Below are 72,089 nucleotides of genomic sequence, written 5' to 3'. Positions count from 1 at the left end.
TGAAACTCTCAGCTGGATATGGCATCAACAGCAGTCTTTCGTGTAGATCCTCCAAGATTAGTGATAATAATGAATTTTGATGGCCTGGACCACAGAAGTTTTTCTCAAACTACACCATTTCTGTATGGAAAACGGGTCTGATTAAGGTACTTCATCCCACCCACCATGTGTTTTCCTCACAGCTTCGAACAGTCTCTGCAGACAGCAGATAAAAGGATTTTGTCCATTTTGTCAACATCATGCAGTATCAGCCTCCAGTCTGCCTAAATGTCCCATATACACTGGGGCTGGGCAAGCAGTCCTGCACTGATGGAAAACGTATGGAGACATTTGACAATGTCAAAAGAGAAGGTTGGAGGCAGGACTTGGGGTTTGTCACAGCTCTTTCCTTGGGAGGGTCCCAGACCTGGTGAGAAGAGGCTGGTGGGTGGCAGCTCTGGCACTGACTCTGCTCCTGGCAGGGCTGTGATCTTGGGAACAGGCACAGTGACGTGCTGCCCCTGGTCTCTGAGTTCTGCACTGAGCAACAAACAAAAGAAAAACCCAAGCCCCACAAACCAATTAGGTTAAAAATGTTGTCCCCTGCATGAGGGAGTATTTATTGGGTCCTGAGAACTGCCAAGGTTACAAAATCCAGATCTCCCACAGGGAATTACATAGTCTGAACAAATTTCTACTCCATCATACTTTTAACAAGAAAGTATCAGTTGGTATTTTTAAGGAATACTGACGATAGGAGAAAGTAATCTCTTTTTATTTTTTATTTATTTGGAGGTTATAGATTTATAAAAAAGCAATTGGATAAATTGGATGAATAAATGTATCATCTATATTTTTCCCTGTCTTCTTTAAAATGTCAATAAGAAGATGGGAGTTTTTTCCATGCCTTTTAGGAGATTATTTCACAGAGATTTTTTACTGTTTCTTAGCTCAGACTTTTCCTTCTGTCATTTTTATTTTGCTCTCCTTAGCATCACATTTTTGTACACACAAAATAATTCTTTTCTGTCTGAACATAGTAACCATAACACTAGTCATTACTCAGTGAAGGTGTATATATTTAGTTCATCATCTTTTCCCATAAATCAATCTTTTCAACTCCAAAATCATTTTAGCTGCTCTTTGAATTGTGTGCAATTTGGTTTCTTCCTGGTAATGAGGTGGCCCAGAACTGAATGCTGTATTCAAGGCAGGCTGCCACCAAAGTAATGGGAACCAGGATGATTTTCATTATCTGCTGTTTGACACAAACCTTCATGTGAATACGTTGCAAGAAAAGGTCTGTTCTTGCAAATGTAATAGTGCTGAAAACATATATAATCTTTATTCTCTGCATTTACTGTTGGGGCTTCCAGCAATGTGCATTTCCTGGATTGTCTTATTTTCCAGTCCTGAAGCTTTGCTCATTAACAACAACAAAAAAAGGGTAGGGGGGTGGTGGGGGGGGGAATTTGGCCTTTAGATCCTATTTCCAGATGCCAGTGTCCAGGTAGCTGAGGGCTGAAATATGGGAGCTCTCCTCAAAACTGTGTACTTCTGGTGCAGGTACAGCTGTAATTATTTTAGCAGCTTCATCCACTGTCCCCTCATTTGGAAGTATCAGCTCTGCACTCTAGATGAGCTGAGATGTTTTATTACTCATTTGAAGGAATGAGTAGAGAAAGTAAGAATAAAATCAGAGGCTGATTTCCTTTATGTTCCCTCCAGCTCTCCTGAGCTGATCACACCAGGCAGACGAGACGTGGATCTCATTCTGTCCGTGCATGACTTTTGCTACAGGGACTCGAGTAGCCAGGAGGGCTCCAGTGTCCCACCTTTGCTGTATCAGTCTCTTGGTCTTCCTCAAAGAAGGTCCTGTTTGCAGCAGAACAACTGATGGAGAGAAACACCCACCTACATTCAAGCTGTTTCCATTGGTGGGGGTCCCACCCCACTCCTTAGCCAAGCAGTACACAATTACCAACTAATTAGTGAGAAATGAGTGATAAGCTGCATCCCCCAGAAATGCATCAGGCCCTTCTTTCGGCAGTGCTTGGTCAGCAGAGAATGCACTGGCTGAAAATTACTCTTCTTAGTACAAAAGCCAGTGCAGATTTTTCTGTAATTCAGGTTTACATAAAAGACAAAGGCAAAAATCAGGCATGTAGCAGGGGTGAATCTATCCCATGCTCTTCCCTCTCTCTAACATGGTCTTGTCACTGCCTGCCAGGCAGGGAAATGCTGTTGGATTGCAGTGGGGGATGGCATTCACGGCTGCAACACTTGCCCAGAAAGCTCAAGGTCTGGCTTTTCATTTCTGGCCTGGCTTCTTTCTGGCCACACAGGGAAAAACACCACAGGGCTGGATCCTTCTCCAGGTACTACCCAAAGTTACAGTCTCACATTAGCATTTCTGTAACTGTGGTCCTGGTTAGGAGTGCCAAGGTCCAGGAGGTTATAACTTCTTTACTCCTTAAATCCTGCCCTGTGCAGATCACAGCCTCCTTGGCTGCACTGAGACATCCACACAAGGCAGTGAGCTGGTCCAGAGGAGAAGATGGCCTCTGACTAGCTCTGCTGCTGTGGGACTCTGGGTGCAGATCTGTATCTCAGGGATAACCTCCCGGGGCTAATTCCCTTCCTGAAAACTGTTATATGTAATGAAAACACATCCTGTTTTCTGTGATGTGTTCTCAGTAAGACTGAGATCAGCAGAGGACTGAAGTTGCAACATGCAAATAAAAAGTGAGCTCAACACCACTGCCATATTCTGGACTTATCTTAGGCCCCTTCATGGAGGGAAGGTTGAACTCAGCCTTGCTCCTGACACTTTACAGGTCTCAGGCTTCCTTCTGCATTATCCAGAATTCCTGTCCCTCCTTGTTCTCCTGGAAATGCAACATTCAGCTTCCTCAGCTCCAGCTCATCTCAGGTCACTCGGCTCAAGCCAAGCTCTCGGCTTGAAGCATTTACGGATCCATTTTTATGGTAGAGCCATCACATAAATACAGCACCAAGTTCTCCTTATGGCCATCTGGGGACTTGGTAGCCAGTCTAACAGCCCTGTTATTTTGATGTTAAATAGAGCAGTCAGAGCAGAGCAAAAACAAAAATCAAAACCCAAACAAAACAAGGAACTCCCACTGTACACAGGGTTTCTGAAACATTATTTCCTTCATTCACGTGCTGGCGAGACAACGGTCACTCCCCATCCATCCCCGTTCCTCGCATCAGTGATGGAAAAGAGCAAAAGTCAATAGCAGGAAAAGAGAATCAATGCAAACAGAAATGGCAAGTTTTGTTTTAAAAGATTTTGGCAGAGGGGTTTTAAAAAATGATGCCATCTGTGGTATTTCTCTACATCGACAGCATGTGCTGTGGATAATGCCAGTCCCACATCAATAACATCTGCTAATGCCGCTCTCCGAGCGGTGTAATCAATCCTGCCCAGCAGGCCCCGGGGTAGAAAAGTAAGCTCACAAACTGCGCCTGCCATCTGCACCCCACCCGCCCTCACCCGAACCTGGCAGCCCTCACCCAGAGCGCCCAGTGAGGCCATTGCTCAAGGCATGAGGTATGGGGCTCTGGGCAGGGCAAGTCAGAGGGGTGTTACCCTACAACGATGCCAAACCCCACCATTTTGAGCTTTCCAGTCTTGAAGAGAAGCAGCAGTTTCCCACAACCATCTTTGCACATCTGTCCCCAGCTGGGACAACGTGGCTCCTGTGCCATGGCAAATCCCACATGCCACTAGAGGGTGGTCACCCAGGAACCCTGGCACGTCACAGGGCAGAGCTGGGCTGTCCAGCTGTCAGTCTCACCCATCATAAAATACCCATTTTCTTACTAGAACATTTTGTTTGCTTTACCTTGGTCTGCACCAGGAGTGCTGGGAGCATGGTGCCTGTCACACTGTGCAGCAATTCTCACATTCCCAAAACCAGGCTCTCCAAATACATTTATATAATGTTGCCATTATGGGTGATTCCTTTGAATTTGATAGCAGAAGTCCTTGGACAGTAGCAGAAAGGAGGTGGGACAGGAGGAGATGCATTTTCTCCTGGGACTGGCTGGGCTTGTAGCCTTCAGCATACAGCCCTTAAAGCATCCATAAGGGCTTGTGATAGTAATGGGGATTAGGTTAAATTAAAGAAAAAGTGAGAAAAGCATGCATATTTGATAAAAAATCCTAGTATATGGAAGAACTCATTTAATATTGCTTTCTACAGAAACACTGGGCTGAGGTGCTGGGGGAGGGTGAAAACATAAAGTCCTCGATTCGAATGGAACATTTCACCCAAATTAAAAGGAACAGCTTTTCCCTGGAGCCTGAATGTGTTTGACAAATAGCATAATTTTATAAAAAAGGTTTTAGATTCTTTAGACCTGAAAATAGGGAGTTCACTTTGACATCTATTTTTAGCCAGATTGTGAGCATTTATTGCCTTTTTTCCACGTACAGATAAAGCAAATGCTCCCCTCAGACTTGTTTGCTTTCAATAGCGCAGAGCCAAGCAGTTGTTTTAATTAGAAGGTTTTCTATAGACAAGGACATTTCCCTAATACTTTTCCTGCATCAAGACTGAACAGAACAGGAAACTTGGTGCAAAAATTGCTGAGGGTTATCCAAGACAACAAATACAGCCCAAAATGAAGGGAAACACAGTTGGTACCCGACCCAGAGCCCAAGCATCCCTAATGTTCATCGGCACTATCATAAATGGAAACCTCTGTCCATCTGTCAAGAAATTCAGTGTTCACAATGTCACTGAGTCCCTCTGCCTATCTCTGGTAGCAGCATCACAGCAGTATTGGTAAGGCACAACCTTAACAGTTGTGCCACTGCACAAGCACCATTTTGGCACTTGCAGGAGTCTAGCTGGAAAAAATGAAGGAAAAAGAAGGAGAATGGCATGGTGAATGTGGTTAGATAAAGTCTCATTTGTCAAAGAACAGTTGAGGAAAAAGGCTGATGTATTCCAGGCTGTTGTATAGTGTATTACAGAAGCAATCTATTTTCGTTCTGCTATTATGCCATGGAGAATTCATCTCTCTGCAACAGTAGAAGTGATAAAGGAAAAAATTGGCCCTTTTCCTGTAAATTGACTCCAGTACTTTGGGGTGGGTTGTACTTGCTCTCCCTGCAGCTGAATGCAAGCCTGTGTATTTCCAAGGGAATAGTGGAAGCCAAGGTGCTCTTGAAGATGAAGTGCAAAACTCAATGACCTGGGACAAGAGAAAAAGTCTTGAAAATTATCAGCTCGAGCTGACATCTGAACCACAAAGTAAATCAAACACTCGGAGGTTTGAAAAGGTCAAAAGGCTTTAGGAAAGATAAAATCACTTGCCAACAAGCTTCTTATTTAGAGTCTTGATTTTCTTTTTTTTTTAAATATGAAGAAATATTTCCAGGAAGATGATACAAATTCAATGTCAATGTTTGGAAGAAGAGAAGGCCAAAATTCTCCATTTGAGATGACTGAATCTTTAGGTGCTGGAAGACACGATGCCTTTGATAACAGCCAAGAGAAGAGCATCTGATGCATTCCATATCAGAGACACTGCCTCGTGCATTGAGGGGCAGCTCTTTTGGATTGTGCCTTATAAGAAAGGTCTTGAAATTATACAAAGCAAAAGCAAGTATTCTGCCTTCAACCCATTTGTGCAGTCGTATCAGAATCTAGCCTAGACTCACAAATAAAAAAAGAGGTTTGGAAAATGTGGGCTTTTTCCCCCCTTTTCTATCCCTGACATGGTCCTCAGCCAAAGGCATGGATCCCACTGTACCATGCAGTGACTCAGGGTAGCCAAGAGGCTTTATCCTGAAAAATATGTACAGATGCACCTGCTGTTGCCCAGCAGCTGCAAGATGCACACCCTGGACATAAAGAACAGCTCTTTATCAATGCAGGACAGGTTCGCTTGTCTACTCCTGGGGCAGAGATGATGTTTTTTTGTTTTCTATCAGTAAGCAGGAGGGGAAGCCATCCTGGAGGTCTGAGCCTCTTATATAAGTCCACTGGGAGAGTCACTCCCAGCAGTGAGGGTCAGCAGCATCTGCGAACCCGATGCTCTGGGGCTGCAGAGGATGAGGTGACCCCTGGAAGGCTTTGGGAAACTTCAAAAGCAAAAACCCCAAAGTCATGGGGAGGAAAAAAGAGAGCAAGAAATCTGAAGAAAGAAGACAGAAAACAGAGAGGGCAAATAGTATTAGAATAGAGCACCAGCTGCATCTGTTCCTGCTCTCTGTAGTGGGGCAACAAGAGAGGGGATGAGCATTTGGGGGGTGAGTGTGGTAGGGAGGGAGCTGTGGTTGCTCTTCTGGCTGTGAGAACCTGCCACACGTGTCCCCTGGGAGATGCTGAGCCAGCAGTGCAGCCTCATTTCACTGAACAAAGGGGGAAAAGCAGGGAAAGCTGCCAAGGAGGGAGAAGCATGGAGGGAACAAGGCTCTGAAGCAATGGGCAGGGAGAAGACCCACCAGTCCCTGCCTGACCTCTGCTCTTCCCTGAGGCACTCAGAAAAGCCACCAGTCACACAAGGGTTGCAGTGATGTATCGTGTGGGGGACATCCTCTGTGGAAAAGGATGGTGCTGTTTACATGATTTACAGCGAGATAGGGTGATTTATAATAATGAGTAATGAATTCCTACACATGGTAACTGGTGCACAAACCTGACACCCTAACAGCAGAGCGCTTGCTTCAGGCCTGTCTCCCCACACATCCCTTTCCCAGCGCTGCCCTGCTAGTGCCTTTGGTAATGTTTAATATTTATGCAGCACAGGGTGCCAGGAGAGGGGTCACACCAAGGCTGTGCCCACTGGGTTGCCACAGCCCATGAGACACTGTGAGCCCTCCCTCCTACCTCGTGCACCTCAATCATCTTCTGCATTTGTTCCACAGGGCATGCAAGCACCCCAGCAGCCTCCTTTCTATCATTTTAATGATGTTTTTTATTTAGTGGATGTTGGCAACATGCTCAGTGCTGCAGCAGGGTCAAAATGAGCTTGATGCCGCTCCCATGACACTCAGCTGGATGGGCCAAGGTAAGTGGAAGGTACTTGAAAACACCAAGGAAACAAATGGCCCTTTGGTTCTTCCCATGGGGTATGAGGGTCCCAGAGATGGCACAGCCTTGAGTTCTGACTAGCTGTCTTGGAGCCCCATGATGATGGTGATGATGGTGATGATGGTGATGGGCACAGCTCAGATGCAAGTCCCACATCCTGAGTCTGAAGAACAGGGAGAAACCTCCCCAGAGAGCTGCAGCCTGTGGTCCCACATGGACTGGTTATTTATTGAGTGTTGATAATTCAATTCTTGTGTGAATGAAAGGGAAAAGCAACCAAAAAAATGAGAGGTTTTGGAAGAGAGAGAGTTTCCCACATTCTGGCTGTCCTGCTAACAGCCTGGGAGATGGTTTAAGTCAGCGCTGCTGGAGCCTGAGGCTGTTCTTAAATCTCAGAAGATATTTTCAAATATTTTTCCAAGTTGACTGGGTTGTTGCATCCCAATTTGCATTGCAGACATTTACACTTCTGCTCCATGTTTTCCAGTTTTTGCTTATGAACACCGTGTGGAATGAAACAGGCGTTTTCAGCCGCACTAATCGTAATCTAATTTCAGACAGGTTGGTAAGGTAAGGTCAGCATTCTGTCAATGACAAATTTAATGAAAATAAAGGTCCAGACACCGAAATGTTATGGAACTGGATAAGGCTTTTTGATTGCTGTCATTACAATTGATAGTTCTATTCAGTCACTTGAAATTTTATTGATCTTTTTTTTCCCAAGCACTCTACCTTAAACTTATTTTTCATTTCAAGAAATCAATACTATGGATCCTTTGACACAAGGCATGCAACATTCTGCCACAATATGTATTTCATGATGGAAGGAGCTGGGATTATTTTTCTCTGCTCACTTCTTTCATCATGAAAACAAACTGAAAATCTCAGTTACTTATAAAAATACAAATCTGGAGAAAACTTCCTGCCCTTGATTTTCTGCACTAGATCACTTGTTCTAATGCCTGCCGTGAAGATGTTTTTCCTGAAGCCCTGCTGCTGGTGGAAGGCAGAGCTATGAGTGTGTGATGAGGTTTGCCTAACAGCTTTGGTAAGTGGAAATTTTTTCTTCTTCTGTCTGCTTTTTTGTCTTTTTTTTTTTCCTTCTCAGTTCTGCTTTCCTAGGCACAGGTGGAAAATCTTGCTTTGCAATTTCATCAATAGAATGGAAAAAATGGGTTCTCCATGGGCAAAGGCTCTGGGCTGGAGCTCCAGGTAATTTCCCTGCTGTGAGGGCAGATGGACTCTGGGTCAGGGTACACGACAGGTAAAAAATGTGGGGTGGTGAAGTGTTAGCAGGGATTAGTCTCTGTGGAGCTGCCTGGTGAGACAGGTGGCATGGGGGTGGGTGAGGAGACTGGCCCACTGGAGATAGTTTGTTGACTGTAGGGATCAATCTGCACCCCCTCCCTCCCCAAAAGGACACTTTGAAGCCCACAGCCAGCAGCCCCGGGCTGGCCTTTCAACACCCACCCAGCCACACCTCACTGAGAGCACGGCCAGGCTGCATCACCTGAGCTCAGGTGGCTCAGAGCCAGGAAAGTCTGGGGTTTTGGGCAAAATGCGAGCAGCAGCAGCAGGTGCTTACCTTCATTGCCAGCCCTGAGTGGCTCTTTGCATTTGATGGATGAGGGACATCCAGTTCCCAACTTTCCCATCATGTCTCCATGCTGTATTTTTCCTAGTAAATGTGTAATTTTCAAAGTTTTATCCAGGCTTGAATAACGCCCACCACTTTCCTCTGTTAGGAAGCCCTAGGGAACAGAAAGAAGCAGATGACTCCTCTGGTCAGCTGAGGTCCTTTGAAACACCCTGTACTGTGGATCCAGCCACCCTTCTGACTGATAAATAATTTAGTTCTGGGTGTTATGAATCCCTGGCTTTTTATGAGTATAGAAATTTATTACAAGTACAGAAAGTCTCACCTTTATCAATAATTAAAGTTGGTTACACACGACAACTTTGGTGAATGATCTGAAATATAAGTGAAAAAATGGAGTATTTGTCCCTCTTTTTCAGAAAAATAAAAAAAGGGAAAAAAGCACTGACAGAGTGATAACAATGTAAGAGCACATAGGAGGGGTGAGTGGACTACATCTTTCTTCTAAGTATCTCTCTGACCTGATGGATTTGTGACTACAGCTCTGTAATTTTGAGGTAAATGAATTCAATTCAGAGAGAAGCAAGAGAGGAGGAGAGAAGCCTGCTGTCAGCATTTGTATAGGTGCAACAGGTATAAAAAACCAATATCCAGCATCCATATCTTATTACATCCACCACTAAACCAGAATGCTATTAGCAGTCATGGCACAACAGAGAACAGGAGGGGAGATAAAGAAAGAAAAGAAATCAGGATTGATGTTCTCTTCCTGTATTTGTTATCTTACAGAAACCACCAGCAGAATACAAATCAACCCGCCCCATGCACAGGAAGGTGGGATCCTTCAAGACTCTTGTTTTATGGATGAAATAAATTCAGTCATTGGGGGATGAAAGGCTCTAAAAAAAGTAAAGAAAACTTCACCTTTTGCATACCTTTTTCCTCTGGTCAAGAGCTTCCAGAGATCGGTGTGAAGGGAAATGCCAACAGTGGCCCAGCTAAGAATGGTCACAATTTTCCCCTTATGAGAAGAAATGCTCCCATAGATTTCTTCTACTCCTTTCATGGCAATTCCTTTCTGGAGATGAAAGTGAAATGGCACTCAAGGAATTTTTACACATTTGAAAAGAAAAAAGGAAAAAAAAAAAGGGGGGAAAAAAAGATTCAAAAAGGTAACGAGCTGGGTAGGGAAAAGTATGTGACCAAAAGTGGAAAAAAATATGTTCTTCAAGTTTCAGCAGAGACTGACAGTCTGCTTCTTTCCAGTTTGCAGTTTTATACCTGAAAACACAAGTTTATATATTTTACAGATCAAATCAGCTATTGTTACACTCTGAAGGAGTCTGTATTTTCCCGAGAATGTAAAAACACAGCAAGCACCAGGCTGGCGAAGCGATCCCATCTCATCACCATCTCCTGTTCTGCACTGGCAGCATTGCAGAGTTATTTCCCACATTATACCTCACCTTGGAAAGCAAGAGAGATTTCAAGGCTATCTATAGACTGGGCACAGTAACAGGAGCTGAAGTTGAACTGAAAAGCTACCTAATATATTCCTTTATTCATATCTCCAGTAGATTAACATAGACATCTCAACCTACAGCTTTTCAGGCTTCGGCCCTTTGCTGGAATATACTGATTTACAAGGTGGAGTCAAGAAATTGGTTGTTGCAATAATACTCCTCATAAGCCCACAGCTCTTAAATTTCCATCATAGCAATTATCCCAGAGGTAGTAGGATTCTTGGGGTTCCAAATACATCATGCCCAGAAGGTGATTTCTCTGTGAAATCAAACCACATTCAAAACCAAAGGGCACTTTTCAGATTGGTGATGAAATTCTTAATTATGCTGCACCAACCACAGCACTGCTAGGGAGAAGCAAATTCTCTTGCAAATTATGCACATACATCAAAACCACCCTCTGTTTCAGAGACAAATGCCCAATCAATCCGATCTATTTTGCCATCTACAGCAGACGCTGCATCAGGCTATTTTACAACTATAAATTTTAATATGTCTTTCCTCACTGTAGTCAGTCAACTTGTGATTATCCAGACTCAGGGAGGGAGCTGAACTAACGCAAATAAAGTGAAGCACAGTTGAACAACATTGATGTAAATCAGATTGTGGAAATAAATGTTTTATTTTCTATATTAATCTCAGCAAAAACTGGAGTGACGATGTAGAAAAAGGTCAATGACAGGAATAAAATTGTTTTATTTTTGGTGTAAAAGAGTTCATTTGCAACTGGATAACTTGCCCATGCATAATTAAAAGTTGACACTGCCTATATTGCAAGCTAGGAGAGAGATTCAAGGAAAAAGCAAAGTTGATTTTGTTTCAGTCTTTGCTAGGACTTCACTCCTTGGCCCAAGTGATAAATTAAGACAGAGCTGGGATACAATTTACAGCTCTGTCCCCTGGGCAGACTTTTCAGAGAAAGGACAGCAGTGATGGAACAGGCGTAATCCTGATCGCTTGGCAAAATGTAACCTGCTTCCAAAACAGAGGGGGCAAGGCCACAGACAGGGGTTTAAATAAAACCAGCTTGTGAGAGAAAGATCTACAGCTAAGTTGAAGCTGCAGCCGGTGCTCAGCCGGGTGGGTAGGACAGACCAAAGGCAACGGATTCTTCAGGAGAAATGGATCGAAGTAACCATCATACAGTTCTTCTGGTGCTACAGCATGCACATATAGGAGATGCAGATAATGGTTAGAAGAAATTCTGTACATTCAATAATCATCCTTTTCTGTACATTCAATAATCTCCCTTACAGGGATTTGATTTACTATTCCATCGTTCTGAATCATATTAAAGATAGCACATAGAATAAAGATTGGGGTCCCTCATTCTCTTATGCCTCTGAACACAGATGGAATGCTAGAAAAGAATAAAGCTCCTTTCCCTTTTTTTTTTTCCCTTCCCTATTTACTTAAAGGAAAAGGTGCTTCATAGTAGTTTTCAGATTAAGAAATAAAACAGGTATTTAAAAAAGAAACATATTCCTCTTGGGTCACTCTGAAAAGCTGCCTCATTATTGCCTAGAACCAATGGAAATAGAGCTGGCATGTCATCAAATCCTTAATACAGCATTAGATCTAATTGAATCTTTTGCATCTATTTTTAATGAGCAGCTTGTTTGTTTAATGTGACGGCTACATAATTATGAGTATGAGTTTGTTCTCTGCTCGGGACATATTGGTTCTAATGCAATGATATTTAATTATTACCTCTCAAGGAATTATAAGAAACAAGCTGCCAAGCTTGAAAATGCAGTGAAATATTCCTTGTTCATTGGACTGAAGAGCCTGTACCCCACTATCTATGAGGTGTCCCTGAGGGGACCGAGCCTTTCATCTCGGGTTCTCCATCAGCATTTAGCACTGGAGCTTTGTACAGGAACCAGCTCGATACCAACATATGCAGATATATTAATGGGTGAGTCTTGCCATAAAATGAATTAAAATCCTCATACTAAATGTGCAATAGCTCAGTGCAGCAATAGTGAGCGATAGCAATGAGGATGCAATCCAGCTGTTGAGACAGAAACAAGAGCACACATCAGGAATGCACATCTGTTTTCAAAGAAACAGCATCATCTGTTTTCCTTGCAGCCATGTGACACTGTTTCTGTCTACTCCAGAGCCCAGAAATGGCTTTAAAAAGCCACCAAGACTCCTGCTGGGAGCTGTCTGTCCCAATTTCCATCCCCCAGGCCCAGGACTCGACATGCTATCCCTGCCACATGTCACTGCTCAGCATCTCCTCCGCTCCGCTCCAGCAGTTGGTTGTTGCTGAGGGAGGTGACAGGAGTGGAGGTGAGGGAATTATTGCTGGTAATAACATCCACAGCAAATCTAGCCTTCTTGCCACACTTTGTTTTAACCAAACCTGTGCCGTATGAAGTGATCAATCACTTGTAAATTCCCCTAGTGCTCAAGCTGAAGAGTGGCTCCCAAAGCCCCGGTGCCTGGCTTACAGTGGTGGGTTTTGCCTCTTACTGCTTCAATAACAGTTGCCTGTTCCCCAATAAAATTAATAAAACTCCTTAAAGATGCAAGTAATTAATCTTTACCCTCCTTTCAACCCCACCTCAGAAGGAACAGCCTATGCACCTTGACTTGTTCTTTTTAACTGCTATCAGTATTTGCATTTTCACTAAAAATGGCTTTTCCCATATTTTTGCCATAGGGCTGCGTGCTGTGCCTTTACCCTTCCACCCAGCCCTTAGCCAGCAGCACTCCATGCAGCAGGGCTGAACACAGGTCATTTCTCAGCCAGCCAATTTGCCATTCTCTCTCTTTATCCCATTACTCTTCCCTTTAGTGTAAGCCTCCCTCACACGTGACCCCATCAATAATGTGAGCTGAGCGCAGAGCTTCCTTCCAAAAAAAGTAGCTGTGGATCCTCACTGCTAATGCTTAGCCAGCCTTGCCTAAACAGAATGACTATTTGGGGGCTGGTTGCAAAAATGCCTAGTTTTCCATAACAATGTGTCCTGCCTACTCCATTCCTGGGATGCAGCAGTGGCAGAAGTTAATTGGAGAGCGGTTGGGGAATATCATTGCTCTGCTGACATGAATAACTGCAGATTGCCATTATTTCCAGCAGAGTTACAGCGCAGTCCCCACAAATAACTGTACAATTGACTTAGATAAACCCTGTTATTGTTCTTCAAATATTTTCTAGATAACAGGAGCCATCGTTGCAAGGGATTTCAGAGGCATGCATTAACAAAATTAAAGATTTAGGGCTGAGCCAAGGTCAGAAATCTCATTGACATTAACAAATCAGACCTCGCTACTTTATTCATGCAAGATAAACTCCAGGTAACCCCTGAAACTTTTTTGCCCACAGGAGGTAAGAAGGATTTAGCCAGCGAGACACCACTGGACACACACAGCTTCAGCTTTCTTACACAAATGGTAACCCAAGGGACATCCAGGGCAGCGGATCTACATCTTCGGATAGGAGAACGAGTAGATCATTCCAAGATAGGAAAAATCTGTATGGACTAAGGATGCAAGTGTTTGGAGGAAAACAGGGCTGACAAAATCCACTTTTATAATTTCCATTACTTGTTCCAGCTTAGAACACCACTGCAAGGGATTTTTTAATTTTTTTCTTTTTTGAAGTTGCACATTTTGTCCTTCCAACTGGAAGAAAGGCAGAGAACAGGAGGAGGAGGAGAAGGGACAACATGGACTAAAACACCAGCTTGGGTTGGCAGTGAAATATCACACTCAAATGCCTGAATAACCCACAGTGAAGAGAAGATTAGACAAATGAACAATAAAACTGACTGTTCTATCTTGTCATCAGTGGATAGGAAAGTAATGAAAATCTCATGAAAGATAAATGGTAAAGTTAGTTTAAAAAGGATTTAATGAAAATAAAAGAGGATGAGTGCTATTCCAGGCTGCTGATTTATATTTTTTGTATTTTAGTCTTCATAACCAAGTTCTGTCTCGTTAGTCATTAGAAGTTTAACACAGGGTTACACGTTCAGTCAAAATCCAAGTAGCTTTTAACACTTTGAAGGAGCACAATGTTGCATTTTGAAAGATTAGCAAGGATGTCCTTGGCTGGGTCCTTGCATACTAAAAAGTGAAGTTCAAACCTGGGTTTTTCTTGCTGGATGGGGGATGGGGAATAATTCAAACCATCACTCCTTTTCTTTTTTCCCATTGAACTTGTTATAATGTAAAATTATACCAAACTTGCAACAAAATGAGTAAAGGTTTACAAAGAATTAGCTAGAAAATGAGTGGCTCTTGTGAAGATGAAACATGTTCCAAAATTAGCTGAGGGAGGTTTTTTTAATTCTATATTCTTTGTCTTTCAGCTGCTTGCAGATTTAGAAAGAATGAGCTAATTTTTCCCACTTCTTCTCCTCAATATTTTTCCACAGTATAAATAATACATAACAATAACAATATTGGTTTTATTTGGAAAAAGTGGAATCTGTCTTGCTGTCAGAGCTGGGTTGGAGGCAGCCACAATGTGGATGAGGGTTATGCACCATGATGAAACCCTCATGTTAAACAGTGAGGACCACAAACGAGCAAACTCACCCTTGGCTAGATATGCTGGAGGAACATCCATAAGGTGATGCATAGGGTGTGTGACCTTTTAGATGGGTAAAAATACGCAAAAGTCCTTGATAAAGCAGGAGGCACAATACAAAACACAGCCCCAGGCTGCCCATTGTCACTTTGCCAGTGACTCAGCACCGAAACTCAGCCTCTCCTAGACCTGACCAGATAGCACAGTTCCTCTGACTCATCCCCAGAACAACAGCAAGGCTGCCAAAATGCGAGTGGGGTGTTGTGACAAAGGTACCACACACCAGTGATTGGGGCGCGACCAACTCACCCACTCCCTGTGGGAAAGGGCAGCAACTTTACACGGCCACCACTGACCTGGGCTGAACACAGACCTGGGAGTGAGTGGGTCATCATCTCTGCAGGGGCACAGGTGAGATGGGGCTGCTGCAGTGGCCAGCCAGGGGCTAATTAGCTAATAGTAATAAGCCAATAATTCATAGAAGTTGGCTAATTAGCTAATAAGTAATTTAGAGCACTGAAGCCCCTGTCAGCTCCCTGGTTGCAGTGAGAGAGTATGGATCCAGATGCCTGTAGTTTGACAGCAGTGTCCTTGATCTATTTAGCTATATAAATAAGTAAACAAATACACAACACTCATGTGCTTTCCTTTAGAAGTGAATGGGAATTTTCCACAGTCAGACAAGGAGCAAACTTCTACTCAAGGTTTCTTCCCGTGCACGTCTCCAGGACTCCTGTGTAACACAGGATCCTTCTTCAGCCTCTGCTTGTATCTCTGAATCTCTGCTGCCATAAAGCAGCTGCTAGAGCTAAGTGACTTTCTGCACCAGTGGTCCTCTCGTGAGCAACACTGATTTTTCTTTCCTTAGCAACTGAAGATGCAGGGTCTGACTTCAGTCAATTGATTTTGATGGGGATTGCATCCACTTGCACAGGGAGGAATTGGATGCACCGTGAGTGTCTCAGTCCCTAAATGAACAATTGTACAAACAGCAAGGACGCAAAGGCAACACATTCCAGGCTGTTGCAGGTAGTGGTAACAGTCAATCACCTGCAGGAAACGACTGTGTTACAGTAAATCCTCCTGTTCAGTGGAGTGAAACTATCCTGCTCTTGGCTTCTTCCAAGGCAAAGAAGCAACTGAAGCACTGACTTGACGAAACTTAGGTGGGCTTCAGTTTCCCATGGGAACATGTTACATGGTAACTTCACAGTCCGTGACCAAAATGAGTGAACACTACCTTGGCAAAGTGAGTGCTTTTAGAAATAAAGTCCCCTGGTGCCTACTCACTGTTCTGAACTCTTATTCAGATATATCAGTATATATAATCAGAAGCTGCTTTTGCTGGGTGTATATTTCCACAGTGGCTTGACCTTGCAGCCAAGATCTCAGTCTCGTTCCCAAAAAACAGCCCAACCATCACATCCCATACAGTGAAGGAGGCCCTGAGGGTGTCCTGTGACAGTCATGCCGTGCTGTGAAGGGGTTGACCAAGCACAGCCACATCCCAGCTGATCAACAGATGTGGAGACTTGGCCGTGAGTCTCATACAGCCCTTTGATGGGTTTCTGGATACTTTTAATCCTAGAACCACAGTGGCTGCAACCAGGAGGCTCTCAAATATCACAAGTATGGCAGCCAGTTGTGTTCCCTCTTCTCCATCCCCTACAAGCACTGTGGGTTTTCTTCCCTGGTGCAGGAGGAGCGAATATATTACCCACCACAGCAAATGCCAGCCAGATAAACACAGGCTCTTCTCAGGCCCTGGTGAGTAGGGCACATCTCCCCCCAGAGAATAATCTCCCAGCGATCGACACATAACACTGAAAGACAAATGAGAATGAAAAAGCCTCTCAAATTTAATAGCCTCCATGAATTACACTGCCTTTCGTCTACATGGACTGTCACTCTTTCCATTAAAGAGTCACTGACATCAGTAATCCATTTTAAGATTTATAGACGTGGAGATTTATAGACTTACTGTTCTTATCTGCCTTTTTTCCCCCCATGCATCTCCATGGCCCCCAAAAGGTGGGATTCTATCCAAAACCTGTGCCCTGCATCTGAAAATATAAACCTGTGATAGGATGGCAACAAAAGTAATAATGCTGATAAGGATAGCAAGGATGATAATATGGAGGGGGAAGTGGGAACAACAACAAGGACAAGAAAGGATAAAAGATGAGCGCAAGAAATAAGAGAGGGATAATCCAGATTTTAATTTATTTTTCACAATTCTCACTCTATAAATCCCATAATTTCTTGAAAGAAAGAAAGAAAATAATTAGGTTAGTTTTCCTCTCTGGTCATTTTTCTACTGAGGAGGTGAAAGAAAAAGCTTGCATCCTTGAAGTAAATGTATTCAGATCCCACTTTTGCATCCAGGAAGGCCACTTTACAGTGCTCACAATAAAGAATATGCTCAGGTGGGAGTATGCTGACATTACAAAGTATCTTCAAACAGCTAGAGGAATTTTAGTATAAATGAGCCTCAAGCTACCTGCTTTGCATATTTTTATCTGATTCTAGTGCAATTGCACAGTGTGTTCTGACAGTAATTGAATGTGGATAAATACCTCCAGCACAAAAGAATTTGAGTATATTTGTGCTGCTTGAAACTAGTCTGTTTGCATGCGCAACTTGATACTGGGTAAAACTGCAAATACTTACGTGACTTTGAAATCAAAGTACTATTCAAAAGCTTCTAACTCATTCTGAGTCTGGTTTTGAGATGTGTGTGTGAGAAACAGATCTACTTATCCTCACTCCATTATTCTACATATTACTCTGACAGCAGGTAGTGTTTGAGGCAAGACTGAAAAAGAAACATTGGACTAAATTCCTTAGGTAACCTTAAAAATCTCTCTTCTGTCTAAGTACTGCTTTGTATATTTGTATGTGCTCATTTGTAAGGAGAACTAGGACAAATCTTTTTCTGAGTTTTGTTGCTGTGTTGAAGAAAGCTGCAGTATTTGGTGAGCTACCAAGGAAAACACTTTGGTACAAATGGCTATGGTGCAAATCAATGGATTTGCAGGCAACACCATCCACGTATATCAGAAATAAGGCTCTCTTCCCAAATTCAGCTTTACTTAAAGAATAGTGAACTGTGGGGACTGAATGTGTAATGCATTCTAATTAGCCTCCTCTTAAGCACAGCCATTACCACAGGCATGGACATATTGGAAGCTGTGTCTGTGCTGATCCTTTACACCATGCATATGTGACAGCTGCCAAAGTAATTATCAGCACAAATTTCATTTTCTATTTGTACTTTCTAGCTCCAGACAGGGAGAAACTAGTGGTGGATTAATTTTTGCTGTGCTCTTGGGGAAAGGCAGTCCTAGGTCTCATTTTACATTGTTCCTTCTCAAGCTCTTCAGCAGACAGGGCTACGACCCACGGATCCAAGAGCTGTTCTCTTATGTGTTACACAGGAAGGAAATCATGAAGCCAAAGTTGTTAAGAGTCTCCTCCTTGAACAAACAGTTTCCTAAATAAGTGCCCTGGGCTCATTGCCTTTAATAATCCCTTTACTGCATGTCATTAATACGTGTGTATTTGTCCTCCAACAACGCTATTCTCTTGCAAAACAGTTCCTATACTGGATCTTCTATGCACATTGCCTTTTGCATGGCACAACAGCTATCTGAAAAATAAAATTCAACATGGCAGAAGTGTATATAATGGGAGTTTAGTGTACTTAGTGCTCTTGACCCATCTTTAAGGTGACACCAAACAGAGGTCACTTCATGGAGACCTTGAAAAGGAGCAGGGTGCTCAGCTGCAGCCAAGTTCCTCCTCTCTGGGAGATGCATTACTGTATTTTAAGCACCAAGGGGATGTTTGTACTGTTCTATGGGCTAATAAAATGAGCAGGAGGAGGCCTGTCTGGTGGCCTCTTCCTCCTCCACCTGAAGACAGCTGTTTCAAAGTGCAAAATCTGGCACTTAGGGCATCTTCCCAAAACCATGGAATGTTAGTTTGGCAAATGGTCTCTCTCCTTCCCCATCTCCCTTGATCTAAATGGGAGGGCCATTTATGCCATAAACCTGAGGGTGAGGGAGGCATATTGGAGGGAACAGTCTCCATGCCCATGTGAGAGCTTGCAGAAAAGTACATGGGATCAGTTATTCAATACACTCAAAACCAAAGCAGAAGATTGAAAGTGCCATTTTGCAGTCTCCTGGCAGCAGTCACCACGTTGACAGGGAGCAATGTAGCATCAGATGGGGCAGAGCCCAAAACTTTTTTTTACACACACATCCCCCCTACTTTAGGTAGCAATTTAGAGATCAGGAAAAGCACTTGACAGTTTAATATTTAAGCAACTTGTTTCATGTTTAGACCATCATGTTAATGATCTGTGTGTCACAACAATAATCAAGTGGGGTAAAATCTTGCTCGCAATTAGCCCCTTCTCCTGTCACACTCTACAGCATATCAGGCCCATGGCTTCTAATTTTAGACAAATGCTTGTTTTAAAATCTAATTTGCATTCTGTTTTCCCCCCAAAAAAATCCACAAATACTTGTGTTCCCATAGGTCTGCATATAAAGTCTCCCAGCTGAGAGGAGATGAGTCTGTGACAGCCCCCAGAAGAGCTGGTCCCTTCCCTCCTCCTTGGCCATTCAACCTTTTGCTCCTCATTCCCCCAGTGATACCCAGGCAGCTGCAGACCTCTAACTGCTGTCTCGAGAGGAAAACATTTCATTTCTGGGTGCCAAAATAAACAAGACAGCTGCCATGCTCGTTATGACTTCTTGTCCATGCACCATAGAGTATCCAACAAATGCTGAAGGAGAACACTGTTACTTCAAAAATTTGGGTACCCATCAGGGAAAACAGAGGCAAAGCCAGAAAATTACATATCCAGGCTGCATTTGAACTATTCAAGTGGTGAGAAAATAGCCTGGCTGGTCTTGCTGCTGCTCCACAGCCCTTATGCAAAACCAGATTTAAGCCTCTTGCACTAAAATCCCCTCCTCTTTATTCTTGTTCTTGAATAATCTGCATTGTGCTGGGACTAATCCCAGCCAGAGGCCTGTTGTGCTGGAGATTGTGCTTACAAAGACAAGACCAGTGTCCTACAGAGCTTTAAACCTCACTTTAATTTTGGTGCAAATTATGTAAAACAAAGTGTTTGCAGCACTGTTCAACAAGCTGGGGAATTTCATCAGGAATTTGTGTTATGTTGAAAAATGGAGATAGACCTTTCTTTCTTTAAATAAAACAGGAACCTCATCACCAGCAACAGCTTTTACCAACAGTAACCTGTATCATTTTTAAAACAGCAAAGAGTTTTTGACTGATCGTCCTGCGAGTATCAAATCTCAGCTGTGCTGTGGTGGAGCCCCGAGTAACAACATCCACAGCAACACGCCGCCTGTGCCTCTTCAACATCTTTATTAATGATGTAGAGCCGAGCCCCTGCTGCTCGCTGGTGCTTACCACCAGATTTATGGCCAACTTCCAGGGCCTTTCCCAGTGCTCTTAATTTATTATAACAACAGTGTTCATACATGAGCGTCTCGTGTTAGGGAGACAGCAGCATGTCCGGTAGCATCGCAGGGGATGAGGTTTATTAAAGTCCTTCCAGTTCAGGCAGGAGAAGTCTTAGGGAAGCAAGTGCCTCCCAGATAACGAGCTGCGAAGTTGCTTTTTCAGCCTTTGCAAAGTGTTTATCACAGTTGTAAAAGAGCAGTTTGGATCTGGCCACTGACTCTTGCAAGGTGTGCCCAGGAGGGTGGCTGCAAAACTGCTGAAGTCTGAGCTAAGCTCTTTCATCTCCCACCAAGTCATTGCAATTCAGCTCCCAGAGGGTAATCTCCTTTTCCCTTTTTTCAGCATGAGTTGATTGTATCTAAACCTCCTCAAACTCCCCCCTCAACTCCAGTTTCCTGTTAAATCTGCCTGTTTTCTTTTGCTGTATTTTTCACTTTTGCCCCAAACTGCATCAAGGGGCTGTTGGGTTCCAAGAGTGATGTTCCCAGGGGACCATGGGCTTTCCCCACTTCAGAAATTGTGTAAATGGTTATGTGATATTTCAAGGCTGTCTTGGGCACAGCATTCAGAAAATTATAGTTCTCTGTTCTTGGAGAAGTCAGGAAGGGGGTCATCAGAACAGCCGCCTTGGACTTCCGGAGGGCAGACTTCAGCTTCTTTAGGAGTCTGTTTGACAGAGTCCCTTGGGAGGTGGTCCTGAAGGGTAGAGGAGTCCAGGAAGGCTGGACATTCTTCAGGAAAGAAATCCTAAAGGTGCAGGAACAGGCCATCCCCACATGCTGAAAGATGAGCCAGCAGGGAAGACCAGCCTGGTTGAACCACAAGGATGTTGTGAGGTTATGCAGGGAGAAAATTAGAAGGGCCAAAGTCCAGCTAGAACTTAATCTGGCTATTGCCATGGAAGATGCTAAAAAGTGTTTCTATAAATGCATTATAATAAAAGGTGGGATAAGGAGAACCTCCATCCTTTATTGGGCATGGAGGGAAACAGTGACAGAGGATGAGGAAAAGGTTGAGGTACTCAATAATATCTTTGCCTCAGTCTCTAATAGTGAGACCAGTTGTTTCAGCCCCTGAGCTGAAAGACAGGAATAAGGAGCAGACTGAAGCCCCCATAATTCAAGGGGAAATAGTCAGTGACTTGCTACACCACTTAGATACACATATTGCATGAGGGGACATGGTTTAGTGGTGGACTTGGCAGTGCTGGATTAATGGTCGGACTTGATAATCTTAAAGGTCTTTTCCAATCTAAACAATTCTATGATTCTTTGAAAACCTCTAAGATTGCAGAGCAAAGTCTGGCTTCTGCAGCTGTCAGAGCTTCTGCATGGCCTGACCCTACTACAGACCTTAAAGAGATAAAATGGGAGCAGTTTCCTCCTCTGCTGCCATCCCTGCCTGATGTGCCAGCTCGGACATGGAGCTGCACAAAACTCAGGAGTCTCCAAGAGAAGAGATTCCCACCTCTCTCTGTGAGGGCTGCAGGTAGCAAGCAGCCAGCCCTCCAGGGCCAGCCCTGGTGAAGCAAAGCCCTCACAGCTGGTAAAGTCTGGCAGCCTTGTTCTTCACCATCAGTGCGCCCGAAGCACTATCAGCTCCCGTGACCTGCAGGTAATGTGCTCTGTCAAACAGACTTCTGGGATGACTCCCTCGAGCAGTGTGTCAGAGGTGCTGCCTGCGTGGTCAGAGGTGCTGCCTGCCTCCCCTACCTCAATACACCCCCTGTTATCCTACTCCAGCCAAAATATATATGACCATCCCAATCCTGCCTTATCCCACTTGGATCAGTCTCAGGCAGTCCTCAGCTCTACTCTGACTTACCCTGGCTATGCAGGATGGTAGGGACACAAAACCAGCTAGGGAAGCTCAACCATGGGCAAGGCAACAACAGGTTTATCTGTAATTACATTTTCCAACTGCATACAGAATGAAAAGTCACACACATTTTAATACAGTCTAGTAACAATCACTCTATGAATCTAAACTATTTAATAGGAAATTATCCTTTCCAGTAATTTTTTCAGCCATTCTAATATAACTTCTTTATTAGTAATATTTTATTAAATTTGACAAGGTGATAACAAAAGGCCATAGAAAAGTATTCAGCTTTATTATAGTCTATAGTACTTTTCCATAAAGGTTAATATGGACTCACCATTCCTAATAATTAAATGGCAATACTTCTGCTGTGAATATTCAAACATTATAGTCCTGCCCTTTCAAGAAAAATCCTTCGTTTTACATTATGTCCTACTCCACTCTTCTGTGGTTTTCTCCATCAATAAGGTACCTTTGAGAAATTTAGGGATATCTTCTCTTTCCTCCCCAAGTACTACTGGATGCACTACAGTAAAATACAAAATCAAATCTACTGATCAAGACAATTCGAAAGATGTCAACATATTTTGTTCTCTAACTATATATCCAAATCATCTCCACAATATTGGAGTCTTCTCTTGGAGCTGATAAACCATTTAAAATGCATTATTCTGGTGACAGACAAGCTGGCATTTGCTACAAGCATTTTTATGATTCAGTAGTTTTCAGAGAGACTAGAAAACTAAGCAGCAAATTTACAGTATAACAAAATAAAAGCAGAGATCTCATCTGCCTGATGAACGACCAAAGCAGCTTTCATCTCCAGATTTTCACATAGTTTGCCTGAAGGTGGAGAACTTATTGTTTAGGATGTGATAATGGTGCCTTCAGGCTACAATAACATGGCATCTGCTGAAGACTGTACATATGCATGGGGTAAAGAGATTTTTAACTCTGGGGTGGTTTCCATCTAAGTGCATGTAAGTGCAATAAATCTGAAAGAAAAAGGAGACCCAAGGTAAAGAGATGTGCTATAGGTATGTATATGGGCCCCAGCAGCTGTGCCTGGCTCTTTGGTAAGGGTGCCACAGCAGATGTGGGGCTTTTCAGAAGTAAATAAATTCAAGGGCAACTGCAGCTGAAAGGCCATTACAAACACAGAATTTGGCATCAACGGACAGGCAGATAGAGTATTCCTGGCTGCCTTATTCCTCAGCAAACAGATATTAGATAATGCCTCCTTCTTGGCCAAGCAATGAGTCAGTGGTTGAGACAAACAAGGAGCTACAGCCTCTTGACTTCCAGTCTCCACATGTGACCAACAGGTCAAACCAGCTGTCTTCACCCATGCACTGGAAAAGGACATAACACCTAACAGCATGAGTGCCTGTCTCTTGGCACCAAAGGCCACACTCAGACCACCTTCCACTAAGGCTTAACCAGAATGCTTTGAGCTAAAATGCCCTAGATGGTGAGAGTGATGGAAAATTCATACCTTCCCAGCATCCTCTTATTCTGCCTCTCCATCACCTCTAATCTTTCATGTCCCGCTGCTGGGACCTAGAATCATAGACTTATAGAATGGTTAAGGTTGGAAAAGACCTTTAAGATCATCAAGTCCAACTGTTTCCTCCGTACTCTATCAAAAACCCCACAAATGTCAGGTCCTCCCTACAGAGCAAATGGCAACAAGGACAGGAGGCACTGTCAGATCTGGACTACATACTAAGCTTTTCAAGGTCAGCAGGAATACTGGACAAAACCAGAGACTGCATTTTCTATGCACAGACTTTTTGGTGCTTTCCATATGATTTTTAAACCATGAGTAATGTCAGTTTTCAAAGATTTGTCCTATATTTGAACCTTGCTCACAGTCACCCGCTTGCTTGGCTGTGAACATGATTTTAACAAAGCCATTTCAACCTCTTAGTTAATTTGTTTCTGAGGCCTTTCTCTTCCAGAGTGTGCAATTAAACTAAAAGAGCCTGGAAAAGCCCCTTATGGTAAATAATTTACAAGTTCCTCCCTGGGGACATTTTTTAATTATAACTCCACTGGTCAGATCTTACTGAATACTCTGAGATAGCATTCCCTGCTGAGATCCTGAAATATAATTAACTTATTCCTTCAGTAATGGTATTTTTCCTTAGTCTATCTATTTCTTATGCAGGGCAGGCAGATTTGTTTATAAACAAAGTGGGGATTGATAGACGCTTTGTCATGAGAATAGCAATAATGGCATTCGCTGCACCAGACGGGGGCACGTCCATTTGAGGAAAGATGATACTGTTTTGAAGCAATTTTTATAAATCCTACCCTGACAATCCAGCATGGAGAGAGACAAGAGAGCAACCAGACAGCCCCGATTTCTCTCTGTCTTGGCAGCCTGCCTTGCTCCCCGAGTGCCACTTCATGCATAGCAAACGTAAATAATCCTGCTGCACCCACCACCCCCCTAACCCTTGTGCTTCAGGAGTGCTGCTATATACCATCAAACTGACAGTGATTTCATGTTATGTGGCAAAAAGGAAAACCCTGAGCGACAGCAGCAAGGCTGGGGATGTCAAATGAAAACTGTCACATTTATTTAGCTCCATGATTCTCCAGACAATATACATAAATATTGTTTTACTATCCCCACCAGCCAAATGTTAAGAGCTATTTGCATCAGCCAGGGTCCTGCAGCTCACCCAGCCTGGCCAATGAGTCTGTCATGATCAACTCTTGACTTAGGAGAGGCTGGCAAGAAACAAAGCACCAGCTCTTGTTCCAATGATACCGTACATTAAATAGTCTCCTCATCCTTTCCCACTGCAGATGTAGCCAAAAGGGCAGTTTGGAGTGAAAGCAGGAAATAATGGCTCAATGAAGTGATCTGAGACATAAGAAGTTTGTGGACACTCATTGCCCCAAGTCCTGAAAGCCTTCAAAGCTCACTTGCTTTTTCTATACCAATTAGTTCCAGTAACTCCAGTGAGCCCACAAGGACAAAGCTTGGTGCCTATCTGCAGCTGTGCTGGATAAGGGCCTGTATTTTGCATCCAAACTCTTGCTTTTTACTTTCCCCCCTCCTATTTTGAACCCTCACACAACAAAACCAAGTCCTTGTCTCTCTCTAAGCCCTTTGTTTCTGTACAGCTGTTAGTGCTGGCTCTGAAGCCTCTTCCCCATGTCCTGGCCTTTCCGTACACAGTGGTTCACCTGGTATCATCCACAGTGAAACACTTTCAAGCCAAGTAGCCCTTATTGTAATGAATAAATCACAGCTCAGACAGCAAAATCAAAAGCTGATCCAAAGGGCTGCAAAGTGTTGGACTTAATATATGCACTTAAAACACCCATCAGATGTGGGATCCAGGTTTCTGCTGTGACAAGCACTGGCTTCAGCATGGCTTTGTTGATGTTGATGGCAGGCCATGCCATATGGCAGTGCTGAGCCTAATGTGGTAGGTGAACTCAAACAGCCTTAAGACAAACCCAAAAACAGGTCTGCCACATGCAAAACTCTCCTCAGCTTTTTTTTTTTCTGTTCTCCATATGACAACAGAAGTTTAGAAATGAAGAAGGGATTAAAATACTGCCAGGACAGGGATTGAGGGGAAAAAAAAAGGTCCAATTTTCTCATTATATTTATTCCCCAGAGGTCTGGAATAGTAAGACTCCGTCTTCTGTTAGGCAGCACAGCTGGGAGTACTCAGAGCTGAAAGGAGCTGGAGGACACTCCAATGCATCTACCAGCACCCAAACTGTCACCTCACCTTGTGTTTGCACAACCTTTTGTGCACCAGTGAACCCACCTTTCATTTGGTGGAGTGAAACAGTCTGACAAGGAACGGATGGAAGCCCAAGTCTGATCACCATAATTTTACTAAGCAGCCCATCTTGCAAGCTGCTACCAGCTGTCTTGCTCAGGCTGCAGCTTTCCTGTACACACTGGTGGGATGCCCAGCAGGCAAACACTGAAAGGATCTTCAGCCAGATGGACCTTGCTTAACACAGGATGGAGAAGCACCAGGGAGCGCAGGCCGGAGAGACCTCAGTTGTTAAGCTTATGTTCACCCCAGAGCAAGAGGGTTTAATTAGTTACTGTATTAGCAAAATGGAAATAAAACTGAACACAAGCGTTCTGATGAAAAGGTTTGTACGTGCCATACACATGGTTTTGTTCACAAAAACACCAAGTCTTAAGGTCATTCCGCTCTGCTGCTGGTCCTTGAGAATACATGGATTTTTTAATGATGACACAGAGTAGTCTGGTGAAAATAAACGCACTGATTTATTGATTGAGGGAAGAGTTAAACATGCATAGAAAAGGTGAAATTGCACCAAGGAAGGAACACAAAATTCTGACAGTTTGATTGATCCTGACTGGAAATACTGTGTCCTATTGCTGTGAGGACAGAGTGCAGAGAAACTCACTATCTTCTTCCTGATTTCCATGATGGTCTGGAGAACCAGAGGACAACCAACCTTCCACCCGAAAATTTATTCAGTCCATAAAACCTGCTCTCTGCAACTCTTAGCATGTCTGTATCACTTAACATAGCACCCAAAGTCCACACAGTGTTCTGGGACATTACGAATGGCTCATGTACAAAATTACAGAACTTAAAAGTAATTTTGAATATTATTTTACCAAAAAAAAAAAAAAAGAGCTGTTTCATTACAGAGGGAGAACTCATTGACCACATTTTAGACTACATTACAATCTTGTATTCAGTTATAGAAAGAATCATATACCAAAGTTATGGACATAAGCCTTTTTTTAATAACAGATACTCCCTTTATTTTAAGACAACTACAAGGAGCCAAGTAAACAGCCAAAATTATTGTATACACCAAAATTAATTACGGTTTTTTTCCAATCATCATTTTTTTCTCATCTTACTCTAGGACTTATCTGGCAATTTCTTGTTTTGCTCATGGATGTACACAATATTTCAGTACTGAGAATTTTACCATAACAAGTATCTAATTCCAGAATGGATCAAGAACTGACATTAGTAGACATTTAACTTTTAAACTAGAATAATAAAACTGTTAAGTATCATGAAGTTTGTACCTCAACAATATTATAAGAAGAAATGGTCCCTTATGTATTAACAGTCACACATTCTTGTTTCTATAGATTCTAGAATAAGAATTCACACCAGACATTTGCTAACTAGAAGCAAATCAATGTAATCCTCACTACTATTACCCCATTTACAGTGTTTTTTGGTTTTTTTTTTCAAACACAAATAGTGTATTTTATTGTTCCCAAAGTTATATATGACAATTAAAAACCCCATGATTGATAGATCTGATGTCTTTGGTTGGCTGCTCTGAAGGTGGGTTGGTATCAAGACACTTTCAGCAGTCTTCATAAAGGATTTCATCTATTGGAACATCATTTTCTGTCACAGGCACTGATTCACAAATCTGTTCTCTAAAAGCCAAGGCAATTGTGTAAGGCTTTCCACTGGGATGTTTCATACATCTTTCAAGATAGGTATCATAATATCCTTTCCCTCTTCCCAATCTGTTGCCTTTTTTGTCAAACCCAAGGCCTGGCATGAAGATAAGGTCAAGACCTCCTGTAGAAAAATGAAATAAACATTAGTGGATACCCTGTGGATTTCCTGATGGCTTGACTACAACCACATAACTTCAGACATTTGCAAAAACGGAAGCTTTGTGTTTTGCAAAATGCTTCCCTCTCTTTGATCAGATGAAAAATACTTTGAATACTAAACCTGTAAATTTACATTTTCATCTTATCAATTTCATACTAGATCAGCTGCAAAATAATTAGGTCTTGAAAAGCTAGAAGAAAAAAACTCCTACATATTAACAAATTTATTTTATCATTTTAACCCCACACTTCCAAATACTAACGATTATGACTCTAAATCCAGGCAGAGACTGCACTCAGGGAAATTAAATGCAGGAGGAATTAGAAAATCAAATCAACTTCAACATCAGACACAAAAGTAGAAAAGGAAAAAAGAATGAAAAGGAGACATATAGGAGAGAGAGAAGACATCTTGACACCACTGTAAGATGTCATGAACCTTCTCTCAACCTCCCAAATCCAAAGAGCCTTGAAGACAATATATTCTGAAAGTGGGTATTTGCCATCTTACATCAAGATGAAGGTTTGAAGGCTTGTCTCTTCGTGATGTCAGGTTCCTTTTCTCCCAAAGGACTTTATTCCTCAGTTTTCAGCAATTTTCACTGTTGTTCCAGCACAGCACACACACACATTCTGTTTGCCTGCCCTGAATATCCCTCCTTCTGGAGGGATGCATGGGGTCCCTGAGATTCTTGTGAGATTGCATTTGATTGGAACTCAAAATGAGTTAAAAAATTGGAACACGCTGCATGAGCTGCTGATCACCTTGCTTTGTTCATAGCCTATGAATGGATCAGCACCACGCCAGGGAGTTACAGTTTACACTGGGCTGCACACTGGTTTCAGGAGCTGATTCACAGCACTGCCAAGGCAAAGGAAACTGTCTGCCACGTTGAGTGACCACCAGGCATGGAGGCTGCCAGTGTGCAGATCCCCATCACTTATGCAAGGCTTGTACACTCAGTGTGAGAAGTCTTGCAAGGACACCCCCTAAACAAATGAGCTTGGCTGGCCTGGTGCTGACTGCTGAACCCGGGAACTTCCCACTTACTAGTTTCACAATGCAAAGGAAGTCTTTTATTTCTTGCTGCTGAAGCAGACAGACACTTAAGGAGAGAAGGGCAGGGAGTGGAAAGCCAGCACAGACTAAAAGACAGCTGACACGAGTCTGGAAAGAAAGCAAATACTGCGTCTCAGTCCACTGCTTCTGCCTTCTTAGAGGAACAGTACTTAGCCTTGAGCAGCTTTTCTGTGACCAGCTTCTGCTCTTTCACCTGAGGTACTTTTCTGCTTTTTATATGTCCAAACCTACTTTCCTGCTATTTTGGACTGAGCTGCTCTCACTAGATCTAGCCGAGGAATGATGCTCACCATTCAAGGAGATGCGTGGGAGTATGTACTGGAAAAGCCAGAGCTGAGCAGTTTTTCAGTTGCCAGGGAATCCCATCTGAGATCATGTATCAACTCCAAACTCAGCGTGGAAGAGCATGTTAACAGTTCCCATAAGACCAACTCCTTCGCACACACTTCCCAGGCTCCTGGAGATTTCCTTCCACTCTTCATTGTTCAGAGAAGAGTCAGTGACATAAACACTCATTCATCACGAACTGAAGACTTAATTAGAACATTGATATAAAATATGCAAGGCAACACAGTGTGAAATGCTTAGAGAACATCCATCTTGCAAATCCAGCATCATACAGTCAAGAAACAAGGAGGTCAGAGGAGTGAGAGGATGGAATTAGGCAAAGGCCAGACCACAGAATAATACTGGTACAAACAAAGACAAGTCTGAGCGTTTCACCACACTGCAGTCAACTTTTGACTCATGGAGCAATAAAATGAGTAAAATGCCAAATGGCAAAGAGAAAAAGAAGCCTGAAGGCAGAAGTATGGCCTCCCCTGAAAAGAGATGCCATTTTCATGGTATCACCTTGTACATCATGTTGGATGTACCATGTCACATCTCCTCAGTTTGCAAGTTGAAAATTTCTCTTTGCCAATTGTCAGACCTATGGACTAGGACATAGAAACCAGCTGATATCTCCCCATTAGCAAGACCAGTAATAGATTCTGCAGGTCAAATCCTCCCCAAGTTACTCCTATTCCTCCTACTCCTACTCTTACTTATCCTCTCCATAATCTGCCTCACATCAGCTTTGTGTAGGTATTCAGGTGGCCCAGAAACCAGTAAGTACCAAACACTAAGGATGCACAGAACGAAACACATTCTGCCTTATGATCTGTTTTAGCTGTTTTCACTCCAGCTGCCTCTCATGACAAAAAGCAGGAAACATTTGCAGTCACTACTGGTAGCAGGAAGAATGGACACTGGGGGCAAATCTGCACAGTAAAAAGGTGCCAATTCTCCTTACATTTGTGTTCCAGACAGCAAGAAGACAAGTCACAGGAAACACTAAGGGAAGAGGGAAAATGCAAAAACAGTGAAAGGAAGAAATATATTTTCTATGGAGTTTAACTGATAGCACCAGACACCCTCCAGTGAATTTAGATGCATTAAAGTGCTGTGCTTTCTTCTGGGTTCTCTGGAGAAACACAGGCTCTTCTAATGAGTTGGCTCCTCTATAATCATGGGGCTTTTATGGTGAATAACTCCACCAAGCTTGTGCAAAGCTCAATATGAAAAATTATGCTGCAAATACTGTAATGGTTACCCTTATATTTTTCTCCTATTGGAGTACTGAGATACTGCCTTGCTCTGACTCGCCACATGCTGTCTGACATCCATGCAACTCACACTGCACAAGATTAAGTAAAATGCCAAGCAAGACTGTTGGTACACAAATGACACAGCTAACTCTGCAAGGAGCCCAAGGGCAAGCCCAAGCCCAAGGCCCAAGCCCAAGCAGCATTGGCCCCAAGTCCTGCATCTGGATCTAGAATGAATGGCATAGAGCTGCATGTATTAAATGCTTCCAGGCCACATAACTTGTGGAGCAATAAAACCTCTTGCCGTGGCTGTGGCAGTGCGGGGGAAGAGCAGAGAGGTGACACACAGATGAGACCAAGATTGCAGACACATAAGATTGCTATCAGCAATGAGGGTACATCAACAGGATGGCAGATGAGGGTAAGAACATCTTGACCCTCTTGGCACAGGGTCCTCATGCTCCCAAGCTCTTCTAGCCCTGAAGGACTACTGGGTGACGCTCAGGATGCCCTGCAGGCTTGCTCTGTCTTCACATCCAACTCCCCTTGCTCCCACAGACTGCTGTGTGAAATGGCATCCTTGTCCCTGAGAACACAGAGCAGATACTTGGGCATCAAACATGGCATCAGGTTTTAGCGCCTCCTAAAACACGCTGAGGAAGTCTCACATTCACCACCTACTTCTGGCTCTCTCTTTGTAACATCCACTGTCTCCCATGTGTCTGTGGTGGTTCTTGGATCCCCGAGGGTCCTGTGACCACATGCCAGGAGCCCAGGAAAGCACATCCACAGTCAAGAGGGTTTTGCTATAGGTAATCTGTGATTCTCCTGGAAAACTTGCATATGGTTTGGAAATTGCTAAAGGCTGAAAAACACTGTCTCAAGTGACAGTGTTTTGCTCCAGCTTCTATGTAGAGAATATCCATGCTCCTTACACACTTTAAGCTACTGGGTATACCTGTAAGGTTAGTAATTATGATGACAGCCACCTAATACTCACAGTATCTATGACATGAGCTCTAGTGGCCACAGGTCCTTCAACTGTGGAGCACCATGCATGAAACAATATACCCTGACTTATCTATCAATGTGGGAACACAGACCTGCTGACACTGCCACACAGGCTTCACTTATACTACTAAATGCAGCACAGCCAGAAAACAAATTGATTTACAGCATCACAGGTGGTCAATACTTTAATTGTCAGCACACTGTCTGGCACTGCCGGCCCAGGTGACACCCATGACTGCTCCAGGGGACAGGACTGCTACAGGCAGCAAAGACAGAAGGGTACAGGTCTGCTTCCTTCAACAGTGTGCAGTTCTCCCACACCAACAAACCTGGTTTTACTCCTCCAGACGCAGACACAGATTTTCCTGCCACATGCCAGAATATGCAACACAAATCTTCAAACTGATGCTACAAAAATACTGCTGTGATGCTCTGCCATAAGGTCTGGTAGTATTAAAATACTACAAACTGCAGAAAAGATTAAAACAAAACATTATTGCCTTAGGGCCACAGAGGTATCATGTGAGATCAAAAAAGAAGAGAGGCCAAGTTCTGTGTAATGTGGACAGGACTCCTCTGTGCCACTTAGCCCTGTGTTATTTAGCAGTGTAGATGCTGTCATAGCTTCCTAACTTGTCATGTGGCTGTAAGGCATACTCTGTTTGCACTGACTTGCTTACATCAGTGTAGACATACCTTATGTTACATAGAAGTGAAATGATTTGCCCAAGGACTCAGGAAACATGTGGCAAAACTACACGCAAGAGGCAGGTGTGCAAACTGCACGTCCCCTGACTTAACCAGCAGACCAAAACATCAGCATCCCCTCTCGGTGTTTTAAATAGGAATACACACTTTCGTTTCCTCTAGGCATCCACAGTAAACTTCCCCAGTTTGGCAGTGCATTTCTCATTACCTTTCATGATGATATCAGATTTGATTTGTTCCCCAGGGAAGGATTTTCTCCTTGCACCTCATTACCTTCCTTCTCCCTAATCTGATGTTCCTATTTGAAATGCCAGCCAGCATTTTCAGAAGTGTTCTTGACAATGGTTAATTATAGAAGAGTCTGTCAAACTGCACAGATACAGGTCATGTAAAGACTGCTGGGGACTTGTTCTGCCCTCTGAAGGAGCAGCCTGCATGGCCTCTCTCTTCCCAGGTTCGAAGGGGAAGAGCCCACTGCCACCTGCTGTGTGGGGTCACTCATCTCCCCCTGCACAGCTTGACAGTCCTAATGGAAGATGACACTGAAATACTTTGTCATCCCACCTTCTCATCCCTTGCTGCCACTTGCTTTGTGGACACAGCACAGTGCCTGGGACCCATCAAAGTGGGAGCTAGGACTCTTTTGATTCTCTCCTCAAAAGCACTGACAGAGGATGAGGCAGAGGCCGAGCTGCAGCAACTCTTGTGTGCCTGTAATGGCAATGTGCTCATAAAAACCATGCTCACAACACAGACACTGCCTGAGCTCAAGCCTACAAGAGGTCAACAGTGATCAGCTCTATGTGCCACTGTTGCTGCTCCTCACAGCAGCAAGGATGGCTTGATCCTCCCAGCCTGGTACCTCAGGGAAGAAGGAGTTTTCAGTGGTTAGTTTTGTTGCACACACACCTCACTCTGCCGTGGTAGTCAGGGCCTTGCCCTGCTTTGCTTGGATGTAAATAATTACACAAGATACAGCCAGAAGAACCAGGACAAGAACAGCTTTCTCTTTAAGGGAAATGAGTGTTAATGTTGCTATGCACACCATAAACAATGTCAGATCAGTCTGTGCACGACCTCTGTGGACCTGAAAAATATCTGAGAGCTGTTCATTTACAAAGAATGAAAGCTTACTTTGGTCCTTTTCTGATCTAGCAAAGACTACAATGGATTAAAAAAACAAACCCTTTTGCAGGAAAAATTTACTTTTCAGAATGGAAAGGGTGCAATAACCATCTGCTGCCTCTGTATCTGCTACCCTGGCACAGAGGAAAAAACTAACTCAATCACTCGATCTTGATATCCAAGTATCAGTCTTGTTGACATGCAGGGTATGAGCCAATGAATTGGAATAACTCAGAAAGTTCTAATTATTGACAGAGTCATTACTGTAACTAATTACTGTCAGCAGCAGCATAGTTAGACCTTTTGGGTAGGTGTTTGCTTTCAACACATACTCTATAGGGCACAGATCATCATCTTGTTCTGTATTTACACCGTACCTAACACGGTGGTCTGGGTTAATCATCAGATCTGGGCAAAACAACCCTACGAAAGTAAATATTTCACTTATATTGCAGCAAAACAAATCCTTTCCCCTTTATGGCTTCTCCCTAGAACACCCCAGGTGCCCCCAGCACCGCTACTGAGGTTGCTAACACTTACTATTTCCTTCCAGATAAAAAGTCTTCTGCCCTTTGGAAAAAACCTGCCCTTGGTTTCGAGCACAGTGTATCTGCTCTTACATGTCTCTTCGTATAAGGTCAAAAAGGGAAATGCCAGCTCTGTTTGCTACAGGCCTACTCCAGACCATATTGAGGCATATGGTTCCTGAAGGGCTGAGATTACTTCTAGAGGGGAAACAAGTTCTCATGCCCACAAAGTCCTGGAGAAGACACGTACTGTTATAACCCCAATGAAATGAGCAAGGAGAAAAAAACATTACCCTTTGCTGCAACTGATAAACATTTGGAAAAAAGTCATTCCTTCAAAACCAATGATGTGCACATTCAGTAACACAGAGGACTGCAGACATAAACAGTTGCATTGGTTGCCTTTGCCCCAGCCGGTCTGCTAAAGTGCAAATGCAATTCCTTAAAAGAAAGGAAACTCGTAATCTATAACTCTTATTTGCTTACATGATATAATATCAGAAGCTCAGTGTGAATTCTCATCTCCTCGGAAACCCAAATTACAACATGAAGAATCAGATCTTCAGTTGCTCGAAATCAGCATTGCCCCCTGACTCCCCTCTGCACCAGTCTTGGGAACTACATGAAAAATATCCTGAGTTACTGACATGAGTTTTAGAAAAAACAGTTCTTTTGTCTTATAGCTCCTTACTGTTGTCTTACAGCTCTCCTCTAGTGCTCACTCTGTAGCTTCCTTATGATCCCAAACAGTTACCTAACAGGACTAAAAGTTGTGATTCATATTAGATTTTAAACCGCAGCCAGCAGCTTTTCCTCCAGGTGTTTCCACCGTGTGAACACCTTTAATTGTGCAGGACCACATCACTTCAGCAGGACTTGCTGTTTTCTAACTATTCACAGACATCTATTGCTTTAGAAGGAGACAGATTAATGGTCACTTTTATCCAGTACACACGAGCCAGGCACAGGAATCAAAAATCAAAGTATCACATCCAAATCCCATAGGCTCCATCCATGGTCTCCTGCTATGGGACACACCATGAGGTCCTCCAGGCCTCAACTCCTCCAGGGAGAAATGCTGGTAAGACCAGGGGTAATTGCTTTACTTCCAGTCTTATTTGTGTATGGGCACTTGGAAGGTTTCGTCTCCTTCTGTCTTTTGAAGAACATTTTGCCCACATCCATGCACACCCATAACCCACCTTTATCATCCATACAGATGCCAAGCACAGTATCTCCTCTGCAATCCTGGTGCCCCAGGTAATTGGTCCACTAGCATGACAGAGACAGCTTCTGTTATTACTTCAATAAAATATTTCGCAGAAAATAGAACCATCAGCAGAATCTACAAAACAAGCACTGAGCAACTCAGCGTTTATCTGTCTACTCATCCATGTCAGTGCTTTGTGTCAGCATGAAACATTGGTCTCCATTGGTCTCCACGGTTCACACTTGCCCTGCTGAACTGGAGCATAATAAAATATTTATACTTCTCCCTGAGAAGCTACATGATAGCCATCAGTCATACAGGCTTAAAACAACGAGTGGCAGCCACTCGCCCGTTATTAAACCTGAGAAACACTCTAATAAAGCTGCTGGATCAGCTCCTGTGCTACTGAGCTGTGCTCAAGCAAACACCCTCATATTTTGAATTCATTTAAACCAAAATCTCTCAAATTTAGTGCCAATGCAACTGAAAGGTCAACTGCACTGTGCAGCATCAGCTGTAGTTCGTCAGCCCTGCTCAAACAAACCTATCTTGCTCCACAGATGAATATCCTTTAATGTGTCATCAGAGAAGATACTGTATAAGGCTAAAACTTGTGTTTCTACCTGGTTTCACAATGTGGAAAGGCTGTGTGAGGCTGTAACCATCACAGTCATTTCCCCTAAGGTTTAACTTACAGTAAAATGAGTCTAGAGTCTCATTTTCAGAATTTACTAAATATCTACCTAAAAGAAAATTTTAAAAGTACTTTTCTATTTCACTATTATTCATCAAGTCTCTGTAAGCCCTGTAAATAAACCAAGATCACTCAATGCCACCTACAAAAATATCTGGTTTTGCAAATTCAGAGTAAAGGGAAAAATAGCTTAAGACTGCTCAGTTATCAGTCTGGGAAAAATTATTTATCTGCTCCTGATACTCAGATATGTGAGCATGGTCTGATTGGGAAAACATGGGCAACTAAAAATGTTTAATTCCAAGGCTTGCACCTGGGTTCTCCTGTGATTTTAAACTACAAAAATACTCTTAAACAAGATGTACCAAGGAGCAATTCCAAAGAGAGGACAAATGGCATTTGAGCTGCTTTACAGTGCATCAACATATCTTGTTAAATCAGCAAATACTGACTGCAAATCTGCTCCTTTAGAGAAACTCACAAGGCATTGATGTGAGAACTGTTTATGTGGGTATACTGCTGCAGCCTAAAATACAAGGATCTTTGTGCATCTTTGCAGGTTTTTATGTGAAATTCTTTAAGATCTTGTCAGCTACACTTCCCATAGTGTTTATCTGAGCACTCATTTAAATACTCCCACTGGATACACGTGCATGTGCACTACTTCATTTTTTCACTCTTTTGCATGCTCCTGTCTGGGCATTTTTAAGTCTAAATATGACAGACGTGAATCATTCAGGGTTTTTTTCAATACTTCATGCATCACTATCAATATTTCCAACACCCTTTGACTCACTCAGCAGACAGCCCATCGTAAAACACACAGAATTGCCTGTGAAATATAAATGGGTAAGACATTAACTTCTAAGTCAGTGCATAAACCTGAATTCTGTAAGGAGTGACACCACTTGATGGGAACATCAGGCATTCTTGCAGGCAGGGTTTATTGAATATGCAGAGTCAGCTGGTTTGGAGGTGATGGCACCTTCACTGTCACTGTCAAATACGTTAACATCATAACTGAGAAATCCTGCTTCTGCCACCACAAGATTTTCTTTTATCTTTTTTTTAAGCTTGCACAGTTTAAAAAACCTGACTCTCCCTCGAATCCTTCACCTCTCTCACTCCAACTCCTGAATTTTTGGGGAAATTAGGCTGAAGCTCTTGTTATTCTGTGTGTGTGAGTACAATATCTGGATGAGATTTTAATTATAGGAAAACAGCCGAAATGACACCACTGCTCCACAGTAAATGTATGGAATAGTGACACCTGCCGGCAAAGGGCTTCCTGTCACTCCTGGACAGGAATTTGCCCTCAATTACATCCCAAAAACTCACTGCCATCTCACGTGTACAAGAGCCAGCGCAGGCAGGAGCTGATTTCAGTGTGATGCCAAACACGAAGACCAAGAGCTATCCTTACACTGTGAAACAACAGCATGAGGCTCCTGCTTCCTGAAAGCAAGTGACTCTCGGACAGTCCAAGAATTTCCCAACACAGGAGGGAAATGACAGTGTATTTTGGATCTCAGCAAAGACAGCAGGGATTAACTGTGCCAGAAAGATAAATCTTTTGTAGCTGGAAAAGTGCTGACCTGATTTAATAGCCCACTAAGCTGGCAGAACACCAACCCTAGGAAAAAGAAAGAAAGAAAAAAAGTTGCAATTTTCTGCCAGATTCATGAGCTGAATCTGCTCAGCAGAGTACCAGAGATGGTTCCAAGGCTGAGAAGATCAAGGGAGCACAGAGTTGGGCACAAGAAAAAGGCAGCAGGACTATCCCTCCTGGCACCAGCCGGCTGTGAGTAGGGCTCAGCTGTCTCATCAAACCACGTCTTCAATCTACGTTCCCTACTCAGGTGGAGCAGCAGGAAAAAGCTTCCTCTCCTGTTCTCCAGATTATGTGCACAAAGACACTGAGATGAGCTTGATGCTGGCTCTTCCTTTCCGAAGATGAGAATAAAGGGAGACAGAAAAGTCTTTTTGGATTAATTACCGCAGCCAAAGAAACTTGCACGTTGGCATTTCCCCTGTATGAGTTGTTGTACAGACTCCTGCCACACTCCAGAAATGAATCTCACCTCTTATCTGCCTTTTAAAGACTCCTGTCTCTAGGAAACAGTATGAAGAAAATGACAGTGCTACTGTTCACACTCATTGGAGCAAAATTAGCCCTCTTTGAAACAAAGCCCTCGAGAGTTACTTGCAGTGAATTCAAGGCCTTTGCTCATATGGCTTTCACTTCTCTTCAAACTTTAACTGATTACAGTAGAATTAACCCTTTTAGTTGTTTTGCTGAGTTTTCTGCAAGAAGGCAAATATGGATGACACTTAAGATGACTCAAAGGAAAAGCACTCTTTGAAAGCCTTAATAAACTTCATGAAAGCAAATAGCCATAGGGCTCCAGAGCTCTCAGCCCTCCAAGTTCACTGCAGGATACCCTGGCATGGGTGGTATTAAAATTAAACCACACGGTGTTAACAGTTTCCTTCTATACAAAGGAAATTCAGGACATAAGAACACCAAAAAGCATTACAAAGTCATGTCACATAAATACGTGAATTTTTGCATTTCAGAGCATTTTTTCAAAAGCCTATCAAAAAAAGAGTCTCTTTGTCATCATGTTGTGCCTGTTTCTGGACAGAAGCACTGATAGAAACTCAGTTAAAAGTGTGTCTTCACCTAGTAAATTGAATGTTGATTATTAAGCTGTTTCAGAGAGTTTTGGAAGCTGATGCAGACTAGGGGAAGGGCTGAGACAAGCTCCAGGAGAGAGTAATGCCAGCACTGGGATGGACTCCTACATCTTTCAACTGCAGGCTGGGATGCAGAAAAACCCTGAGGGAAACTTGTTATCACCTGAAATGTTTTATTTCCAAGCGAGCACTCTCCTAGCTCTACCTACTAAGGAAAAAGATAGATGGAATAATAAAAAACTATTTAATGGATCTTTAATACTCGAACAGGCCTTTTTGTAATGATGCATCATTGTGGGATATCTGTGTGGAAACTAGCAAGAGATCTGCTCAGTGATCTGATGTAAAAGGCAGTGTTATGGTATATATAGGAATAATTAACATCTCCAGTGCCACTACATGTATTTCACAGTGTTTCTTCACTTGGGCTTAAAATTTTCCCTCAGGCATCTTTTTTTTCCAAAATAACATCAGAGAGATTGTAAAGGTTGAAAGACCAGTGGCTGGAACTCTTACAGATTTAGAAAAATTTCTATATGAGAATAAGAAAACAGACAAAGTTTGATAGACAAAAAATATAATAGATATACTACAGGTGTAACTAAACAATGAATAATAAAAAGAAAGTAAATCAAATATCCTTATTTAGTTTTCATCATGGAAGAATGAAGTATCACTTGAACTGAAAACAGTAAATTTAAAATGAATACAAGGAACATAATATTTCACACATCGCAGGAACATAATATAATATTAACATAATAAGGAACATAATATTTCACATTACAACTAACTAACCAGTACAACTCACAGCTGTCAGAAGGCAGCAGAGCCAAGGGCTTAATACAAATAAAATTAAATGCTTAGAGGAACGCCCCAAGCGCCTGCTGGAAAGAGAAACCAGAACCTGTTTTTAAGGGGATAAGCTGGGGACTGCAGCTGCAAAGGTAGGGAGAAATTTCAGTTATTGCTACACAGCTACAAGTTGTAAGATTTCCTGACTCCTGTAAAACACAGGATGCTGTACTGAATGTCCAGTCCTCTGATCCTGCACTGTGAGGGGAAACATCCTCTCTCCACAAGAAGATTCATCACCAGAATGTTAATGCTTCACTTGCACTGAATTTGTTCTCCTTATGCATATCAAAATACTATGGCTCATTGTCTCCAAACAGAAGTTCATTCCAAACTTTAAATCATTTCATTAAAAAATAAATTACATTAGGAGCTAAGCCTTGATTTTCAATTTTGTTTCGTGCCATGCTCTCAGGTTTTCTTTTTTTTACGACCAGTGTAAAAAGATTTTAAATTATAATCTATCCCTTGACATATTTTGTACTGTAAGTTTTAATCAAGTCTCCCAGAGGAAAAGTAGTACCTTCAATCACTTTACAATCTTGTTTGGGGTATTTTTTAGGGTTTTTTTTTTTCCTGTGCAGTTATATTTAACATCTCTGCTTTTCACGTACCCATATTTCACTTATTCCAGATACATTCCAATCTGCATAGAGCTCATTTAAATATTCAGTTACCTCTGAGCATTATTTACTACACATAGTTTTTTCAGAATGATTAGCATCATTTTGTATGGTCCCATTATGTCTTCATGGACAGCTACACAACATTTAATGCAGCTGAAGAAGCGTATCAGACCCTCCCTGTGCTTCAAGCCACAGCATTTTCTCCTCACAATGTTTTTTATTTCTAAACTCTAATGTGCCTCATATTTCAAAGCCCTCTCACTTCTGGTGCATTTTTTGAGGGAGGAGGGGGCAACCCATTATCTTTTTTTCACATCACATTTTATTCTGCAGTTCTAAGTTAAACCTATTCCTCTTAAGACTGTATTGCCACCACTTCAGTCACACTTCTGAAGAACTGTGCTAAGATTTGGAATAACTAAGAATACTAATGGCATCACAAGGCCATCAGTCCTGGCAGCAAATGTAGACTCTTTGAATGTATGAATAAATAGCAGGAGTTTAAAGACAGGTGAAAAAGAGTTTCTTCAGACAAAAATGTTTCTGCAGGGCAAATCCCAACAGCAAAGTTTCAGATAGGGTTAATGATCACTCAGAAATAGTTTCAAAGTACTTGAGGTTGTTTAGAACTGTAACTTAGAGGTAGCCAGCATTTTCCTTGCAAGAATATCACATTTCCCATCATAAACAGTCCCTATAAACCAAGCACAACCCCGCAGGTAAGCTGTCCCTGTCTGTTTCTGCTACCAGCATGTTGTTGTAATTTATGCTACAGCAAGCCTCAAAGTGTTCTGGAAGTTAAAAGGGCAGAAAGATAAAACTACTCTAACCTTAAAAGCCAACATTCAAAAGGTTATGTGAAAATGAAGCTGCAAGACATATGTTAACATCTCCTAACTTTGTTTCAAATTCAGAGCTTTCCTTATTATTAATAATAAATATACTCTCAGAGCACAGATTATCTAGTTAATATTTCACTAATTATCTTCAAGGTAGAACAAAAATACCATGATCAATAGGCTTCCAAAGCTTCCAGTGCTGAAAATGCCAGAAGTCTCGAAACTAATTACAAAATACAACTTAAGTTAATATATTCCTTTCTGGGAGCAAAAATACATTATGCTGTTGTAGACTAGTAGCAGATTATTCAGCATTCTCCATTACATATAAGATGCTATATTGTCAAGTGCTGACATTTTCCATCTTAGGTATTTATGCCAAACTGAGGCATGGGCAGGGGGGTTATGTTTGTTTTATTTCTGCCAAAATGGTTCACTGGTTTCCAAGAATAAAGCCAGCAAAAAACAACAATGGGGAAAGCTCTGTTGCTCCATGCCCTGTGGCAAGAACTTGGTACCCTCTGTGAGGATGATGTGGCTTTAGCCTTGTGCAAATCCATTTGAGCCGAGCTGATGCAGTGTTGTAAATGTTTGAAAACCTGCCATTTGCATGGGCTTAGGAGACATGTGTCAGGGTGAGTTCTGGGGCCATCTTCTCTGTACCACTGCTGGAGTCACAGCTGCCAGGGTGGCCCCATAGCTCTCTCTGGGAGCCAGTGCTACAGGGGATGTTCTCTCCATCCTGGCTTCTCATTCCCTCCCCACACACCTGGCACTGATCTGGCCACGTGGTAAACCAGATCCACTCATCCGGGTTACAAAATTCCCAACAAAAACAGGGCAGGGGAAAGGAGGAAAACACCCTGCATCAGAGCAGGAACATGATGCAGCTTATCACAGAGAGGCAGGAATAGCCTGAAAACCGAAAGAGGGAAAATTCCTTAAGTCAGAATTGGAACAAAGACAGAGCACCTAGAGCTGCAGGCTCAGCTCCTCCTGCCAGCCCTGCTCCAGCTGCCAGGACTCCAAAGGACTTTCATTTCAGTGGCTTCTCCTAGTTCTGCTGACTGGGGCAAGACTGGGAACCGAAACATGGAAGGAAATGATGACTGAAGTTTCACTGAGACTTTTTTTGGCACAACACCTATTTACACAACCCCTCATCATCAGCTTCCTACCAGCCCTTTAGTTGCATCAGTCCAACTCTGTGTGGTGGCCCCATCAGAGAGAAGAAAAAACTTCTACTGGTGCTGGGTTACTTCTAACCAAGATTAGTTTCCCAGTATAGCTCCCACTGTGGCTGCAGAGCCATCTGTGCTGGCACAGGAGAGGAGGGGTAGGGAGCAAGAGGAGGAGAAAGGGCAGCAGCTTATTTAATCATGCACTGCCCAAAAGAAACAATGACCAAACTATGTCTTTTGTACTGTTTAGTACAAAAAGTACCATTAAACAGAGACATTTTTTTAAGCCAATGAAAAAGAGAAGAAACCAGTACAGTGGGGAAGGAAATGAGTAAACTGGGATGAGGAATCTTGTATGTCTGGAAGCAGACAAGTGAAAGAAAACAAAGCACATGATCTCCTCCCTTTTGGCAGGGACAAGCTATTTACATTGGCCCCACTGCCCCTGAAATCAGAGGCTGGGAGTGAGAGCAGGAGGAAGTGGGGAATATGGTGAGAAAGGCCAGAGAAGGAGAAGGAGATTCAGAGAGGCCAAGCAAACAGCAAAGAAATGGAAAGGGACATTATGGTGGCCAAGAAATTAAAGCTTGGAAAAGGAGGTCTAGCCCAAGGTGGAGACAAGTCTGCTGGCACCTCCTCTGCACAACTCAGGCTGGAACCAGGATCCCGAGCCTCTGCTGCTTCTCCATCAGCAAATTCCACTTAATATCTTTAAGTCACTGAACACTGTAGTGATGAAGAGCCCATACAGAAACGTAGATCTCCATCTGCAACCCAAGGTTTGAATAATGCACAGTAAAGAGGCATATAATGCACCTTATAACCTGAGAGAAAAATGATTGAGCAGATACCTGTTAGCAGCATTCATTAATAGGCAGTAGTGTTCATCTTCTGTATCACTGCCCAGGGCATTGTATTTGGGTTCATCTATGAATGACTCCAGATCCGATGGACAAGGCCAGTGTAAAATGTATTTGGGGAGCAGGGCAGAATTGACAAGAGATTAAGCAACTGAATTAAGTTTGTACACATAATCCCATTTCTTGCATTTCTTAGAAAAGCACGTCCCAATCCATTAGAGTAAGCAGATTCAGAGCCATAGATTCAAAAAACACTTCATTTTTTGGCCAAGAAAAATATCTAGGCCAAACCTCCTCTCTCCATAACCCAGGTGAATGTTTGAAAAGTTGTCTATCATTTATTGTACAGCTCCAACTACTAGTCAGCAGTTCATTTAGTTACAAACATTTTACACAATATTTGCTCAGGTTCAAGCCTTCCAGCCCAAAGTTGGCTACCTGCCTCCCTTCAAAAAAGCCATCTCCAAGAATTTTATCAGATGGAGATACTCAACCCAATCTTTTTTTATTTTTTGTGTCCCAATAAGAATAATCTCTTTTTCAGAGGAGTTAGCTTAGCTTTTCACCCATAGTTCTCGGAGCAGGTTTAAGTAATAATAAATAACATTACAAATGAGGAAGCCCATGTCCAGCTCGATGAATCACACCGCCTCCCTAAACCACACTGAAACTGGAGCTGTTGGGGAAGTGTTCTTGAAATTTCTGTAGGAGTAGCGATAAAAAGCAAACAGGGAGCATGGTTTTATCTGATCTACTCCTTCCAAAGTTGTGCAAGGTATCTACACTTCTGTAAACAAGTACTGCAACCTGCCTGAACTTTCATCAGCAGTATTACCTTGGGCAAAACCTGATACCAGTGCACATTCCTACTCCTGATGGGCAAGGATACAAATGGGAATTGGTACCTATGAAGAAAATGTACCTCTGGCATACTCCTGAAGTTGTTTAAGTCTTTCAGCAGGTATACCTGGAAATTACCCAAGTCATGCACCTACACACAGCCCTATTCCAAAAATATCTGAACTTCTTTCACCTTTGTTCTTTCTGTTATGGTGTCCGTTTAGCCTAAAGAAAGCAACTTTTCATATGCCAATTAGTCACCCACAAAGAGTAGAGAAGATCACAGACTTTGTGCTACAAAACTGCAGGGATCTGTGTTTATGCCAGCACGTTTTACTGCCAAGATGAAAACAGGTAAACCCTGGTCTAACAGAAAAAGGATCATCTCCAAAAGGAGTGGTTCGTGTCTATTCAACACTGCCTGTGAGTGCCACAAAAGACTGGGAAACTCCATGCAAAAATTATACCTGGTCTTATATGTGAGTTATGTTGCACAGTAACCACGCCTGAAGTTTTAAGGACAGTGTGAATTTAAGCTTTTTGCCATGCAAAATGAATACACTCAGAAATGACATGACTTATTTATGTACCTGCAGGGTATTTCTTGGAAATTACATAGCAACTTATGCCAGCAATGGGAACATTACTAATGTAACACCATGTTATCTCCTTATAACACTGTAAATGCCTCAGATCACCACCGTATTTGATATCATCACTGAGATAAATGTGTCATCCATGCATAATTCCAACAATAGAGGATGGATGTAGCAGCAAGGCAATTTGCATTCCTGCAAATGTAACAAAGTTCAAAAAGATAATAACTGACACAAAAAGAAACCCACATCAGCAAAAGGAATTTAAAGACATTGAGATGAAGCATGTGTTTCTGTGTGGACAAATTAGGAGTGTGTCTCTGAATATGCAACTGTGTAAAAACCCTAAACTACTTCTCTCTAATCTACAAACACTCTCCAAGGACTGACTTCCAATCAAAATGGCGTTATTCCAAGATCACTGTACAAACAGTACTAACAGACTAAAATTGTGTTTTAGGCAGAACAAGTCTGACATGGATGTACACCAGTTTTTACAACTGGTCTCTTGGCATCCCTCTGTAGACTGCAGTAGCTCTTCTGGCATTGCTCTCTGCCCATAACCATACTCTGGTGCAGAGAAGGAAGCAGCAGGTCCAGAACTAGCCAGGTACCAAAACGTGTTCCTGCCTTCCCCCACCTTCACTGCCTGGCACCCAGGTACATCTCAGTGCACTCTACACCCACAAGTCCTTACTCATATCATACCTAAAACTGTGTGTTTACTCTGTGATCTCTGCAACAGATTTGTTGGACTTAATTAACAGCAGCTCATCAGTAGTACAAAAGTTTGTCCTGAGTGCCTGAACTAAGATCAGGTACCTTCAAAAGCCCTTAAATCCCACCAATATACACAATTTACTGACAAAACTCAGGAAAACAAGTAACTGTGCTAAATATGAAATGTAAAGATGATGTATGAAGCACTGTATGAAGCAGTGAAATCCCTTGCTAGCTAAAATGTAGACACAAAAAGGATTCTGAATTAGGAAAGAGGTAATGATTGAAAATAAAAATGAAACAAACACAGTGAAGTGTTCTGGGAAAGTACATTGGCATCCCAAAGCAAATACAAGCCCAAGTTCAATCAGAGTCACAGAAATGTTATGTTGCTTTATCAAGCATTATAAGCTGGTAAGTCTGTGAGGGGTGGAAGCTGTCTGCACGGAGAATTTCCATCTAGAGATTTTCCCAGACTCAGGTTTCAAGCACAAGTTCAACATGAGTTTTCCATTAGTAAGATTAAATGTTTCTGTAGATGTTTCAGGAAGATATTAAAGTGTTTACAAACAGAATGAAAATAACAAATGCAAACACAGAAAAAGTAAGTTTGTTTACAGATTAGTAGGAGTTGGGGAATTTTACATTAAGAAAGAGAGGTTATTTGGGGATTAAAACACACATAACACAAGTTTGATCTAAATGAACTTGTAACTTTTCAACCCTATGAAGAATCCAGTATCTGAGACAGCATTATAAGATCAAAATAAAAATGTGAGAGAATAATAATGGAAAAGACTTTGCAATATTTATCCATGCCTACAAGAAACTCCTTTTATTTTAAGTCTAAGGTCTCAGCCCAGAGAGCTGTTCTACATGGGCAGGCTCCATATCAGCACTGTGATTCATCCATGCAATACTATTGGCAGGATCAAAGATTTCAGAAAATTCTTATGTCAGTCTTCAGGCATCACCTGAAAAGTCCCCTAACTTTCAGGCAGCACAAACTAAAGTTCTCAGAGTGAATCCTAAACCTGTGAACCCCGTGACTTTCAGTGGCAGCCCCCAGTAAGCCCCTGTCTCCTTTATGAGCCTCCATGTTATGCTTGCTGAGACTGTGCTGAGGATGTCCATGAATCAGAGGAAGATGATTTATCTGGAGGGTTGAGTCTTCTTTCAGCTGGATTAGTACAGTCTTGCCCCTGCCCTGCTGGCATGTCACAGGGGTGGCACAGGGTAGAGAAAAATGGGTAAGAGAAAGGAGCATCTCTCTACAATGTATAAAATCAAAGTGTAACATTTCACTCTTGCTATCAGAGTATTTCCTACTGGCCTCCAGGCTCCTGCTCCTGCTCAAAAACCCCACAATGCAGGAAGAAAATACTCACCTCCAGCAAGAGCTTCCTCTCTTGTACTGTCATCATCACCGGGCTGAAGAATATTCCAGGATGTCAAAGCAAGTGAAGAAATGTCTTCGGCTGATGATAACTTCAGCATGTCCATGTGATTGCTCTGAGGCTTGTAACGGGGGATGAAACACTCTTTGCCTTGCTTAAAAATGTCCTTAATTATTTCTTCTGTCTGGACTTCATCTGGCATGCTCAGGAAGATTGCAATTCTTTTGGATTCTTGGTACTTGGGATGGCCAATCACCTACGTGGGAAATTGATGCAATCAGTTTATAAAAAGTTTTTGAAAAGATCAATTTACTTTAATCTAATACAAAACTGGAGCAAAATATCAATTGAAAAGAGTAGAGATACAAAATTTGATGCATCATAAACGGAATAAACTGGCTTTATTTCCTAGTCCAACATTTCTACCACTAACAAAATCAAAATAGGCAGATTTTTGCAGCTAGTGAACAAAACACTGTAATACAGGTTTGGGCCAGCAAAAAACAATTTTGGAGACAACCTCCTGATGCCCTAAATATCTGTGCTATACAGTACAGACATCCTCAAATGCCCAATATCACTGGAGAAAGATACAGTGGGTCAGAACTGCCAGCTTATGCAAGAAGAGAGGTTTTAGCATTCCTTTTCTTCCATCCTTTTTACATGCCCATCTCTCATCCAGGCCTAGGTAGAATAAGAAGCACATCAATGATAATAACTCAAAAGAAAATTAGCATCAGAGCAGATGACTGCAGAGTACAAAGTCTTCCAAGACCTGGCCCCTCTTTCTTTTGTTAACCTGAATGTCTTCCCTCCAGCAAGTTTAGATATATGACTTTAAACATCACCTGCTTCTAATGGGTGATCTTATTACTGCACATTTTTCAGAGCTTGAAGGAAAGATGGTCTTGCCATTTTTTGCTTTTCATGAGATTGTGCTGGGCTTATAAAAGACTGAATAGAGGAGGGAAAATAAAAAACGCTTATATGGTGAAAAAGTGTTAGCAGACTCATACCTCAGTATGTCTCTGCTCATTCTAGACTGAATTCCACATTAAAATTTGAAAAGAGGCTTTTAAAAGCTTGTCTTCTTGTTCTTTAGTATCTTATATATTTTGTTACTTACATTTGGACAAAACAAATACAAATGTGTCCTTTCTCATTTAAATGTGATTTATTCTTATTCTACACACTTACAAAAATCTGTCAAAAACATCAGACAACTGAGAAACTCTCTAGCATCTACAGAACAGAGAGCAGCAAATCCTGTGCTCTGTGCTTGCATAACTCCAGGGTAACTTGATCTGAGCTTTAGCCTTTGCCCTGGCCTTGTTCTGAGATATAAATGCCCGTATCAGAGTCAAGATATGGTTCTCACTACATTTTTTTCTTTCTTTCTTTCCAGTAGAGCACTTAAAAGCCCAGGTGAATCAGTCAGAAGATAAATATAATTTTTCAAGGGGAAAAAAAAAAAAGAAACACTTCAGACCAAATTACAGTGATGTGTTGTTCCTTGGCCATAGAAACATCTTAACAATTCAAAGCCATATTTTACTTCTTTTTGTATCTGCCCAGCCTAACATGTGGATTTTTCCAACCAAGGGATTAAGCTCTTAAAGAACAGAATTTCCATGGCAGCTTTTGTTTGAAAAACTGGACTATTAAGTGAAAGTTCAGACTCCAGCAAATGGCTGTGATTCACGCTGTTGAGGGCCTCCAGAGCTGAAACTTCTCATGGGTTTGGTGAAGAGAGAAACTGGGACCCCGAACTCTCTTTCAGAGGGGGGCTGTGTGCTGTTGGGCACAACACAGGTCCCATCTGCTCTGACATATCCAGTAACACATTGATTAGGCTGTGTATAGGAAAAAAAATGAGGTTGAAGATGTAAACCCACATGTGAGCAGGAAGACAGAATTTCAGATGTTCTCAGAACTGTGAATATGCTCCTACTATGACTCGGAGCAGTTTCTGAGAAGAGTGAAAAAATTTCCACACTTCACAAGTAGTACTGCCCTTTGTTCACTAGCTGGTGGAAATTTTTGAAGAATCAGAGTATGCAAACAGCACGACTTTAATCATGAACATAAACATTAAAAAAGAATCATAATCCAGGAGCTAATTAAATACTGGTGACTTGGTCTGCCTGTGAAGCTATTTCATTTGGAATATAAGGACTATTTTGAAATGAGATTTTACTACTAAAAATATTACTCAGGTGTTATAAAATAACCTGCTCACTTTTATTAGCTGCAAGCACTGATATACGTTACGAAGCTACATTTTTGGCCTTAGATCATTCCAGATATTTTCTCAGCCTTCTCAAAAACTTCTCCATGTCTGATCTATTACCCCCCTGTAAGGAAGCTGACTCTACTGTCCGCCCCTTGCACAATGCCACTGTCTCATGCAAGCTCAGGATTTTCAATTTGTGTCAGATTATTAAAATGGCAGGATAACATCAATTTATGTCCTACTTCCTGACGGCTTCTTTTAAGCAAAACAAAAGCTGTATCTTCCAGTGTCCTCTCACTAACAGAAATGAGTGCTCTGTTGCTGTATTTATCAGCAGCAGTTAGACAAAGGTTGAGGGCTCCTAAAAATTCAGTACTACATGGGCTAGGTGGTTACAAAGTTGGCTGAGGACTCTGCATTTCTCAAGAGGATGCCAGTATTTGTTAAAATTTGAGAGATTTAAGTCTAGGATGCATGACTACTAAAATGCATTATCATGACCGTAGGACGTGTCATATATACATATTTATAAAAAGTATTCTCCATGAAAAAAAAAGGTTATGTGAGTTCCAGTTAAACTTCCTACAACCTAAAGTTTCTGTGCTGCCACATCCCACTCATGAAGTGGCTACACATTAGTAGTAAATGAAGTCTATAAAATGATTTGAGATCCTCTGGCAGGAAAATAACCATATAAATGTAGATCATCCAGAAGTACCCGCTGGTGCTGCAAAAAAAATGAAGACTGTGTTCTATTACATGCAGTGACTGCAAAATAAAATTTTATCGTGTTTATTAAAATGATAAAATACATCTCCATAAAAACTGTGTAATCCAAACACAAACAGGACATTTCAAAAGTACATACCCACATCACGCTGTGGTAGGATACCAGTTAGGCAAACCCAGCTTGATATCTTTTAAAGTATAAAAATTATATTAGAAATAAAATTGCATGGAAGAAACACTGCTGTAAGATACAGAAGGGAGATGACAGCGCATAAAACAAGAGGCCAAATCAGGCAGTCGCTGAGTTTTTTTGTATGTACGTCCAGAGCCGGCCATGCAGCCACGTGAAGTGATATGAAACGTCTGAGATAAACACCCACCACCAGCCCCGAGGTGCCCCACTTGGGGTGCGTGGCACGCTGCCCCCAGCGTCCCCAACACCCACGGGTCATGTGTCCCCACCACCCCGTGGGTGAAGTGTCCCGCCCACCCCACAGGTGATGAGCCCTACAATCCCGTGGGTGATGTGTCCCCACCACCGCACACGTGGTGAGCCCCACAATCCCGTGAGTGATGTGCCCCACAATCCCGTGGGTGATGTGCCCCACAGTCCCGTGGGTGATGTGCCCCACAATCCCGTGGGTGATGTGCCCCACAATCCCGTGGGTGAAGTGTCCCCAGCACTCCACGCCTTATGTGTCCCCACATCCCCCCGAGCCCGGTGACCGGCGCTGCTCCCGGCAGTCCCTGACACGGCGGCGCCACCAGCCCCGCTCCCCGGCAGTGCCGAGGAGGGACGAGGGGCAGGCTCCGAGGCGGAGCTCACCCCCCGCTCGGCGGCAGGGCCCGAGGAGCCGGCGGGCGCCCTGAGTCACGGTTTCGGTCTGCAGGAGGGGCCTGGAAAGTCCCGGCCGCGCGGCCCGCGCCGTGCCGGGCGCTGCTCTGGGGGCCGCGTCCGCACCCACCTTGAGCCCGAGCAGGCGGGACTGGCGCTGCTTCTCGGCGGGGCCGAGCGCCCGCAGGCGCTGCCGCAGCTCCCCCCGCAGCGCCCGCTTGGCCGCCCGCAGCGCCGCCGCCATCGCGTCCCCCGGCGGTTCCTCCATGCGCCGAGTGCGCCGGGCGGGCCCGCGGCCGCTGCTCGGGGCACGGGGAGGGCAACGGGCCCGGGGAGGGCAACGGCCCCGCGGCCCCGGCCCCGCCGTGCTGGAGGGCCCTGCCAACAACAGCCTCTTTGTCTTTCTTTTTTTTTTTTCTTTTTTTTTTTTTTTTCTTTTTTTTTTTTTTTTTTAAGCCTGGCGCTTATCGCGAAGGATTTCCCCTTCACCGATTTTGTTGCAGGAAGGGAAATTACGTTTCGGCGGGATATTTTACCACCGTCTGCCAGGCAGTTTCATATCCCTGCGGCATCTGCCAGCGGGCTCCGAGGGAGGGGTGCGGAGGAGGGAGAGCCCTGTGCCCCCAGGGGAGGTGTGCCAGCCATGCAGCTGTGTCCAAAGGGAAGCACTGTAGGCCAGCGTTTGGCACATGGAGTGTTCCAACCCACCTTTAACCGCCAGGGTGGCGGAGTCACCGTCCCTGGAAGTGTTCAAGAAGCAACACATGTCTAGTTGACAGTGTCTAATATCTGGTGTCTATGATCTTGTGTCTAGAGCCATGGTCTAGTTGACAAGCTGGTGATCGGTCAAAGGCTGGACTCAAAAATCTCAGAGATATTTTCCAACCTAATTGGTTCTGTGATTCTGTGATTTTAGGCGCAGAAAGCTACATTTCCACAGGAGAACATCTCTTTTCATAAATCTCTTCCACGTGGCATTTGATGACATCTCAATTTAGCCACAGTGCAGATGGATGAAGTCATCAGCTGTCCCACTGTGCAGCTCTCTGAACCTCACCTTTTGCTCTAGAAGCAGCACTGTGTTCTCCCATGTATTGCCTGACAGCTGTAAGGATCCCTTAAACAGTGGTGCCCTGGGACCTGGGCACTGCTCAGTGTCACGTATAGATAACTTCATGACAGTTAACAAAGCATATCTACACGATTTTGTAAGACTTAACTAGTAACCTTGCTGTTTTCAGACATATTATTGTGTTTAGAATCAGTGTGGTGCATCTCATCACTGCTTTTCTTGCTCTTAAATGAAGGGCAAGGAAGGTTTTTTCCTGGTGAAGATAACCTGGAGCCCACTGGACTGCTAATGATCCAGGCTTTTTTTGTTTAAACCCAGGCCTTGCCATGAAGACAAGTTGTAAAATAATTGTATCATCTGGATTTTGAAAAGGCATGGTTGGCCCTTTATATTGAAATAAAGAACTGTACTCCTGAGTATGAAATACGTTACTAGATCAGTGTAAAAGGAAGTGGGTGGGGTATTAATAGACTGGTGTTAGCCACTATAATCTGCATTTGCAATAGTGCACAAAAAGAAACTGAGTAAGAATTTCTGTTCTTATCATGAAGGCTTAGACAGCAAATAAATAAATATATGTCATAACATGCTCTGAAATGTTATTTCTGACAGGAACTTCCATAGGTGTTCTGGAGGTGGGCATTTTCCTTTAGCTGCCCCTTGCCCTCAGAATGCTGCCATCTTTTCTTCAACAGCAACTAACTTTATCTCACAAGTCCTGCCATACGTGCTAAATAATCTTTCTTGTTTTCAGTGGGGAGGGAGAGGAGAGAGAGGAAGAAGGAGCAACAGAGGTTCTAACAAACATTAACATATGCTTGTGTTCTGTGGTTAAACCCACCAGGTTGGACCACAGAGTCACAGAACAGCCTAGACTGGAAGGGACCTTGAAAGATTGTCTGGTCCAACCTTTCCTGGGAAAGGGAGCCTAGATGAAACTGTCTAGGGCTTTGTTCAGTTATATCTTGAAAACTGCCAGTGATGGGGACTCTACCACATCCCTGGGGAGGTTGTTCCAGTAAATGATTCTTCTTACTGCAAAAAATGCCTTACATTGAGATGAAATGCAAAATTCATTGCTGGAAGAATGAAAGATGGAGAGCCCTTCACCAGAAGGAGGCTGCTTCATTGTCTCAGTGTCATAAAGCCTGGATTTTCTAGAGGATTTGTGTCAGAGAATAGTGCTGCTGTGTGCCATAGGCAAATGATGGCTCAGTTTGATTCACCTCCCAACATGTCTACAAAAGAAGGGTGTTTAGACCCAGCCTTAGTACCCTAGTCTAGGAGAGTCACCACAGCTGAAGTAAACCCTTCTAGAATGAATTCTTGAAGAACTACTGTTTCATCTTTGAAAGCAAGTGGACTTGGAGTCAAAACACTAATTGCCCCAGTCTGTAAAAGCCAGGAAGTCTCTTACATACTACTTTGAATTTGTGGAGTTTTGCAACATAAAACACTAATTACTGTCATCAGAGATGATCCAATTCATTTATTTTGCCATGAGATGTCTGTTTCTTATACAAGCTACCAGAAGTACTGCAGAAAATTAAAGTCTTGACATCCATGAATGTCAGGTCAAACCCACATACTATGGGATTTTCCAGTAGCATTGTGATAGCTTTTCTAAGAGTTATCTTACTCAGGTAAAAAGTGAGACCAATCCTAAGGCTTTAAAATGCATATTTTAATATATTTTTAAAAAATATTAGTGTATTTACATAATTTTCTCACTTTAAAAATACTTTACACTTGCCTATTTTTAAAAAAAGTTCAGCAAGATGATTACATCACACAGATATGAAAGAACATTCACTGTAGCTACGGGCAATTAAAAAATACAGCACAGAAACACATACCATTGCAGTAACAGTAAGTGAGTGCACATTTTTAAGTTGCTAGCTTCCACAAATAGTTCTTCCCGTAGAAATTGCTTAGTCTGTGTCAGTAACTTCTAACCACTTTTATATTGGAATTTTCATTCCTTTTTTTCTTCATAAAAATCTCCCCCTTTGGCTTGTACAAGGATTGCAATAAAATGCATTACAGTAGTATTTCATTTACAAAACAAATGACATAAAAACTTTTTTCTTAATCCATTGGATTGTATTTCGCTAAAACAATGTCCTTTCATGGAGATTCAAGAGAGATTCCAAGAGCTGTCTGGATGTGGAAAATTATCTCAATCCTGCCTGGAAAGGTAGATTTGAATTGCTGCATGATGTCGTGTGGATTCCTCTTAGGAGGGATCTCATTTTCAGGTTTGGTAATTAGGATAGCATGTTAAACATTGTATTTAGTCAAAATAAATACAAATAAATTAAAAACAAATCATGGAAGGAAATTATTTTCTTGTTGACATGTCTTGGAGGAAGGCTGAGAAGTGAAGGTTGTGGCAATACCTAGATTACACATAAATGGCAGGTCCTTTTACTTCAGTAGTACTCTCTGAGCAAGGAGAAAACAGCTATGAACAGGGCTGTAATTTTGGAGAAAGATAGTAGTGATCTTCTTTCAAACTTTGTTAGGAAGCCATTTTCCTGTGGAAAAGAAAAAGCAGTTAGGGACAGCTTAAAAACATGTAGGAAAACCCCACCACCCTGTGCTAGTGTCAGATTAACAGGGTGCTACAGCATTATGAGTAGAGGGACAGCTTTTGAGAGCTCTACCTCCAAAAGATGAATAAGGCTTTAAAAGCTATAGCTGAAAATAGCTGCACCTCACTAAATGTTTGTTTTATCTCTAAGTCAAGACTGTGTCCTCCCTGTGTAAATAGAAAACTGACGTGAACTCTATCACCTGAGCCCACATCTTCCAGGGAGATACAAGTACTATGTTTCTGATGTAGTAATATACTTAGAAATATCTTCCTTTAAGCCTCCTTATTCTACTATGATGAACCACCTATTATGACAGAATGTTGCCAGAAGTTGATACTTCTCTTGAATAAAACTGACTTTTTTTGAAAGAGATGGAAAGAGAAGCCTGCACAATAAATCTGGTGCACCAAGGGGCCCTGAGCCACTATCACTTCTTTTTTACAGCTACAGACAGAGAAGGATTAAAACAAGCAGAAAAACAAAAGGAAAAGAAAGACACTAGAAAATAAATCTGGGGAAAAAATTAATAGCAAATAGGAGATATGAGAGAAGTGGGATGAGAGAAGGTGGAAAGAGAAAGTGACATTTACATATAAGTAAAGGAAAAAAGTACCAAGGAAATAACTGACACTTGTGTCATAGATTCTCAGATTCCCCTAACTGCAAAAGAAAAAAGTATTGGTCTGATGAAACTCTGCAAAAGCAAAAGGGCCCTTCCCTCCACTGGCAGAAGGTAATTTCAGCAGCTGGGCAAAATAATCCACTTATTGACAAGTGTTTTTCTCAGCATTGACCATTGATAAATGGAAGTCCTAGGATTATTTCACTCCAAACAATAAAGATTTAACCCCAGTTGTACTTAACTGGACCTTGGTTCTAAGTAAAACTGATTTGGGGGATTAAATAATGGCTTTGTTGAAATCCACAGCAAAAGTACAGACTTGATTTGTGAGGAACACACCTGTTCACTGTTCCCTTTAACTGAACCCCAATATTTTCGGACCAACTCCTCTATTGCCATACTGACCTTAGGATACCACTTAATTTTAGATTTAATAATGGAAATTTCATAGTTTCCCTATTTTAACATGCTTTGAGCAGAAGGCTGGACCAAATGATTTTCTAAGGTCCCTCTCAGCTTGAATTATGGTATGATCCTATGATGAAAGATCAGAAAGTGCCTTTTAAAGAGCAAGTTTTCTTTTAGCTTTGTTCTGTTTAAAGCAGAAGTGAAGCTCTCACCATAAGTCTCAATGAGACATTCCAGACATAAAACGTTAAACTACCAAATGAAACCCTGAATAAAATGTTTCTGACAGTGGCTATAAAAATATTTTCCCTTAATTAAATGCAATCTCCTAATCAAGACTTTGGTGGAAAGTGAGAAACTCACCCAGCCACCGTTCGCATCTATCCATTCGGCCTTGTGGTTTATGATGTACTCTGTGATGAAATAGGAGATCTGCTCCTTCTCCTCTGCAGTCAGCTGAACTCCATGCTCCTGAAGCTTCTTAGTGAGAAGACCTCCAAATGTGAATATGGTCATAATTCGTCCCCAGTTAGTATTTCCATCAGCAAACTTTTCTTCCATGACACCATTGAAAATTCTCTTGGCAACAGCTACAGAGGTGATATCAATCCTGTCCAAGAGTGGTCTGAGAGCCTCCTCGGTTTGATCTTGCAGAGAAGATGCAATGCTTCGCAAGACATGAGCAACCCTGGTTTGGGCTGGTCCGAGGTGTGATTCCTGGAGCACATATTGCAGATAATCTTGGGCTAAGTAATAAACGTAATAGAACTCAGCAGTTTCCATTCAATGGGAAATGCAGAGAGCAGTGCACAGCTCTTAATCAGGGTTGGTAATGAGCAGCCACAGGACATGCAGACGACTTTTTATCGTCTGCTTTTGATGGAATCTTTCTGCTTTTACCACAGAATTTCCTGTAAGAGGTATGACTTAATGGTGTGGGTTGGGGAATATGTCACAGAGGAAATGAAAGAAAAAGTTGTCTGCTCAAAGTGCATAAAATATATCTTCTTGAGTGATTTCTCTAAATAGTGTGATTCCACAACTAAAATCTACCAGATTTTACCAGATTCTTTAGTAGTATAAATTGGCATTTCTTACGGACTTTTGCTATGTACCACTAGCAGAGCTTAGGAGTTTGGCTTTTAAAAAATGCCTAAAAAGTGCATGCTGTTGGACCATGCAGCCCCCCTTCCAGCATCCCCATCTTCCCCCACTCTAATGTCCTCTCTGCTAGGGTTAAGGCTGCAATCTGTATTGCAGGTTTGTGGGTTATTTCTGGTCACAACTTTTTGAAGAAACTGATAGATAGACATTTCCAACAGGATTGAAGAATGGATAAACTTTCTTCATCACTCAAGGTGTTTTACATAACTGCAAAAAGTGGGAGCACAACAGTGGTACAGGGTTGGATGGACAAAGGGGAAAACCAGCTTTATAGCATTATCCTCTATTCCAGACTTTCCCACACTCTCTCTGTGAGTGCTCTTCAAGGTCCTTCTTTGAAGATTTGAATGGGTAGCTTCAAAGATTTCTTTCCCCCATGGGGAGTTCTGCTGTAAAAGACATTATTAGTATAAAAGACAATGCTAATGCAGTCAGCATGCTGGAATATGGGATGGAAAACATAGGGCCAAGCCAGTGATGTGTGAATCCACCTGAGTCCACCTGAATCTTTCAGGACAGGTAACAAAGAAGTATCATGATATCTACAGTTGTTCTTAGATTCAAATTTTCTGTCAAGCCATTATTTTTGGGAGAAGAGGTAGGGGTATCTAGCCAGCTTTTTCCTTACAAACCTTTCTACTGAGGCAGCCTGATCTTGCTAAAGGGTCAGTACGTGTCTGTAGAGAACCCCACCCCTTTGCAAAGGCTTCAGAGCAGCAAACAGTTTGAAGTTCGATGTCTGGAGACCCCTCTCTTTTTCCATCCCCTTTTGTTTATCCCTCTACTTCTTCCCCACCTCTCATTCACTCCTCTTCCTTCTCTGAAAGCAAAAGGTACTTCCAGCCCCCCACACAAACAGCTTTACTTTGCCCCAGGAGTGGCTGTGAGCCTGTTTCCAGTCTGGGCACTCCCTAATGCTCAGATCTATGGAAGAGGAGCAAAGCCACATGCCTGGTGGCCAGCACAGGGCTCCAGTCTCAGCTGTCAGGGTATCACTGGCACCAAATTACACTGGGGCAAAGTATGTCTGGACTGTGATACAGCTCTGTTGTCAATACCTTGCTAATCCTAGATAGCCCCACAAACTGCGTGTGCTGCTCCTCTGACATCAGTTTTTGCAGAAACCCATTGGGTAGACCAGAGTAGTTTCCGTTTCCTCATCAGGTTTTTTCTTCTATATGTGGTGAGTCTGGCTGAGAATGACACAGTACAGTCTTCCATGCACAGCGGGGTTTGAAACCTCAAGCTGTCGCCAGCACAGCACAGCATCAATCACTTCAGTGATGCAGGAAAATAGTTCCCTTACTTTCTGCTGGAAGCAAAGAAAGAGAAGGCTCGGTTCTGCGTTCACTTTTGGAAGGGAGTGGTTTTAGGAGGGCAGTGCGAGCTGGAAAACTCTCATGTTAGATATTGCCTCCAGGGAAGGATGTGATGCCAGGACTGGGAATGGGCTGGGAATGGAAAGCTTGATCTCCACTCTTTCAAGCATGCACATTCTTACCAAAGCTCATTTTGAAAGTTCAGAGGTGTCCTCTATCCAATACCTGCAGCTGCTGCTTTGGCAGAGCTGTTAGGCTGACTTTGCCTTTGTTATGTTCAGTGATTTCAGGAAACTGCCAGCATTTTATGAGGAAAGCAAACAATTAAACAAGAAAAGATGTGACAGTCCCTAACTCTTCCCAACTGGGGCACTGCTCTACACAGCCAGTTTCCCTCATCAGATAGTTGTAAACAGGGCTGAGAGAGGTACTCAAGCAGATGTGACAAGAATCTTTCTATACAGCACAGTTTGTGAAGTTACAGATCACTCCTGACTTTCTTAGTAATTGATTAATGAAAAGCTTTTTGTACCCTTTGAGAATATAAGTAATAATTGAATATGAGAACAGTGAACAATACCTAAGGAGACCAGTTTTGTTTTCTTCACTGTCAACAGTGGCAGAGCACAAGCAGAAGCAGGTATTTCTTCATTAGTGGAGCATTTAGAATTCTGAGGAGGTGATGAAATAAGACTATGAATGTCACCATTATTGAAAGAAATCAGTGTTGATACCTTGGCAATTTTGGTGCAAATGCTGCTAGAGTTTCTTGATCTCTTAAAGCACTGTGAGGTGAAGCTCAGGGCTCAGCTCCCAGAAGAGGGTGGCAGTTCTAAACAGACATCTCTAACAGCAAGCTGTGACACTGGTGACCAGAGCTCAGGATGGAGCTGTTGAAAATGCCCCAGGTCTCTCTTCTTCAGTGTTAGACACATTTCCTTTTCAATAGCATACAGCGGAGGGTGTAGTTCCAAGTGCTGGATGTTCAGTAGCAGTGACAGTTTATATATTTATACACACAAAAAGTCAGACCAGAGTGTGCAGCCCCATATCCCCAAGCAATAATGGTCAACTCTGAACACTCTAAGAAATCAGCTTTGGGATCTCTTGCCTGTATCTGCCACTTGAGTGCTCTGATTCTCATTTTCTACATTAGGCAGTGCCTTCCTTTCTTCTACCAGACTTTACTCATATTTTGTAGATGTAAGAGAATACCTCTAATTTAATGAAACTCTACTTTTCTTCCTACCTGCTCTGTCTCCCCAGTGCTGCATAGACTGCATTCTCAGACACTGCACTGCTCCTCTTTGCTGAATATACTTTAAGTGTTAAGTGTTAATAAAAGGCTTGAAATAGAAACCAGGTTGACATGGAAGCTCAAATGCAAACCCTCCCCTCACTACTTGGCAATACGAAGGGGCTTTAATTTAAATCTATGCTCTGTGGATTTGACTATACATCCTATCCTAACCTGAAAAAGGCTTATTTTTCCCAGAACAGATGGGGACTGAGTTGACAGATCCTCATAAAATTGACTTGTGAGAGACGATGTTATCTCATTGCATTCGAGACAAAACCAAGCCAAATGACAAAAGCTTTGTTGAGCTATTCATGCTGCATCTGCCTTGCCAGAGTTGTTCCAGTTCCAGGTGATTGTGGGAACTGTGATCTTTGTCTGGAGGAACAGTCTGAGGCCCTGAGAAAATTATTGCAGGGGTTTTTTTCTGCTTTTCTTCCCTTTTTGATGTCCAAACGGGGGCGATTTATTTTTTGTGCGGTATTGGATTTCATTGCAGAAGAACGGCTTTCACGTGTAGCTTTCCAGCTGTCCTGCACAACCCTGATATGAGACTTCGTGAGGCTTTGGTGGCTTTTATTTCCCGTGTATTTTGCTGTGAACGGGACTAAGCTGGCAGCCCTGAGCCCCGGGCTCGCTGGTGCTCGCAGAGGCGCGGTAGCCCAGTGGAGTGCTGACATCTAGTCGCAGCCGGCCGCGCTGCAGCAGGGAGGGAGCGGCGCATCCCTGGAACTCCCCAACACCTTCCATCCTGTGCTCTGGGGTTCTGTGTGCAGCAGATTGGGACTCAGCCCTGTCATGATCTAAATTAATAAATGATACTGTGTTTCCAGGAGAAAGCCAACCGTGTCCTGGGCTGCATCCAAAGCAGTGTGGGCAGCAGATGGAGGCAGGGGATTCTCTGCTCTGCTCTGGTGAGACCCCAGGTGCAGTGCTGCATCCAGCCCTGGCATCCCCAGCACAGGAAGGGCATCGACCTTTTGGAGCAAGTCCAGAGGAGGTCACCAAGTTGATTAAATAGATGGAGCACGTCTCTTATGAGGAAAGGCTGAGAGAATTTGGATTGCTCAGCCTGGAAAAGAGAAGGCTTTGGGGTGACCTAATTGCAGCTTTCCAGTGCCTGAAGGGAGCCGACAAGAAAGATGAAGAGGTACTATTTACAAGGACCTGGAGTGACAGGACAAGGGAGAATGGCTTCAAATTGAATGAGGGTGGGTTTAGATTAGATATGAGGAAAAAATTCTTCCCTGTGAGGGTGGTGAGGCACTGGAATGGGTTGCCCAGAGAAACTGTGGATGCCCCATCCCTGGAAGTGTTCCAGGCCAGATTAAGTTGCTCTGAGCAACCTGGTCTAGTGGAAGATGTCCCTGTCAATGGCAGGAGGGTTGAAACTGGATGATCTTTAAGGTTCCTTCCAACCCAGGCCATTCTGATTGTGAGTCTATGAATTCTGTCAGCTGGGAAGCCCCAAAGCTTCCTGTCCAAAGTTTGGGAGCAGTTAATTTTAAAACCCTTCAGACCTTCTCCTAATGTTTCAAGGATAGAAACAAAGTATCAAGATCCTGGATCTCAAATTTTGTGCCAATTGAAACAGAGACTTTGACCCAGCTTACATTCTGTGTGTCAAGATGCACTGAAGACAAGCTCCAGGAAGAATGGGAGGATGCAGCTGGTTTTGCATCTGCTGAGCCAACTGAGACATTCTGGGATAATTGGAAAGCCAAAGTGGTCCCCAACATACACTACAGTAAATTGCTACTCCAGCTTACTGTTGAACTGTGGTGCTGTCGAATAACTGAGGGCTGAGTATTATGACATAAGGTCTGTCTGCTCCCAAAATGCCCCACAGCAAAGGCTGGGAGGATGGATCAAGTGGAGATGCACACCGTGGTTCTCCATTGCTCAAGCATGAGAATTCCCCTTGTGACTCCTCTGTAGCACTCCAGAGACATGAGGGGACTGTAGGAATGGCCAGGTTTTGCTGTCTTACTCAGGGCTCAGCTGCTGCCTCGTCACTTCCGCTGGTAACTGATTCCAAGTCAGAACCTGTTTTCCTCTGGATCCCAGGTTCTGTCATCATTATGAGTCAAGGAGGCAGCCAAACACTCTGCTCCACTGTGTACGTGTCATCATGTGCATATGTGCAGACACATGTTCTGCATTCTCATAAGCCTTTCCAAATGTTTATCTGGAATTAGGAGAATTTGAACAAATAGTCATAGTTGTCAGCAGTGAGCCACAGAAGCATAAGGGTCCCTAAGCTTCCCAAACAATGGAGCATGAACAACTAAAGTCTTGGTAGAAGCTTAGCAAGATCTTGCAGATGCCAGCAGAAACACTGAAGTCAGCTTCCTGGCTGAAAGTACTTGCTCCCAGAAGGAGGGAAAAAAATATGCTTGTGAGTATTCATGAAATAAGAAGTCAAGAACTTGTGCCTCAAGATGATAACTAAAACTTTGTGTGTCCCTTGAACCCACAAGTCAAGGTTGGTCTGGAGTGTTGCTTCATCCTCCTATAGCAGGTGCAACATGAACACTTGCACGGTCCATTTGTGATTGATCTGCAGCTTTGTTTCAGAGCTGTGTCTTCCAAAGACATAATGCTGCCAGGAGAGACAGGCATTCAACATTGGTGATACATTGGTATCACATTAGTGATACTCAAAATGCTGTGAGACAGCATTTTAGTGACATATCTGAGCCTTACTTAGCGTACAGAGAGTCCCACTGGATGACAGTTCCAAAATATGAGTAAGATTTAGGCAAAGAGTTTCCACTGAGCATGGATAAAATATAGGTGCCCAGTTCCTTTTGGTGCCTTCTGGGAAAAAAAAAAAAGAAGTAACTATTCATTAAAACTACTAACAGTTTAAAGTTAGACATGCTTTTAAATTCTTTGCTATTCGATTTTCCAATAGAAATTTATGTATCTCGTGTTTTTGAAATAAATCACTAAAATTCAAGCTCACTTTACAAGTTACAAGTTACCTGGGTGCCTTGGAGCTTTCCTGTCCTCTATATCAGCCCTCCCAGGAGTGTGCTTGCTTCTGTGCTTTTCCCTTTTAAATCAGCTCTGCATCTGCTCATGTACTTCTCCCTTATTTAAGTCAAAGCTACATCTGCTCCTGGTACTACTAGTAACCTTTACCCTGGGTCAAGTGTTAATGATTCCTAGATTAAACATCTTTCCTTTAGAAGATAATGTATTCTTTTAATAAATCATTTCACCCCCCCCTTTTTCCATATCCCCTCTGTTGATGACCCTGTGAAAGAAGTTTGTAGCAACACTAATATTTCTACTATAAATCTCTCTTCATGGAGGTTCATAACTCATGTTTGTTTTACATGCAGAGTTCCAGTCTGGGGGCACATTTGTTTTTATTCCCCTTTCAAATTGTTTTGAATTATTTTAAGTAATAAATGGACAAAAATACAAATGTACAGTGTATAGATGTTTTCCTCTTCTATAATCAATCCAGATCTTTGAATAGAAATTATGATTAAAGAAGTGAATGTGTAATGTTATTTCAGTAATTTTCATATGCACAAAATAAATATTGATATTAAAACATATTTCTGAACCCTAATTCAATAGTTTTACTACAGTTTTATTACCTTCTCAAATGTGTGTTTGCATGAAAATGTTGTGGTGCTAGTGCCTACTGTTTGAAGCTTCTTTTTTTTTCAATAATTAAAAAAAAGCCCTTCATGTAAAAAAAAGAGAAATACAGCGACTACATTGCTGTTTGGTAGAACTTTTCTGAAGTCTAAAAGCAGTTGGTATGAAGCTCATTCCATCCACCTATAGCCTAAGAAACTGGGCTCCATATGGTAAAATAAAATCTCCTGCATTATTCAACTGCAAGGAAGAACTTGTGAACCTAATATCCCAAACGACCCTTCTGGAGGTTTCTTCAGCCCTAACTGCATTTCTCATTCTCTCGATTTGCACCATTTCAGCAGACACTCGGCTGTTGGCACTGTGCAGTCTTTTCAAATGATTATGTGTAAATTGCTGCAAATTATAGCAAGAAATTAGCTGTAACTCCCATGGTATATCCTTGTGTTTATTATGATTTTCTAATCCTCAGAAAAAGCATGCTGAGATGGCATTTCTGTGCTCCTAGGAGAAGGCTGTGAGCAGAAATAGCAAACTAATCTGTCTCCCCAGGTATTATAGCACATTCATCGCTGTGCTGTCTGAGCATGTAATACTGTCCCCTCAATCTTTTTAAGTGAAATGATGTCCTGTTAACTAAGTGTGAAGGAAGCTGATGCTACCATGACTAGTTATCCAAACCTGCTGCCAATCTTTAACAAAAGCAAAAAGAAATTTGCTTTTGAGCTCATTTTTTAATGATGGACCTTTGCAGTGCTCCGTGCTTTGAATTGCGTTTGTCCATCTTCATTGCCATGGCTGGGTACAGAGCCCAGGTTCATCGAGGGAATTAAGCCTGTAGGCATCTTAGTAATGATGCTGATACCAGGGCCTGCTCAGGCCCTAAAATGCTCTTTCAGAAAGCTCAGTTCTTTTAGACTCTTTCAAATAACCTCAATGCAAGGCTTTTACTTATTTGGGCAGGCTGTTGTAGGCAATAAAGCAACACCGAAACGCCCCAGCTGGGAGATTGTCCCGTGCTGGGAATTCAGCCATCCAAGCCAGGAGGAGTGTCCTGCCCCAGCTCACTGAGCGTGGGGAGAAGCACTGAGCCGACACAAAACCCACTGGCCTCACAAAACAGCAGGAGTGGGACCGTGATAGTCTTTCATTAGGCAACAGTGAGGGTGATTGCATTTAATCTGTCAGGCATTCTAACAGTGAGCAAACTCCATACCAGAAGTTCAGGGTATGTAATTCTGAGTTTTCACAATAAAACCCCAGAATACCCATTCATCCTTAGCAGACTTGCCTTTGTATCAATTTGGGACTAGATTCTTGGCATGCCAGGGAATTATGCATCATAATGACTTAATCAAGGGGTTTTACAGTGTGTTCTAGAGCTGAGAAACCTTTTTAAACCCAAATGCAGACGGAAGCTGGGACCCAGCAGCGAGTGCTTTGCTCATGAAGTCAGAGGAGCTCTGCACAGACTGACCCCCTGTGCCTCTGCAAAGCTCTATTGATTTTGGTAACTTCATCTGTGCAGGGATGTGAATCTATCTACAGGGAGATAAATGAAGCCTAAAGTTAACGATTTTCAAGAGCAAAGAACTTTAGTTAAAGATCTCTTGTGGTTTTTTAATTATTCCTGATTTTGAAACATGACATCACAGCACAGTAATGATATTAAGAAGTGACAGTAAATAAAACAGCCAGTTTCATGTGATTTAATGCAGTAAGGGCAGAGAGAATGGGATTGACTGAATTAGACAAGGTTTTTATTTGCTCTTTGTGCTGGATGACTGTTAATCACTCAATGAGAAATGCATTTCCAATGGCCAGTGCTCAAGCAACGTAAATAATAGCAACATCCTTGTTTCTCCTTTGCCCTCAATCTCCTTTTGGAGGCTTGACAATAAACGGCCATTCCCAATCTCTTCTGTAACTCAGAATCCAGATCCAAAAAGCCCCCATCAAATGTAATTAGTTTGCTTTACATCTCTCCTTTATATTCCTGAACTAATAAATGGCTACTGCAGTTCCAGAGGGAGTTCATTTTTTTGGCTGCCTACAGGGGATTGAGAGTTGTTGTCTCACTTGAGCACAACTCAATTGGTATCTGGATGTATCGGCAGGGACCAGTGTTTGCTACAAAAGGTGGCAAACCACAAAACATGGAGTCATTATAGCCAGTGTAAAACTTGGTGTTCCTTCAGCCTAGCAGACCCCTTCAAGTCACAGAATTTTGGTTTCCTCTACTATTGGATGGGCTTCTCCCCCAGATTTGCTGATTCTGCAAACACAGCTTCAGCTTTCTAGTTGTACCTACCTGTCCTTGAGAAAACTGTCTCTCTGTGACCCAGTTCCCCACTTCTAAACCAGAGGAAATTTGAGAATTACATTCAGGTCTGCGTCTGTTGCCTGTATTTAGCAGCCTTCCCAAGGAGGTGTGTTAGGGAAAGAGAGTTCTGTATGTGGTGCCTCAGCTGGGCTGGACCTTGCTGAGGTGTTTTAGCCCAGGCTATTGATGGTGACAATTCTGTAGCCACAAGCTAAATGGAGCTGAAGCAGGTAGGAGCTGACTCAAAGGCTCATCACTCCAGTCATTTGCCATCTGTGTGTGAGTCAGAGCCCTAATATTTGTTTTCCATCCTTTGTTGGAAGTCAGTGGAGCTGTTTATTTATGCAGCAGTTAGCATGCTGGGACCTTATTCTTGGCCAGGTCTAGGTGATAGTTTTAATACATAGTCTAATGTAGAGGCTGCTTTTGGCTTTTATATGTATGTGTGTGCATATCTCTTGAATCCCATTTTTCTCCCACATGACACTGTAGATAGCAGCAAGATCTGCCTTAGAGATGCCAGAGATGTAGAACTCGTAATTCTTTGAACATGTGTTTTGGTTAAGTCACCAAAGATTGAGTGCTTGTGAGGCAATCTGAAAGGCAGTTTTATCAAGTTCATCTTTTTAAATCACTTTTCTTTCACAATATGGCTTGCTAGCTGTAAAATTATTCTATTAAACTGTGTTACCACACTCTGAGGCAATTTGTTTTCTTGTGCATCGATCTTTGATCTAAGGTACTTGCTCCTGAAAACATTCTTCCTTTTTAACCACTTAGATAGGACTTAATTTTGTATAAATTGGAAATTGGTGTAGAACAGCATTTCTTTTTTATTTTGTCCTTTGTTATTTGCTAATCACTTTTTCTGGATAGTCAATTTGTGGTCAGATTTCTATTCAGTCATGGTCAGAAATCATGAGTTTAGTGTACTAAATTAATTTGTTGTGTAGCTCTCCAAAATAGTTTAAAATTATAGATTTCATACGAGGGTAAAAATCTCATCTTAAAATAAAGAGATTTTTTTGTTGGTATGTAATGTTTTGCAAATTGGAAACAATTGTAATAACAATAAACTACATTTATTGTTAATTAACTTGCAATCTAATGGAAACTAATCTCCCCTGGAAGGTAAAAACACAACACACTCACATGATGTAGTCAGGTTTTCTGTTCACGGTGTCCAGCTGGATACCCAACAAAGAAAATGACTGGGGGTTTATTGCATCAATTCCTTACCAAACAACGTTCCCTCCATTAGCCATGGCCTCTTGTGAAATCAGGAGGCGTTTTAGGTGCACTGGAGATCTCTAGTTATCGTTCCTCTTTGAGACATTGTTTTCATCCTAAAACATCCGTGCAGTCCTGTCCTCTTTCTTCCTTTCTGCGGATTTACAGCCCAGTCCTGCAGCCTGACATGCACGTGTGTAAGGTTTGCTGATGGTGCATCCTCCTGCATGGAGGGAGGTCGTATGGAGCTGCAGGATCCAACTTGTACAGCTACTGTCTCGATTCTGAAGAGTTATGAACCCTCCTGAGAAAGCAGGGCTGGCTAACAAAGTGTGGTCCAGAAGCTCACACTCTTGAATAGGGTTCAGTTTTAGCAAACATATTCCCTAATTCTTGGTGATATTATCAAGAAAAGAATGCTGAGACAAACATTTACAACTTCAATAATACAGTGAAAGTCGTGTTCTGCTGTGAAAAATGACTTGGTAAAAATGTCAACCAATAATCCTTCCAAGCTGCAGGATTATTGGTTTTCACTGAGCCCAGACCAAATGAGTTCAGTTTACAAGCAAAAGTACAGTATTTATCTCTTAGCTGCTGGCCATAAAAATGGGTTATGCTCTGGGTCAGCTGCCCTGTAGCTCGTGTAGTCATTTCCCCAGGTAGGTGTTGCAGGCATGACTTGGTAATGCTTTGTGTTTGCAATAGGGAGGTTGCAACTGGACACCAAAGAAGTCAAAATAGGTTCCTTCCTTCTGATAAATGGGAAATGCTAGAAATGGGTCATCCAGTCTGCCCTCTTTGGTAACACAAGCCATAGAATTTCAGTTAGTACCTTCTGTGTGTAGCTCATAACTCTGAGCTAAGACAGGGTCTGCCAGCTGCAAGTCCCCCACAGTTTTATCCTTTTATTCCATTTTAGTGGTTTTGCAGAGATGTAACAATCCAGAATGGGCACTCCGATTCACACATGCCTTGGAACAACTGTTGTGGTTCCTTCTCCCAGAAGCATTCCCTCTTGGTTCTTGCATTGGCCCTGAAGCTATTTGAATGTTGGTGCAGTAATGTTGTAAACCATCTTTCTACCCTGAGGTCCCAACCCCTCATCAAATCCCCAAAATTTGTTCTGTACTACTGGCATGTTTTGCAGGGGGATCAGTGGTTAAACAACCAAAATGATTGATAACAACTTCACCATTAAAGCTAAATACCTTCACTGGTGGTGTCTTTATGACTGTGTTTGTATACTTATTTGAGTTAGGTTATGGTGACGAAATATGCTGTCATGATTAACATTACACAAACTACTGTCGATGTCTGTAGTCTCCATCCTCTCTTTTATTGAAGTTTGGTATTTTGATACCTTCTGACATATTTAAATGAAGAATAACACTGAGTCAGCACAGGCTATCCCTTGTTACTGTGAGTAAGTGATTGCATCAGTGTTGACTCCTAAGGAATTTGTAAAAATTTATTTTCAGAGAACAGTTGAGTTATCAGCCTCCAGAGGACTGATCGATAGCAATTGGTTTCAGCTATTACAGTGCTTTTAATTTGGCATATTGTCCTTTTGTCATGCAACTTCACAGGGTTTCTTCTGGCTTAAGGAGCCTGAAGAAAGGGAATATTGACTTTTGAGTGATTAAAATCTGGGAAGTTTTACCTTCAGTTTGTCTATAGCATCTCTATATAGACAGAACAAACTATTGAAGTTAAAGAGATTATTAAGGCAATACTGTGCAGGGAAATTTTTGTGCCAAAAATTTAGCCATGTATGTCTGACCATATTAATGGGAATCCTACTGCTAAATCCCTGTGCACCCTTGTAAATAATTTGCCTAATGATTGCAGTTAAGTACAAAAAACAAGCACCATCTCTTTGACTTATGGTGCTTGATACATGGGAGCCAGAGAGAAAACAGCACTGCAGTGCAAGTATCTCGGTTCCAGTACTGAGAGTGAGGGGAGAGGAGACTGGTGTAAGGATAAAGATGTCCTGGGACATCAGTGCTCACTGTAATGGATTCATGGCACAGGCTTTGGGTCCACTGCCAGGGATGCATCTTTTTTACCCTAGGTCTCAAGACTCTGGTTGGGAAACTCTTTTCTGCGTTGGGCTCCTGGTTTCAAAAATGACACTCAACTGTAGAGTCCAGGTAATCTTTAATTTGCAAAAAAATTTGGTGTTAGAACCAATTTGGACACAAACCATTACTTCTATAGTGATTTTTTCCTTTATCTTCCCTATAAGCAAGATTTCAGCTTTGGTGTATGCTGGTTTAGTACTTTCCATCTGCCTTTGGCAATAATTTTTCAAGGAAAGGTCTGGTCAGTTGTCTTCCCTTGTGGTACAGTTCCATTCATATAATGATAGGTTATACAGGAGGCATGATATGGACAGTCTGTGAGGAACTATCTGCTATTTCAGGTAATAACTGAGTCCTTTCATAACTACATGTAGCAGCAAAGTGAATTTTAAAAAGCGACATAATAGAAGAACTTCTCACCTTCCCTGTGTTCAATTCTGATCTTCTAAACCTTCAAGTATACCTAGCAGAGGCAGCCCCAAAGCAGAAGTTAGAGCAGACTGTGGGAATGCACTGATGATGCATCATCTAAGTCCAGTAGAATGCTGTATATCCTCCTACTACACTTAGGGAAGATTAGCTGTCTGTTAAATAGAATGGTATTATCTGCATTACAACTCAGACATCAGCAAAGCACCTACGCACCCCTGGCAGAAGGCTGCCTGTCATCCACCTTCCCACACGTGTCACGTGTTTGGGCTGTAGTGAGTAAAGCTGTGTGTGCTCAGGTCCTGAGCCAAGGGGAGTTGGGCTTCACAAGTCACTGGGCTGCTTAGGAAATATTTTAGAGGAACTCATGCGCTGCTAGAAATGAACCTTTCACAAATGGACCTTGCCCAAGTCACAGCCTTGTCCTCAAGCTCAGGTGGAAATACTGCACTGAGTGTGGTGACAGGGAACCGAATGCTGGAAGCACCATCATCGCTCAAAAGTGATGAAACGACCACAAAATACTTTGGAGCATATTTTTACAAGCAAAAGCGTATCAGCTCTTATGTCCTCATCAAATTCCAAATCAAGCAATTACCTTGCAATTTCAAATGGCAATATTATTGTTTGCTTCATTACCTGCTGCGCTCGCTAATGTTGTTTGTGCAGGATGGTCACTATTTCTCCAGCTTAGCAGCAGTCATGTTTTAGCAATGAGCAGAAAGACCCATTATCAGCCTCCACAGCACCTCGGATCTCTTCAGGATGAATAGTGCAATATAAATGTAGAGGATTATTTAAAAACCCATTGCAAACACTTCTGGTGCATTAGCCATAATAATAGTCTGACTGTTTTATTTGGCGATAATCCAATTCCCTCATCAAGATACAGTACCTGGTGCATGTACTCACAGACCAACCAACTGGCTCATAAAATAGCAGGGTGGCAAAATTATCAGGAAAAACAGTGATGTGGTTTTATATTGCTGTAAGTTATGGGTGTGTAGTAAAAGGGGAACATGTTCTTGAGCCAGTGAGCAAAAAGGTGGGGGGTTTACAGCAGCTATAAGTCCTGAAGTGTGCATTTAATACCATGTGATCTTTAGCTGTCCAGCCTGATTTTTGTGTACTGGACTAATGGCAATAAAGGTGAAGTAGATAACTTGGGAGTTGGAAAATGTAGCAAGGCAATGTTTTCTTCGAGATCACTGAGCAAACATAGATGTGAAACAATTCAAATCAAAAGTAAAAATTGACAGGCCTCCATAACACCACAAATAAGTAGTTTATTTGAAATGTGAGGAGGAATCAAGAAAAAATTTCACTTCTGATATTTAAACAATATAGCCACAATAATACAATTAAAATGGATGTAGTTTCTGTAAAATTTAGTTTCTAATTTAGTGCTTATTAACAGATCTGCAGCCACTCTACAAAGGATGCCTCCAAGGGGAGATGAGGCATGGCACAGTACCAGCATTGACAAAAGCAGATATATCATATTAATTGGCACCTCTAAATAATATATATATTAATGTTGATAATACTCATCAGTATTAACCAAATAATTCCTGAACAAATGTTGCCTGGGGATCTGTGCAACTGGCAGATTGTTAAAACTTTATTTTTCAACCGAACATTTGTTTAAGATGAAAAAACCTTCCTGGAAGGGTTTACTGAGATGCTCTCTCATGCTGTCAGTGATTGCTAAAGAGTTTGGATCTTGATGTGCCGTTATGTGCTCAAGGCTCAAGTTCTACAAATGGGGTCTGTGCTGGGCTCCAAACTCAGCTCAGTCCTGGAACAGAGCATCTTAGGCTTAAGGACAAGGATTTTTAGAAGCAACTCCACAAAGATATTGTGTTCTTCAACCTCTGTGTTGATTCAGAGTTAAGCATGGAAGAGGGTAGAGGTGGCCCTTCATCACCTTGCCAGCTACTCAGATGAGTGGGTGAATTGCCAACTGAGCAAACCTCAGCTCGCAAATCTTCCTTAGTTCCTGCTTGTTTGTTCCTAAAGGAAAGCCTGGAGAGATGCAGATCCCAATATCTACATATGGCTCAACTAATTAAGAGGTGCTTTAGGCAAAGACCTAATCAGCCAAGCCTTAGAGCACCTCTGTGCTGCAGATGCTTCTTTTCTGTAACTACAATGGGGCTCAGTCATTCACCTTCTGTGAACTATGGATTTTCTTCTGTCACAAATAGTGTCACCAGGGAAGAAAGTGTTACTCAACACGAGTAAATGTGACAGCAGCTGGGTCTGTAGTTAAGTCTAATCTGCTCTGAAGTGAGAACTGATGTAGGCCTAACCCTGCTGAATGAGTCAGTGGCAGAACCAGGGCGAGAAGAACAATCCCTTATTACCAGCTCTGCGATATAAACACATGCCTTCCCTCTCTGCCCTCCTAACCCTTCATTAACACAGCGGTAGCAGTTAGATTCAGTTTATTTTTTTCTCAGGATCAACTTTCACCTATTTTTTTGAGTTAGGCAGGAATCCTTCCTCTCCTCCCCTTGCTCTTCCTCAGCTTTCTCTGTTCCCATAAAACACCAGGAGTGTCAGACTCCTCATGTTTGCCAACATGAAACAAAAATTGCTGAGAAATACAAAATGCTTCATATTTGCTTGGTTGCCCCATACCTATCACCTGGGTGCATTTCTTACAGTTGCCCTTCATTCTTTGTGAGGCACTGCAGCCCCACATGAACATTTAAAAGCTGTGAGTCAGGCCTCCAAGAAAAGTCATGCATGACTTAAAATCACAAGGATGATCAAAAACAATAAAATGCATTTTTTCAATTTGCCTTTGGGTTTTCTAAGGTTGTGAGGCACACCCATTCAGGTCTTCAAGCCCTGCTTTGCAATCATTAAGGCTAGAAATTCAGGGCATTCATTTGTCATGAGATGCACATAATTTCTTGTTTTCAGAAAAACAGGAAATATTATAAGACCTAATGGCCAGAATTGGCAGCACTGGTGCTGTCACTGAATGTACTTAGTAAAACTGAATGAGTGATTTTTTGCTTTCTATCTAGAATGAGGATTGCTTTTCACATCAGCACAATCACTTCATGTTTGGATTTGTCAAACTACATGAGAAAGTATAGGTTGTGTTTGCTGAGGCTTTTAAAAATTGTATCAATGGGTTGGTGTTGGATGAAAGTCACAGTGGGGTGGACTGTTCCCTGATTCTGGACTTCCAGCCTATGGTTGATTGTGCCACTGATTTGGCTTGGGTTTGGCATATTCATTTCATCTGTTGACCTTCACACAGCTCAGTACAGTTACACTGAATACCATTCTGAATTTTTTTCCTCTAAGCCTTCTCTCCTTTTTTTTTTTCTCATTGTAAATTTTGGACATTACAGCAAGATGCTCAAATGGCTGGACTTGGCACACTCCCTCATCCAGAGTTTCAGACTAAACACCTCACTGGCAGCCACTTCCCTTGGTAAACAGGATTCTGCAAAAATGACAATGTAGCTTGTCTGGGCAGGGGATGGGACACATCCCAAAGTAAATAATGAACTCCTCAGGGGCTCATGGCCATTGCAAACATCACCACCTCCTGCTTCCCGTGGGAGATGCAATTCCTAGAGCTTGTGTTCTTAGATGCAAAGAGAGCTCTAATGGTACCTGCCAAGACACGAGGTCCTTCCCTTGAAAAAAAGGATGAGAAAACAAAATACATATGATAGATGTTAGTCATGTTGCTTATTGCACTGTTGGCACAATCTCCACCTGGGGCTCCTATACTCACATCCAGGATTTGGGGATGAGTCAGACATACTGCATATGCACTTATGGGCAATTGAGCATACACAGAACATAGTGGGAATTTCATGATGTCCCAACTTGCTTTGGCTTCCCTTTGTGCAACAAGATGTCTGCAAATCCTAGACAGAGCTCTTT

At 42.4% G+C, this 72,089-nt stretch overlaps 2 protein-coding genes across 6 annotated transcripts; both read right to left on the bottom strand.

Moving 5' to 3' along the window:
• Positions 1 to 26,298: 26,298 nt before the first annotated feature.
• MTHFS (methenyltetrahydrofolate synthetase) lies at positions 26,299 to 50,398 on the bottom strand. Of its 5 annotated transcripts, none has more exons than XM_051796981.1 (4): positions 49,713 to 49,788; positions 49,313 to 49,361; positions 46,203 to 46,467; positions 26,299 to 27,617 (listed from the first exon to the last, which is right to left on the bottom strand). In XM_051796981.1, the coding sequence occupies exons 2-4, from the start codon at positions 49,316 to 49,318 to the stop codon at positions 27,394 to 27,396; spliced, it is 495 nt and encodes a 164-aa protein (XP_051652941.1). In that variant the 5' UTR covers positions 49,319 to 49,361; positions 49,713 to 49,788; the 3' UTR covers positions 26,299 to 27,393. The 5 variants fall into 5 exon arrangements, with proteins under 5 accessions (XP_051652941.1, XP_051652942.1, XP_051652939.1 ...); XM_051796982.1 differs by having other exon boundaries at positions 49,718 to 49,735; XM_051796979.1 differs by lacking the exons at positions 49,313 to 49,361; positions 49,713 to 49,788 and adding an exon at positions 50,139 to 50,376.
• A 2,385-nt stretch (positions 50,399 to 52,783) lies between these two features.
• Positions 52,784 to 60,263, bottom strand: BCL2A1 (BCL2 related protein A1). The gene is given in 5 exon segments (XM_051796985.1): positions 52,784 to 53,617; positions 55,071 to 55,453; positions 57,771 to 57,861; positions 60,101 to 60,114; positions 60,117 to 60,263. Coding segments are annotated over 5 exon segments (666 nt in total). The 5' UTR covers positions 60,190 to 60,263; the 3' UTR covers positions 52,784 to 53,512.
• Positions 60,264 to 72,089: the final 11,826 nt, after the last annotated feature.

This window comes from Manacus candei, unplaced genomic scaffold (genome assembly GCF_025592945.1).
Source record: "Manacus candei isolate 608988 ecotype Guabito, Panama unplaced genomic scaffold, ASM2559294v1 h1tg000046l, whole genome shotgun sequence".
In the NCBI taxonomy this organism is placed as follows: domain Eukaryota; kingdom Metazoa; phylum Chordata; class Aves; order Passeriformes; family Pipridae; genus Manacus; species Manacus candei.
The sequence above is the reverse complement of the archived record's forward strand: the minus strand, read 5'-3'. Positions and strand labels throughout refer to the sequence as shown.

What these genes read in the sequence shown, in the direction of transcription:
- MTHFS (XM_051796979.1), bottom strand. Translation starts at nt 50,276, where the DNA reads ATGGAGGAACCGCCGGGGGACGCGATGGCGGCGGCGCTGCGGGCGGCC. An exon ending in CCCGCCTGCTCGGGCTCAAG is followed by an intron (nt 46,468 to 50,138) that starts GTGGGTGCGGAC and finishes TTTCCCACGTAG; the next exon opens with GTGATTGGCCATCCCAAGTA. An exon ending in AGAGGAAGCTCTTGCTGGAG is followed by an intron (nt 27,618 to 46,202) that starts GTGAGTATTTTC and finishes ATTTTTCTACAG; the next exon opens with GAGGTCTTGACCTTATCTTC.